At 48.3% G+C, this 68255-nt stretch overlaps 7 protein-coding genes across 16 annotated transcripts in view; 4 read left to right on the top strand and 3 right to left on the bottom strand.

Annotated features, from left to right (window-relative positions):
* The first annotated feature begins 4637 nt into the window (after positions 1-4637).
* LOC120855792 (60S ribosomal protein L35a-like) lies at positions 4638-5051 on the top strand. Its single transcript, XM_040230543.1, has one exon. It carries the CDS (start codon positions 4686-4688, stop codon positions 5016-5018), a length of 333 nt encoding a protein of 110 aa, XP_040086477.1. The 5' UTR covers positions 4638-4685; the 3' UTR covers positions 5019-5051.
* A 6130-nt stretch (positions 5052-11181) lies between these two features.
* On the bottom strand, positions 11182-18151 carry S100A16 (S100 calcium binding protein A16). 3 transcript variants are annotated; one of them, XM_040230547.1, is made up of 3 exons: positions 17857-18151; positions 12180-12357; positions 11182-11901 (listed from the first exon to the last, which is right to left on the bottom strand). In XM_040230547.1, the coding sequence occupies exons 2-3, from the start codon at positions 12330-12332 to the stop codon at positions 11743-11745; spliced, it is 312 nt and encodes a 103-aa protein (XP_040086481.1). In that variant the 5' UTR covers positions 12333-12357; positions 17857-18151; the 3' UTR covers positions 11182-11742. The 3 variants fall into 3 exon arrangements, with proteins under 3 accessions (XP_040086481.1, XP_040086479.1, XP_040086480.1); XM_040230545.1 differs by lacking the exon at positions 17857-18151 and adding an exon at positions 17484-17776; XM_040230546.1 differs by lacking the exon at positions 17857-18151 and adding an exon at positions 13070-13178.
* Positions 18152-18702: 551 nt separating this feature from the next.
* On the bottom strand, positions 18703-21203 carry S100A14 (S100 calcium binding protein A14). Its single transcript, XM_040230544.1, has 4 exons — positions 20741-21203; positions 20270-20377; positions 19686-19832; positions 18703-19463 (listed from the first exon to the last, which is right to left on the bottom strand). Exons 2-4 carry the CDS (start codon positions 20297-20299, stop codon positions 19326-19328), a joined length of 315 nt encoding a protein of 104 aa, XP_040086478.1. The 5' UTR covers positions 20300-20377; positions 20741-21203; the 3' UTR covers positions 18703-19325.
* A 2593-nt stretch (positions 21204-23796) lies between these two features.
* S100A13 (S100 calcium binding protein A13) lies at positions 23797-30665 on the bottom strand. Of its 3 annotated transcripts, none has more exons than XM_040230553.1 (3): positions 30554-30665; positions 29423-29616; positions 23797-24025 (listed from the first exon to the last, which is right to left on the bottom strand). In XM_040230553.1, exons 2-3 carry the CDS (start codon positions 29573-29575, stop codon positions 23882-23884), a joined length of 297 nt encoding a protein of 98 aa, XP_040086487.1. In that variant the 5' UTR covers positions 29576-29616; positions 30554-30665; the 3' UTR covers positions 23797-23881. The 3 variants fall into 3 exon arrangements, with proteins under 3 accessions (XP_040086487.1, XP_040086486.1, XP_040086488.1); XM_040230552.1 differs by having other exon boundaries at positions 29775-30572; XM_040230554.1 differs by lacking the exon at positions 30554-30665 and adding an exon at positions 30323-30539.
* Positions 30666-31725: 1060 nt separating this feature from the next.
* S100A1 (S100 calcium binding protein A1) lies at positions 31726-35717 on the top strand. Of its 3 annotated transcripts, none has more exons than XM_040230537.1 (3): positions 31726-31924; positions 33795-33947; positions 35408-35717. In XM_040230537.1, exons 2-3 carry the CDS (start codon positions 33807-33809, stop codon positions 35549-35551), a joined length of 285 nt encoding a protein of 94 aa, XP_040086471.1. In that variant the 5' UTR covers positions 31726-31924; positions 33795-33806; the 3' UTR covers positions 35552-35717. The 3 variants fall into 3 exon arrangements, with proteins under 3 accessions (XP_040086471.1, XP_040086472.1, XP_040086473.1); XM_040230538.1 differs by having other exon boundaries at positions 31811-31924; positions 33784-33947; XM_040230539.1 differs by having other exon boundaries at positions 31811-31924; positions 33747-33947.
* Positions 35718-36811: 1094 nt separating this feature from the next.
* LOC120855786 (chromatin target of PRMT1) lies at positions 36812-46590 on the top strand. Of its 4 annotated transcripts, none has more exons than XM_040230534.1 (7): positions 36812-37210; positions 38389-38470; positions 39919-40072; positions 40683-40766; positions 42578-42761; positions 43582-43719; positions 45372-46590. In XM_040230534.1, exons 2-7 carry the CDS (start codon positions 38406-38408, stop codon positions 45575-45577), a joined length of 831 nt encoding a protein of 276 aa, XP_040086468.1. In that variant the 5' UTR covers positions 36812-37210; positions 38389-38405; the 3' UTR covers positions 45578-46590. The 4 variants fall into 4 exon arrangements, with proteins under 4 accessions (XP_040086468.1, XP_040086467.1, XP_040086470.1 ...); XM_040230533.1 differs by having other exon boundaries at positions 42575-42761; XM_040230536.1 differs by lacking the exon at positions 40683-40766.
* Positions 46591-68175: 21585 nt separating this feature from the next.
* SNAPIN (SNAP associated protein) overlaps positions 68176-68255 on the top strand; it is a 1728-nt gene continuing 1648 nt past the window's right edge. Inside the window, exon 1 of the mRNA XM_040230542.1 lies at positions 68176-68255. This exon is cut by the window's right edge and continues 134 nt beyond it. Coding sequence (XP_040086476.1) covers positions 68247-68255 — 9 coding nt within the window. The 5' untranslated portion in view covers positions 68176-68246.

The following is a 68255-nucleotide window of genomic DNA, read 5'->3' as shown; positions in this document are numbered from 1 at the left end:
GGGAGGACAGAGGATGAGATGGTTGGATGGCATCACCAACTCAATGGACATGAGTTTGCGCAAACTCCGGGAGATAGTAAAGGACAGGGAAGCCTGCCATGCTGCACTTCATGGGGTTGCAGAGTCAGACACGACTTAGTGACTGAACAACAACAACAACAACAACAAAAAAAAAGGTGAAAATATACCAGATAAATATAAGCATAAGAAATATCAGGGGCACTTCTCTGGTGGTCCAACGGCTAAGACTCTGTGCTCCCAATGCAGGGCGCCCAGGTTCCACCCCGTCAGGGAGCTAGATCCAACATGCTGCAACTAAGACTAACTGCAGCCAAATAAATAAATAAACACTTGCTCCTGTTTTTTTAAAGAAATATCAGGGGAGTAATTTTGATGTGTGATAAAAGAGAATTCAAGTTGAAAAAATATAAGAAACAAGAAGAACATAATACAAGAAAATACCATCGTGAACATACAAACACCAGTAATATCGCCCCAAACTATATAAAGCAACAGCTGACAAAACTTCTGGAAGAAATAACAAAAATTATGGTTAGAAATCATAATACACTCTTCTCAGAAACTGATTAAGGAAACGAAAAATAAACAGATATAAAATAGCTGAATGATGTTATTGGTAAATTCATACTATTAGTCTGTGCTGCTGCTGCTGCTGCTGCTGCTGCTAAGTCGCTTCAGTCATGTCCGACTCTGTGCAACCTAGACGGCAGCCCACCAGGCTCCCCCATCCCTGGGATTCTCCAGGCAAGAACACTGGAGTGGGTTGCCATTTCCTTCTCCAATGCATGAAAGTGAAAAGTGAAAGTGAAGTCTCTCACTCGTGTCTGACTCTTAGCGACCCCATGGACTGCAGCCCAACAGGCTCCTCCAACCATGGTATTTTCCAGGAAAGAGTGCTGGAGTGGGGTGCCATTGCCTTCTCCACTATTAGTCTATACGTATATATAAAATTCTACACTCAACAGAAAGAAAATAAACACATGTGGATCCTGTAATATTGAATAAACTCTAGGATGCAAAAGAAGTCTCAATAGGTTCCAAAGAATCATTATTACACAGGTTATAATTATGTTTCCTTATTGTAATACAACAAAAATTTTAATTAATAGGTAATAAAATAGTTTTAAAAGAAATAGAAAAAAAAATAAAAAGGGCCCTAGTGTTCATCAACAGTATAGAGAAATAAATTAGAGCATATTTAAATGATGAAATATGATACAGCAATGAAAACAAATCAACTCCATCAATATGGATAAAACAAGAGAGGAAGTTGCAAAAGAATCTCTGCATTATGGTACTATTTACTTAAAGTGCAAGAACATGCAATACTAAATAACATATTGCTTAGGAATATGTATATATGTGATCAAAATTATCTTTTTTAACCAAGAGAATCATAAACACATAATTGGGGATGGTGATGTATGAGAGCAAACTTTGCCACCCCAAAATGAGTCCCTTTGGCTTGAAGATTAATTTAATTTTAAGAAACATAAGATTCAGAAAGTCTTTCTTTTTTGTTATTGTTCTTCAGTCACTAGATCGTGTTCAACTCGAGATCCCATGATCTGCAGCACGCCAGGCTCCTCTTTCCTCCACTATCTCCTTTGCTGCTGCTGCTAAGTCACTTCAGTCATGTCCGACTCTGTGAGACCCCATAGACAGCAGCCTACGAGGCTCCGCTGTCCCTGGGATTCTCCAGGCAAGAACACTGGAGTGGGTTGCCATTTTCTCCTCCAGTGCATGAAAGTGAAAAGTAAAAGTGAAGTCACTCAGTCATGTCCAACTCTTAGCGACCCCATGGACTGCAGCCCACCAGGCTCCTCCATCCATGGGATTTTCCAGGCAAAAGTGCTGGCGTGGGGTGCCATTGCCTTCTCCAACTATCTCCTTTAGTTTGTCCAAAATTCCTGTCCATTGAGTCAGTGATGCTATCTAACCATCTCATCCTGTGCCACCCTCTTCTCCTTTTGCCTTCAATGTTTCCCAGCATCAGGCTCTTTTCCAATGAACTAGCTGTTTGCACCTTTTTACCTCCCCCTTAGCTGCCAAAACTATATGTGTTTATTTTTTGGTTGAGCTGGATATTTGTGGCCTTGCGTGGGTTTTCTCTGGTTGCAGCCCGCAGTGGCGGGGGAGCGAGGAGGGAGGGGTGCTACTCCTCCTTGTGGGGCCCTGGCTCCTCGTTGAGTGGCTTTTCCTGTTGCAGAGAACAGGCCTTAGGCGCCTGTTCTTCAGTGGTTTCGGCACAGAGACTCAGTACTTGTGGCGCGTGGGCTTAGTTGCTCCACAGCATGTGGAATCTTCCGGAACCAAGGATCAAATCCATGTCCCCCTGCACTGGCAGGTGGATTCCTATCCAGTGCGCCACCTAAAGCATTTAGATAAAAGCCAAAACAAAGCTATCACCAAAGTTATCTGCACAGAATCTAGGCTAGGTGTGGTAGGGCAAGATCAGAGTCCACTCATGTCCCATTGTCTCCTCATGGCCCATCAAACATTTATTTACCAAATATTTGCTTTTCTATCTCTGAATTATCTTCCTTCCCTCTGAAGTTCCAAACCGCTGCCCCGCAAATTCCTCTTTTGTCTTTGGTTGAAGATGTTACTCAAAGTGAGGGTTTTGCCCATTCTGGTGAGATACTAATATGCGGTTTTCCTGCGTTTCTCCCACATATACATGTTATTAAACTTTTGTTTGATTTTCTCCTGTGAATTGGTCTCATGTCAATTCAATTCTTAGACCAGCCAGAAGAACCTAGGAGGGCAGAGGAAAATTTCTTCCTCCTCAACACTGGCTACAGCTGTGGAGAAGGTCAGTGCAATAAAGGATTGCACGTGGAGGCCTCCACCTAGATCTGTAAGTTTTGATTGTTTTAAGGGACCTAAAGCAAATATTTTTTAATGTTTATATTCAGAAAAGATTATGATTGGATGCTGTGCTATTTTCTGTACTTTTCTATATACATGAAATATTTCATCATTAAAAGAGTAGAAAAAGAATATGAAAGGAGAGAGCGTCCATGAAGGGAAAGTAAGCCATAGACAAGGTAGAAAAAGTTGTTTAGCCTGAGATTTTCCCATGGAACTCGCATCGGCAGCAAATGGAGGAGCCATGTCTACAGGGTACAGAGAAAAAGAATGTAGGACCTGAGAATTTTATGCCCTGCCAAGCAGCAAGTCTCAAGCTGAAAGAACTCAGGAAATACAGAAGCCAAGAGCCTTTTGAAATCCAATCAACCAAATAATTACTCACATAAAGGATGCTGAAATGAAGCCAGGCTAAAAGGTCTGTTTGTGAGTGCTGAATTCATAGAACTGAAACTAAACTTGCCTTGGAAATCGTGGTTACAAAAACAGAATGTAAATATTGTATGTGTCAATATTTTAAAATTAACTAATATAACTCTCAGCAATTGGTAGATTGGGAGAGGGGAAATGGAAGTAAGCATAAATATACTGTTTTCCTCATCCTTCTGGTAGGTGATGAGCAATTGTTTTTTTATCTCTGACTCTTTTACACGTTAATATTTCTTATGATGAAAAATAATTTACCTGAAATTTTGTAATTTGTTCATTTTCCCTCTGCTACTTGTCCCTTTTATCTACAAGCAAAACTTAAAATAACTTCTTTTATTATAAACAACATGTACTGTGTTCCCATTTTTGTAACTTTTTCTTCTGTAATCTATCTATCAGTCTTTCTAGCTGTCTGTACTGATGGAGAGAGCGCCAAATGGTATTCAACAAATGGTTAATGTTTATTTCTGGACATTGGGATAGTGATTAATTTTTTTCTTTCTTCTCTGTAACTTGCTGCTTAATTTATTGTTCTTGTTGCTGCTACTGATGGATATGGGTCATGAGCATTCTTTAGAAGGAGAAAAGATGACCTTGGCAGTTATTTCAAGAAGGAACTGAAGCAGGATTTGTGGGAAGCAGAGAAGACTGGCCCTTGCAGTGACAGGGAGATAGTGATGGCTTTGAAATGATGGGAAGGGTGGTAGTTCAGTGGTTAAGACTCTGTGCTTTTATTGCATGGGGCACGGATTTGATCCCTGGTCCAGGAACTAAGATCCTGCATGTCACATGGCCAAAAGAATTTTTTTTTAATTTTTAATTAAAAAATTAATGAGGTGATGGGAAGGGCATTATAGACAGAAAGAAGTAAATATTTTGAGATTTATTTTTAAATTAAAGAACTTGCCTGTCAATTAGGTATGGTGAGTAAGATATAAGGAAGAACCCAGGAAGACTTCTGGATTTGACTTGAGCATGTACAGATGATAGCACCATTAACATGGGAGGTGGGGTTGAGGAAACAGACCACGAGGGAAAACCAAGAGTTTGTTGTTGGACTTGGTCAGTTTCATGTACTGTGAGTCATCCACAAGGAAGTTCACTTGTTCAACAAATACTCTGTGTGTATGTGTGTGTGTGTGTGAGAGTGCGCACTCAGTTGTATCCGACTCCTTGTGACCCCATGGACTATAGCTCACCAGGCTCCTCTGTCCATGGGATTTCCCAAGCAAGAATACTGGAGCGTGGGATATGGACGCAACCTAGATGTCCATCAGCAGGCAAATGGATAAGAAACTGTGGTACATATACGATCTTGGACCCTGTGAAGGCCTGCTGGGAACGGGACTTCTAAAACGACAAATATGTCTGGAAGGCAGTGGTCCAAGGCTATTTTTGCTGGCTATAAACGGGGTCTACGGAACCAAAGGGAATACACTGCTCTCCTGAAAATTGAAGGTGTATATGCTCGAGATGAAACTGAATTCTATTTAGGCAAGAGATGTGCTTATGTATACAAAGCAAAGAACAACACAGTAACTCCTGGTGGAAAACCTAACAAAACCAGAGTAATCTGGGGAAAGATCACTCAAGCTCACGGGAACAGTGGCATGGTTCATGCCAAATTCCGAAGCAACCTTCCTGCTAAGGCCATTGGACACAGAATTCGTGTGATGCTGTACCCTTCGAGAATTTAAACTTCTTGAAAATGAATAAAAGTGTGGATTTGTCCTGTTAAAAAAAAAAAAAAAAAGAAACTGTGGTACATATACACAATGGAGTATTACTCAGCCATTAAAAAGAATACATTTGAATCAGTTCTAATGAGGTGGATGAAACTGGAGCCTATTATACAGAGTGAAGCAAGCCAGAAAGAAAAACACCAATATAGTATACTAACGCATATATATGGAATTTAGAAAGGTGATAATGATAACCCTGTATATGAGAGACAGCAAAAGAGACACAGATGTATAGAACAATTTTTTGGACTCTGTGGGAAAGGGAGAGGGTAGGATGATTTGGGAGAATGGCATTGAAACATGTATAATATCATATGAGAAGCGAATCGCCAGTCCAGGTTCAATGCATGAGACAGGATGCTTGGGGCTGGTGCACTGGGATGACCCAGAGGGATGGTACGGGGAGGGAAGTGGAAGGGGGGTTCAGGAGGGGGAACACGTGTACACCTGTGACAGATTCATGTTGATGTATGGCAAAACCAACACAATATTGTAAAAAAAGAAAAAAAAAGAATACTGGAGTGGGTTGCCATTTCCTTCTCCAGGAGATCTTCCCAACCCAGGGATTGAACCCAATCTCTTGCGTCTCCTGCATTAGCAGGCAGGTTCTTTACCACTGAGCCACCTGGGAAAACCCGACAAATATTAAGTACTTACTATGTGCTAGGCACTGGGGGACACTGCCGTGAACAAGTGAGACAATGAAATCTTCCCTCGTGGTGCTTGCAATACACAATGAAGAAAAAGTAAGAACACGTGGAATTTTAGAGGTCATGAGTGCCATGAGGAAAGATAAAGCAGGAAGTGCGACTAGGGTATACCAGCCTGTGGAGAGGTTCAGTTTTAACTAAAGTGATCAGGAAGGCTCTACTGAGAGAGTGACATTTGACCAAAGACCTTAAGCAGAGGAGGGAGATGCCACGGGGCTATCCGGGGAAGACAACTGTGCTCTAGTACTGAAAGAAGGGGCTGTGAAAACCTCTCTTTATAGGCAGACTTTCGACTGGTAACTGAAGTGGGGGGGGTTGGGGGCGTGTTTTGTAGGACTGAACCCTTAACTGGTGGGTCTGATGCTGTCTCCTGGTAGATAAAAGTGTCAGAATTGAGCTGCGTTTAGGACACCCTGCTTGGTGATGTGGGGGAAAAACTCACACTCTAAAATTGGAATTGGTGTCAGAATTGCAGATGCTCTTTAGGCAGAACCTCTTCTCTTCTCGTTTCACTCTCTATCCCTTGCAAGCTCATCCATGCCCAATGCTTAGGTTTCTGTCTATATGTTTCAGCTTCTCAACCTGCCAACTCAGCCCTGTCCTCTGAACTCTGGATATGTATATCCAACGACTCCTTTGACATTACTACACAAAACTAAACCTGCTATATCCACACACCTACTCCCCCAAATCTAGGCCTCCTCCAGTTTTCCCTGTGGCAATAAATGGCACCACCATCCATCTGGTTTCACAAGTCAGAAATATCGGTCTCCTGGACACCTGCCTCTCCCTGGTCCATTATGTCCAATCCATCAAGACCTGATGATTTTACCCCCTAAATCTCTCACAAATGCATCTGCTTCTCACATCTCCCCACCATCCGTCTCCCCACAACTCACTGTTCTTTATCTCTGTTTTATTCTTCTTTGCACACCATATGATTTCCTTGTTTGCTTGCTGCTCATGTATCTCCACCTGACTAGACTCCAAGCTCCCCAGAGATAGAATATCGCCCGGCAGGTAGTGACCATTAAACAAGTACATGCTGACTGGGGTAAACGAGCCTGCATGCTCACTCTCTCCACCGGAGTTCAGAGACAACTGTAGCGGAGAGCCGCAGCTTCCAAATCAGAGTGCCTGGGTCCCACCGCTTATCAGTTGTATGATCTCTGGTAAGTTATGCAACTTCTCTGTGCCTCGGTTTCCTCACCTGTCAAATGGGGATAACAGAAGTACTTACTTCACTGGGTTCTGGGGATTGGGGATTAGGGTTTTAATATGTGTGAAATACTCAGAACAGTGCCTGTATAGAGTACGTTTGTTTGTTTGGTTGCTAAGTCGTGTCTGATCCAACTCTTTGCGATGCTATGGACTGCAGCCCACCAGGTTCCTTTGTCCATGGGATTTCCCAGCAAGAATAGGGGAATTAGCTGCTATTTCATTCTCCAGGGGATCTTTCTGACCCAGGGATCAAACCCACATGTCCTGCATTAGGCAGATGGATTCTTAACCACTGAGTCACCCCTTGTTGTTCAGTTGTTCAGTTGTGTCTGACACTTTGTGACCCCATGGACTGCAGCATGCCAGGCTTCCTTGTCCTTCACTGGAGAAAACCAGAGAGCCACCAGAGAAACCTCGTATAGAGTAAGTACTCATAACAATTAACTATTATTTGTTCAAATATCTCCTCACTGGTCTCCCTGCCCCTACTTTACCCCCTCTCTTAATCTTTTCCATGTGGCAAAATAAGTGAACAGTTTCAAAATGCAAATCTGAGCACATCACACACCCAAGTGCGCACGCGCACACACACACACACACACACACACACACACACATACGCTCACATTGCTGAAAAAAATCATTCAGTGGCTGTCAATCCTTAACATGCCCCTGAGGGAACTCTCCAGCCTCATCTTGTTATTGGGCTTTAGCCACACTCACTTTCCCTCAGTAAAAAGGAGCTTCCTGTCACAGAAACTTTGTATGTGATGGTCTTTCTATTTGGGTAGCACTTCTTCCTCTCAACTTTACTTTCACAATCTTCCCCTTGCCTGGATAACTTTTGCTTATCTTTTAAATCTCAAGAGTCACTTCCACAAGGACACTCCCCACTCCCAGACTAAATCAGGTTTCTTTGTCTAAAAATACTATAGGGAATTCCATAGTGGTCCAGTGTTTGGAATTCCCTATGGTCCAGTGTTTGGAATTCCCTATGGTCCAGTGTTTAGGACTCAGTGCTTTCACTATCATGACCCAGATTTGATCCCTGATCCAGGAACCAAGATCCCACAAGAAGCCTGATGTAGGGGAAAAAAAACTTTTGCTGTAAATATGATCCCTTGGCAGTTGACCAGTTTGTAATCATCCACTTGTTTGTGTGATTGCATGGTTATTTGTTATCTTCTCTAAACTGAAAGTCCCATAAAATCAGGAAACGTATTTTTCCTTCTCTTTTTACTGCACTATCTACTGTGCCTGGCACATACAAGTACTATATTCTTTTTTTTTTTTTTTGTCCTCACTGCTGGGATGGAACACACGCTCCTTACACTCCTAACAGTGGAAGCTTGAATTCTTAACAACTAGACCGGGGAAGACCCCAAAGTACTATGCTCTGAGTGAGTAAATGAATAAATAAATAAATGTGTCCTCAGCAGAAGCAACCACAACCACCATCCAGAGCCTGTAAGGGGCTTAAATGCTTCATAATCACTGGGGCCAAGATACAGACCAGAGCCTCTGCCCTTCGGGCAGTCCGCACACAGTTAGTAATAGCAAGGGCCTGAGCAGCAGGTCCGCTGGTCAGATCAGCAGCGTGTCTCTAAGTCACGTCACTTCTCTGAGCCTCGATATCTTCATCTGTAAAATGTGAATTATGATTCCTGTCTCACAGGGCTGCCAGGAGGACAAGAGCCTTGGATGAGAAAAGTTTTTTTAAAACTTTTAACACTGGACTTACAGAAAGGACTGTTTTGTTTTCTGAAAGGGACTTTACTAGGAACAGAAATGGAACTGAAAACCAAAATGTATAGGAAATACAAAAGCTGACCCAGGTGGTTTTAGGGTTCTTACCCTAATGTGGCAAGGTAAGCCAGGTTCTCATCCTGTAGAATGACAAGCCTGGAGACACATGGGTTTGATGGGCACAATTTATTGGGTACCCACCCCCTTAGTCCCAATAGTTTAGACACTAGGCTGGGCCAGTGTGAGACCCCAGACAGAGAGACCCTTCTCAGCTCCACTGTGGGGCCCGCACAGGAACCTGTTTCTGGACCTCATCCCCCTGCTCTGCTCAGGCCCTGCTCAGGCCATCTGGTCACTGACTCCTGGGGGAGGGAGAAAGCCTGGCCCTTTGCTGGCCCCAGCACTCCCCAGGGAGGCCTCCAGCTGAGCTGCCTGACCTCGAAGTGGCTGCTTTTGTTCCTTTGGGGCCTCTCTGGCTCCAGGCCCTGGAGCCCAAGCAGTGACTGTTGGTAAGCTTCTCTGACCTCCACTGAACTCAGCGTCATCTCCAGAGCTCTAGGGTTACACTTAGAACCCTCTAAAAATAAGCTGCTAACTGGGGTCACACATCTGCTCATTTCCCACCTGCTGTTCTAAACTCTTGATGGGTAAAGTGTTGGTCTCCAGGCACAAACCAGGGACAGTGAAAGGAGCTCTATTCTGAGTTGCCCCCGGGACCTTTCATGGCATCCTCACACCTTAGGCTTTAAGGAACTACCACATCAAATCCTTGGCAAAAGCCTTGAACACAGAAAACTATAAAAGATTGCTGAAAGAAATTAAGGAAGTCACAAATAAAGGGAAAGACATCCCAAATTCATGGATGGGAAGACTTAATATAGTTTAATGTTCATACTGTCCAAAGTGACCTAGAGATTAAATGAAATCCCTATCAAAATCCCAATGGCATTTTTTTCAGAAATAGAAAAAAACTATCCTAAAATTCATATGGAATCTCAAAGGACCCCAAGTAATCAAAACAATCTTGAGAAAGAAGAATAAAGCTAGAGGCCTCACACGTCCTGATTTCAAAACACATTACAAAGTTACAGTAATCCAAACAGTATGAACAGGCAAAAAGACAGACATACAGACCAATGGGCCAGAATGGAGAGCCCAAAACTACACCCTCATATATTTGATTGAATGATTTTCAATAAGGATATCAACACCACACAATGGGAAAGTGATAGTGTCTTCAACAAATGGTGTTAGGAAAACTGGATATTCATATACAAAGGAATGAATCTGGACCCTTACCTTACACCATACACAAAAATTAACTCAAATGGGAACGTAAACATAGACCTGAAACTATAAAACTCATAGAAGAAAACTTAGGGAGACATCCTCAGGACATTGTAACAAGCAAATATTCCTTGACATCAAATACTTTGACCACCTGATGCAAAAAACTGACTCATTGAAAAAAAGACCCTGATGCTGAGAAAGACTGAAGGCAGGAGAAGGGGACGACAGAAGATGAGATGGTTGGATGGCATCGCCAACTCGATGGACGTGAGTTTGAGTAAGCTCTGGGAGTTGGTGATGGACAGAGAGGCCTGGCGTGCTGCAGTCCATGGGGTCGCAAGGAGTCCGTCAAACACGACCGAGTGACTAAATTGAACTGAACTGATGACACCAAAAAAAAGTAACAAAAGGCAAAAAAAAAAAAGGAAACCAAGTAACAAATAGACAAATGGCACCATATTAAACATATAGTTTGACCACAAGCTCATACTGAGGCAGGTCACTTCTAGAAGGTTGAGGATCTATAATGGATTCCAATAAAACTACGAAACTGTTTATGACTGTGCATCTTTTGAAAAACCTTAACCTTGGGGTACACTTCCTGGAGTTGAAAACCACTGATCCAGAGCCCTGCAGGCTGGACCTCCTGCCCTATTTCTCCTAGGGGCATGTGCTGTCTTTCCATGGCAGGGAAGAAACACAGAAGCTGTCATCGTCCCCCACATCAGGTGTAACACCTCACTCTGGCCTCCAACACCCCTCTTTCTTTGCACCCCACTTCCTCATCCCATAAACTTCTCTGTGTACTAGAATAATCTATTGATGAGAATGCAGTATCTCAGTCCTACTCATGATTCAACATGAGGGTTGTGGCCCCCCTCTCCTGGAATTGCATTGAGAATTAAACGGGATGCACTGTGTGCCCAGAAGTTGAATGTGAGTTGAGTTTGGGCTAAGAGGGCCCAGAGGTAATGACATGTGACCTTGGCCCTTCAAGGAGGAGGGAAGAAGTTGCTGGCCTATTGCTGACAGTGCCTGCAGGGTCCCAGAGTCCTTCTTTCTTCCTCTGCCCTTGGGGTTTCTCAGGAGATTCCCCCTAGTTGCTCCCTTGCCTTAGGGCCCGTGGCAAAGATCACCAAAGCAAGAGGAGGTTCCAAGAAGTGGAAAGTCTTTAATAAACATGACAAAGGGACTGGGTGAGGGGGAGGAAAACTCTATAGATCCAGCCTTTTTCCCATTTCAGCGGCTGAAGAGACGCAGAGGCAGCTGGAGGACAATCCCTGGAAGTCTCCTCTACCCCGCAGAGGGGCTGAGGGGAGAGCGAGAGAGAAGTCCTTGCTGGTGCTGCCAGGAACCCCAGAGACCTGAAGCAGCAAGCTGACCTCTGAGGTCAGGAGAGGCCCGGAATCAGGCAGGAACATCGGAAGTCAGAAGGGTAGATGGACTGAACAGGTAGGGAAACTCTTGGGTCCCCATACAGCATTGTCACAGAGGGGCCCCAGGGTCCGCTGGCTCCAGGGACTGAGACCCACAGGGAGGCACCCCCAGACTGAGACACTCACAAAGGGACCTGACGTTTCCCCTTACCCTGTTCAGCTATGGTCCGAAGAGGGTCTAGAGGGAGAGGGGAGGACGGGGCCTGCCTGAGTGGGCAGAGGAGGCTGAGGAGGGAGCCTAGGATGGGCATGGGAGGAGGGATGGAGGGAGGGCCTCTAGCTGCTGTTCTGCTGCTCCTGCTGGCGAATAAGGTTGGCGATAGGACTAGTGATGCCGCCTATCAAGGTCCAGTACTCGTCAAAGCTGATGCGTCCGTCGTGGTTGGCATCCAGGTCCTGAATGAGCTTGTCAGCAGCCTTCCGGTTCCCCGTGTCCTGGGGGAGAATCAAGGATCAGCAGTGCTGATGTGGCAGCTCTACAGCGGCCCCCGGCAGGACCCCAGGCCTGGGCTGCTGCTGCCTTTGGGAAATGTGAACAGAGCCCTCGCTGGCTCAGGCCTGGGCACACTGAAGACAGAGGCCTGTGTGGGGCTGAGACCCTGGTTTTGGGGGGAACTCTGAAAGGACAGAGAAAGCAGTCGGGAAGGACACCCAGAGGGGACAGGGCTTTGGCGGCTGAGGAGGGCCAGGCCCTTGGGTGGGGGGAACCTCACCGTCAGCATATGGTTGAGCTCTTTCTGAAGCATCTTCCGGAAGCTGCTCTTGCTGATCTTGTTCTTGACCAGGCTGTGCTTGGAGACGTATTTGTAGAAGTTTTCCACCAGGATGACCACCGCCTTCTCTAGCTCCGTGTAGGAGTCCGCCATCTCACTGCCTCACGCCTCACAGGGCCTGGGTGCCAGGATGAGGGGAAGAGAGAACAGCTCACAGACCACATCTCGGCCTAGGTCTCCCAGCCCCTGTCCTCCCGCTGGTCCCACCCCCTGGGCGCCTGGACCCCCATGCTGGCCAGCCAGACCCCGGACCTTGGGAGGAGTCAGGGAAAGGAGAACCCAAGAACCCAGGGTGGAGGTGGGCCTGGAATGAGAACTATGCGCCTCCTCTCATCCAGGTGACCTCCAGCTCAACCGCCTCAGCAGGTCTTCCAGGCTCCTCCCCAGCCCCAGGCACTGGGCTTGTCAGAGCCCCAGAGAGAAGAGAGGATCCGTGGGAAGACAGAGAGTGCCAGCACCCATCCCTCCTCCCTCTCCATACCCAGCCTACCCAGGGTCCCTGCCCCGGGAGCAAGTACCAGCTAGAAACTGATAGGCTGGGCAGGGGCAGGAGCCATGTCCCCCACCCCCCCGGGGTGGCCTGAGTCCTGGCCCCAGGCCTCAAAGCAGGAGACGTGGACCTAGGATCTCCCTAACCCTTCAGCTGGGCTCCAGGACAGTACGTTCAGGCTCTCAGGCCACGGCTGTCTTCTCTGGTTAAACAATATCCTGATCCACCAGGTCAGGCTTTGTGCAGAACCCCAGCCACCCCCGGCTAGCCTAACATCCCTTGTACCCACCTTGAAATATACAGCAGGATCCAAGGACTGCCCCGCCCCTGCCCCCATTACCTAAGGAGGAGCCAGGCCTGGTCCTGCCCCAGCTGGAGACAGCTGGAGATGGAGCCTCCGCAGCCAGCCAGAGGCTACGCACGCACGTCACCCCCTCGCCCCAGGACAAAAGGCACTCACATTCCAAGCGGATACAGCCAGCAGAATAACAGGATATGAGGGGAGCAGGCGGATCTACTCTGTGAGTCACCGCCCATGCCCGGAGCCCCCCAAGTGAGCCCTGGCAAATGAGCCTTCCCTCCCACCCCCAAGCCCAAGGATGAGTTGCAGCCGCCTTGCCCGTTGGTCCTGGCTCTGGATGGCGGACACCGTTATGGGGCATCCCGTGGTTGGCTTTGGAAGGGAGGTCTGCCTCCCCGGCCCACCACAGCTCCCACCCCTGCCACCTGCTCTCTAATCCCCTCTTGGCCCTCCATCCCTCTTCCTGGGCCCTTTACCCTGACCTCTCCACCTAGCTGAAGCCTGCCCAAACCACACCTCCTGGGGGAGGTTGCCCTGGCCCTTGCCATCAGTACCCTCCTCCCCTGACTCCCACAGACTCTCAGCCGCTGTCGGCTGGGCTCACTAGCTAGTGTGGCTGCAATCTCTTCCAGGATCTTGTCTCCTCAGACACCAGACATTCCTTGAAGCAAGGATGGTGTTTATTATATGCAGCCATTGCATTTCCAGAACCAAACAGTAGGACACAGAGACTTTGGGGCCACTTTTAAATATCCAAGATATACAACCATCTCTGCATCTCCCCTTGCCCACATGACCTGGTCAATGCCTTGCTCAAGGTAAAGGTTCTATAAATATTCCACCTCCTTCCAGCCCTGACACCAGGTAGCCAAGGTCCCTGACCGCCCTTCTAAGATGTCTCTTCTATGAAACTTCTAAAGGAAGGGTGAGGTTCAGCAGGACAAAGCCAGGATGCAGGAAGGAAGGAGAGTTGAGAGGGAGAGGGGTCAGGCTGAGGCGACTCTAACCAGGAATTCTCCCCTTCTCTCCCCTGCCTCATCCACCTGACCATCTGGCCTGTGGCCAGAAGGATGAAATATGGAACCAGAACTACAGGAAACCATACTCTTTTTCCAGTGAAAGTGAAAAGTGAAAGTGTTAGTCACTCAATTGTGTGCGACTCTTTGCAACCCCCATAGACTGTATATAGCCCGCCAGGCTTCTCTGTCCATGGAATTCTCCAGGAAAGAATACTGGAGCGGGTTGACATTCCCTTCTCCAGGGGATCTTCCTGACCCAGGTCTCCTGCACTGCAGGCAGATTCTTTTCTATCTGAGCTACCAGGGAAGTCCTCTTTATTTATTGTGTATAATTGTGTGGTTCAATGTTTACACCTTTGTGAGACTTTCATACAAATGCTCTAACATTCACAAATGAAGACAAAAGTGTTTCAGTCCATGAACCGTCTGCCTTCCTGCCCCTGGATAGGGAATGGCCCAGGCCTCTGACCAGTATTCCTGAGGATTCTTGAAGCTGCACTCATGTCAGCAAGAATTTTATCTACTACTCCCAACTAACCTTGGGAGTGGGAGAAAGTTCAGAAAACCCTTGACTTTACCCATCCCAGACCTTGTTCCCCAAATGAGGAATCCTGTGGGAAATAAGAATAGGAAAGGGAGGGACTCCCCTGATGGGAGGATGGATGAGAATCCGCCCACCAGTGACATGGGTTCGATCACTGTTCCAAGAAGATTCCACCTGGAGCAGAACAACTAAGCCCAGGAAACACAACTACTGAGCCCGCATGCTCCAGAGCCTGAGAGCCGCAACTGCTGAAGCTCTCATGCCTACAGCCTGTGCTCCGTAGCAAGAGAAGCCCCCACAATGGGAAACCTGAACGGCATGACTAGAGAGTAGTTTGCACTCACCCCAGCTAGAGAAAGCCCATGCACATCGACAAAGACCCAGTGCAACCATAAGTAAATAAATACACAATTAAAAAAAAAAAAAAAACAAGGAGAGCAAAGGGAAAAGAGATGGGTTTGGGGGCAATGTGCCTCTGTCCCTCTCCCCACTGGTCACCGACTCCCCTCCCACCACCTGCCTTCTTGGAGCCCAGTCCTGCCCTTCCTTTTTACCATATCTCAGCCTCTACCTGGCAAGGCATTGGTGAGCTCCGAGGAGACATCTCAGCACCTACTGTCAAGCACACAGTCACCCAGAGAGGTGGGCTTCAGATCCCAGGCTTCCCAAAATTCCCCACCCCACCTTCTAGTCAACCGGACAATTCTGGAGTTAAAAAATGCTCTTCTGAAGTTTTTCTGAAGGAAAGATATCAGAGGCTAATAGTCAGGTGTCATCACACCTCCCTCCCCTGGGGACCAGGAGACAGGCCTCCTCACTACACCGATGCCAAGGTCACCTGCCCCTCCTGCCTACCCAGTCCTCCAGCCAACCAGGCCAGAGGGTCCCCAGACAAGGGGCTGGGGGGAAAGGAGGTGGTGGGCCTTCCCTTCATCCCCTCCCTGGGAAGGGCGGGGCAGGAGGTAGCTCCTGCATTGACTTTCCTCTAAGCAGATCCTGTCCTGAGAGTGATGGAGGTGGACAGTACACTACAGCCTTCCAAAGAAGCAGGCATAGAAGGACTCATCCTCCGAAGGACTCTCTCAGCTGGAGCCCCCGACCTGCCGGCAAAGTTCTCATTGTCTGCACCTTGGCTGATTCATCGTTGAGCAACCGAGAGGCCCCCACCCCCACCCCGCCCACCTCAGCCCAGCGTGCTGACTTCTCCAAAAGCTCAAATTGCCCTGACACCATGTTCCTGGGTCTCAGTCACTCCAGCCCCACCCTCTCACCCCCAGGTGCTGGGCCCCACCCCTCCAAGGGCCTCTTCTTCACCCCCTCATCTCTTTAACTCCCCAGTCCCTTTCCACATGGACCCCACACCCTCTAAAACTCGCCTTTTCTTGCCTACTCCACACATACTTGAGTCTTAAATTGTTCCCAAGAATTGGGATATGTCCCTAGACTCCTATCCCTCCTAGTCACCTCCCTCTAGAGCCTAATCCACCCTCAAGCCTAAATTTGGCATTCTCTGCAGCCCTTCCATTGACCTCACTCCTGTACCCACCGTTCATTTGCTTACTCATTCATTCATTGACTCATTCATTCACTCATTCATTTCTTTCTTAAGTCACTCATTTGCCCCAGCTGTCTGCAAAGCACAGGAAGGCAAAATCTAACACCAGGCTGGTAATGCTTTGCTCTATATGCAAGGCTGTTCCAAACTACTTCTCCAACCTCTACAACTCCACTCTCTGTCCCCCCTCCTCTAGCTCTTTTCCCAGTCCCAGAAGCTAATATCTCAAACAAGTGTCCCTGCCTCACCCCTCCTCACCCTCACAGAACTCACAGCATCTAATACACAAATATACACAATCATAATAAGCAAGGAATTCTGCCATTTCTGATCCTCTCTGCTTGGGTGACCCATCTACCTTCCAAACACTTCTGCTTTCAGAGTGTGTAGCTGGAGGAAGAAATCTGTTCATCTGAATTTTTTTTCCAGACACGTTACGCTGGAGGAGCTTGCTGTGGACACACACACACTGCTGCACTTGGCCTCACCAACACCCAGCCGGCGGCGCCTCTCTAGTTGAAGGGGAAAGCGTGAGCCCTGCTCCCCAGCACTCCAGGGCTCCGTCTCCGGGCATCCCTGCCCTCACCGCCACCCTCCTGGGCAGGGCAGGGCAGGGGAATGCTCCATAGGGCCGGTGGCTCCACCGAGCAAAGCAAGTCAAGCCAGAACCTGCCTGGGTCCTGAGGTAGGGGAGAAGCTGCCCAGTTTCCCAGTTCCTCTCCTACAACTCAGGCTCCAGGGGGCCTCACCCAGGTTTCTCCTGGTCTCACGGGCCCCTCCCAAGGAACAGCTCCCAGAGCACATGGGGCCAGCGTCTGGGACCTGCTGGAGTCAGAGGTACAGAGAGGACACCCACGTGCTGCCTCCCCTCCTCAGGCTGCTCTCAGACCCCCTAGGCCCTTCCTGGCTCCTCCTGGACTTCATCACCTGTTCCAGGACACAGGCCTCAGAGCCCAGCGAGGCCTGTCTGTGTCCAGGGTCTGGCTACTCCCCAGCCCCCACCAACACACATCTGCCCTGAACTGTGAGAGAAAATCGGAGTAAAGCTCCTCAACACTTTACCCGGTGGCCCAACCCAGGGAGAGGACCCCAGGCAGCTGCTGGGCTGGGGAAGTCTCACTCCTCTGAAGGCCTCTCCAGCCCCTGACCCCACTAGAAAGCTCCATTCCCAAACTGGCTTTGGGGGAAGGTTAACAATTAACGAAACCTTCCTGCTCAGTCTTTGCAGGGCCCCCCTCCTCAGGCCCCCTTCACCGCCCCTTGTCCCGGCCTCCCAAGCCTGCGGGGGCCCCTCCGGCAGCCCCAGACCTCCCAGGACGGGCCTGAGGTGCTCACCTGCCTTCTCGGTCCACTTCCTCTCCTGCGGGGCTCTGGGGCCTGGGCTCTGGCACTGCCAAGCAGCTCCCCGCGCTCAGCCCAGCCAGGACTCCTCCCCGCTGCACTCCCAGAATCTGTCCCACTCCCTCCCGGCCCTGCCCGGCGGAGCTGGCTCGGTGGGGAGGTAGTCACTGAACTCCCTCTTGACTGGGCCCTGGGGTTGGGCCCTTGTTAAAGGGATACACACCTTTTTTAACACCCTTCCGCCCCCAGCCCAGAGGGAGTGGTGGAGGTGGCACTCCCCCAACCCCACCCTCCTCGTCCCACAGGCTCTGAGCAGAATTTACAACTTTGAGAAAGGAAGGGAAGGACAGTCACCTGCCCTACTCACCTGGGGTCACTGGGATCCCAGTTTCAGCGGCCCCTAACAGACAAGTTCAGTTAGCATTCCAGGCCAGCCTGGCTGGCCAGAGGAAGTATTTATGACTGTTTGGGATTTCAAGAGTAATGCCCATTTCTGTCAGCTCCAGTCAGAAGGACCCAGAGTGTGGCTCCTTATCTTCCCCATTCAGTGCACACATCCCTAGGACCTCAAGTGCAACAGAGAATTCTTCTGAAAAGGACCCCTCCATCCCTTTCTCTGAAATGCCATAGGAAACTGGCCATGGGTGTCCCAGAGGCAAAAGCTGACTCCAGGAGGGCCCCATCTCCCGTCCAGTGACTTCAGCTCCCTGGGCTCTCACTCTGCGTCAGCCTCTCTGTTGAGTAGCTACATCACATGTCCGGTCTCATTTTACAGATGAGGAAACTGATACTCTGAGATGATGCTCCCAAGTTCCAAAGAGAGTAAGCAGCAAAGCTGAGATTCAACCCCAGGTCGGTCAGCCTGTTTCTCAGCCTCACGGCTCCCTTGCTGCTAGTCATGCAGGCCCCAGCACACCTGGGTTCACATCCTTTTCCCCACGTTTGCAGACTTGCCCTGCTCTCCTGCCAGAGGGCCAGGCCGCTGGCAAAGTACAGCTTGTCCCTCAGAAAGGACCAGGTCTCCCACCTTTTAGGCCTGGTGCCCTCAACCCAAATCCATGGGAGACTGTGAGGCCCCCAGTCACTTCCGCTGCCGACCACTGCACCTCCATGCCACCAATGACTCTGCCATTCACCCCCAATCACCGCAACTCCTTCTTACCCATGGACCCTTGGGATAGGAGATAGACCAATCAAGACAATGTCTTTCATTTTTTTCATTTTTTTTTTTTTATTAATCAAATGATACAAAACAACCATCATCCTGTAAATGCCCAAGCGCCCAGCTGGTTCTCTCACTCCCCAAAGTCACCGTCCTCAGCCTCTCCCCGAGCCTGCTCTCTCTTTCTTCCTCTGCCCTTAGCCAGGGAGACAGGGTCCTGAGAAGAGGCTGAGGCAGAACTGAGGACAGGGAGGGAAGGCACTGGGCAATTTGGGTTGGGGAAGAGATTAGGAGGGGTAGTTTCATAGAACCCTTCTTAGTACCAAATGTCCATCCCTACTGCCACACCCTCCAAATCATTTCCCACAGCTCGGCTCCTCTCTGCCCTTCCCCACTACTAAATGACGTGGCCCTTGCACCATCCTCAACCCTCCAGCAGCCTTCCACATATGTCCCTGGCCCCAACGGCTCCCCGAGCCTCCCCCTTGGTGGGGACCCCGGGACCCATAAGCTCCACAGGGATGAAGTACACAGAGGCCCCAGAAGGACCATTATGAACCTGAACCCTGCAGAGGTGGGGCTGGGGAATAGTGTGGGGGTGGTGGAGAGAGGTGCTTAAGGTCCCCTTTCCCCAGCATCCCACCCGACCCATCCAGAATTCCAGGGGAAGGTTTTCAGCTCCCCTGGACAGTGTTCTCCAGCTTCACACTCTTGGCTGCTTCTCCAATCAGCTCCCAGAAACTCCCGAACTCCAGTTTAGAGTCGTTACAGTTGCCCAAGTTGGAGATTTTCTCTTCCAGCCCACAGTTGTTCTGCAAGGAGGGAAGACACCACAGCTCAGACAGGCAGTACCTTCCAATCTTCCCACCCCACCCTGCCCAGGGGCAGGAAGCAGGACCTGAGCCTGCCTGGCATTGACAGGGGAAGGGCTAGAGGTTGCCAGTGCCAGGGGCTGTGGCAGTGTGGGTGGGGTCTTGGAGCACTTGCTTGGGAAGTCAGGGTACTGCCTGGGGCAGGGTTCACTCTCTCAGTACCGGCATGAGGTGGGGCAGCTGCTGGGTGACCAGGTCCCGGAGCTCGGAGGGAGTCAGCGTCTCCTTCCCACCCTCCACCGAATACTGGTGGAAATTCTTGATCAGGGTCTCTATGGCCTTCTCCACATCACTGAGTTCCTGGGCATCCTGGGGACAAGGGACATAGCCCATGTTAGGGAGGCCTCCCCCACCCTACGACAGCCTGCTTCCCCAGGAGCCCGACAGGGTCCACAGAGCAAGACAGCTGACGGGCCCACGGGCCCTCGCCCACCCCAAAGCCCAGCATCCAGCACCCTTTGCCCGCACTGTCCTCTGCCCTGAGCCACGGGTTGGGCAAGGCTTCCTCCCCACCTCCCCCCAGCCTCCAGGCAGGGCAGGTCCTAGCATGAGGCCCAAGCATCCTCTTCAGGGGGGCCCATCTTCATCACCCTGTGTGGGCACCAGAGAGGAGGTTCAGGTCTCACAGGCAGGGTCTGGAGTGCAGAGCAAGGCCAAGGCGAGGGGACAGAAGTCAGCGGGGGACACAGACCCTCAGGGTGAAGGAGAGGACCGGGAACAGAAAGGTCAGGAATGAATGGGCCCACCTCAGCGTTGGCTGACCGACACTGTCCCATGATGCTTGATGCGCTTGGTCCTGTGTTGAGAGTTTTGTCGTCCTACAGCAGGCCCCAGAGGAGCTGATGGCTCATGATCTGCTCAGAGGAGAGGGGCGGCTGAGCTAAGGGGAAAACTCAGCATTTCTTGCTCAATTATCCCCTTTGGCTGCACCCCAGATATTCTGTGCCTCACCCAGGGGGTCAGAGCCAACACCGAATAAGCCCTTCCCTGCCCAGGCTCCAGGAGCGAAGGTCACGGCCCCTAGGCCTACTATCTAGAGGCCTCTCCTTAGCCCCCCACCCCTGCTCGGTACACACACACACACACACACACACACAGCCCAGCCTCCAGGGCCTGGTCCCCCAGACCTTCCCCAACCAGACTAAGCTAGGATAAGCTAAGCATGCCCTCTGAACCTGGTTCAGTCCATTTGGGTGAAAAGCCCTGGGTCTCCTTACCCGCTGGCAGCGGCTGAGACAGGACTGAAGGAGCCAGCTCACCTGAGCTCAGCTCTTATACCTGGGCGGAGGGAGGGGAGGCAGGGGGCTGGGCCTCCCAGCTCTAGCTGGGCCTCCCAGCTCTAGCCGCCGCCTGGACCGTGAGCCTGCAGCAGGGGCTCCACCTCCTAGGGCCCCACCTCCATTGGCCACAGTTCCGGGAGCCCGCCCCGTCCTGGCCGAGAGGAGGGAATCGTGGAGAAGCTGGGTCTGGGATCCCCCTGGCCCCAGACCAGCAGGCAGAGTCCAGGGAAGAGCGGGGAGGAGAGGCTGCTGAGGGAGAGAGCGAAGACTTGGAAACACAGTGGTGTGAAGCCTGGGAGGAAAGGCCTGGAGGAAAAGTAAGACAGGAAGCAGAGGGGCTCTGAGAGGCTCTGAGCCAACCACTAGGGAAGGAGAAGCAGAGGCTGGTCAGGGCGGGTTTTGTGGCCTAGAAGGAATGAAAGACACGTGGCTTGAAAGATGTCCCCAGGGGATCTCTCTGTCCTTTACTGTGTCACACACACATACACACACTCCTTTCCCCTCAAGGCCAATTTAGATAGTGACACTCAAGCCTGCCGAGGTCCCAGACCCCAGCCTTCCCCAGTCCTGAGGGAAGAGACTTGGGTCAGGAGGAAGGAGCCAGAGAAGCACAGAGCCTGGAGGAGGGAGCTGACTGAGGGTTGTCCGGGACTTCCTTTCAGTTCCCGGAGCAGCTTGCACGCAGGCTATCTGTCAGCTAACAACCTCTCCAAACTGGTTGGGCTAGCTGCTCCTCCCTCCCTCAGAATTCCATATCTTCCCTGACCAGACACTGCATTGCAACCCCCTTCCCCTAAACACACAATCCAGCACCCACGACAACATCCAGGGAGCCTGGACAGGAGTTTGAGGTGAGGGTACTCAGCCCAACCCCAGGGGCCCTCCTCAGAAGACGGGGAGGAAGAAAGCAGGGGAGTCGGGGTGGCCAGGTGACGCTCAGAGCCAGGGGCTCCTTTCCTAAATTCTGAGATCCAGGCATACCTCTCAGTGCCCCTCCCTGGTCTCCTTCCAGGGTTCCTCTGTGCTTTTGCCCTCAGTTGGGCTTCCCTGGTAGCTCAGCTGGTAAAGAATCTGCCTACAATACAGGAGACCCTGGTTCAGTTCCTGGGTTAGGAAGATCCCCTGGAGAAGGGATCGGCTACCCACTCCAGTGTTTACGGGCTTCCCTGGTGGCTCACGGAGAAGGCGATGGCGCCCCACTCCAGCACTCTTGCCTGGAAAACCCCATGGTCGGAGGAGCCTGGTGGCCTGCAGTCCACGGGGTCACTAAGAGTCAGACACGACTGAGCGACGTCACTTGCACTTTTCACTTTCATGCATTGGAGAAGGAAATGGCAGCCCACTCCAGTGTTCTTGCCTGGAGAATCCCAGGGACGGGGGAGCCTGGTGGGCTGCCGTCTATGGGGTCACACAGAGTCGGACACAACTGAGCGACGTCACTTTCACTTGGTGGCTCAGACAGTAAAGAATCTGACTGCAATGTGGAAGACCTGGGTTCGATCCCTGGGTTGGGAAGATCCCCTGGAGGATCAACCCACTCCAGTATTCTTGCCTGCAGAATCTCGTGGACAGAGGAGCCCTGGCGGGCTACAGTCCATGGGGTAGCAAAGAGTTGGACATGACTGAGTGACTAAGCACACAGGGGTGTCTGTGTCTCAATGAGAGGACCCTTCTGGAAGTGTCTTATTCTTTTTTTGTGGCCGCACTCCAACGTATGTGGGACCTTAGTTCCCCAACCAGGGGTTGAACCCACATCCCCTGCATTGGAAGGTGGAGTCAGCCACTGGGCCACCAGGGAAATCCCCAAAGTGTCTTATTCTGAGAATTCTTCTGAAGGCGTCTCAATCTGGGGACCCCTCTGAGGGTATTTCAATCGCCGTGTTTCTCCAGTGCCTCAGCCAGAGGTCTCTAATATCTCAGTCTGGGCGTCCCTCTTAGGGTATCTGTCTTGGAGGAGCCACTCTGGAATGTCTCAAATGGACCCTCAGAGTCCCAGCCTGGGGTTCCCTCTGAAGTTTCTCTGTCCAGGGGTACTTACAGGGCAAATCTCAATCTAGGACCCTTTTCTGATGTGTGATGAGGAGACTGTCTTAGACTAAACGTTCCTCTGGACTCAGCGGCCTCAAATGGTAGCCTCCTGACAGTAAGGCGGTGCCAGGCCCCGGAAGGCAGCACCTGCTGAGTTGCCCCACCCCTGCTCCCTCTGGTGGCGGATAGTGTAAACCGCATGCCTCTCCAGCCAAGAAGGATAACAGGGTCCAGTGTACCCACTGAAAACATCCCAGTTCATCACAGAGGCTCTGGAATTTCAACCCAGTTTCATCTATTCTTTTTTTTTTTTTTAATTTATTTGGCTGCACCGGGCCTTAGTCGTGGTACATAGGATCTTCGACCTTCACTGTGCAGGATCTTTATGTTACAGCATATGGGATCTGGTTCCCCGACCAGAGATGAAACCCAATATCTCCACATTGGAAACGCGGAGTCTTGGGCACTCCACCAGGGAAGTTCCAGTTCCACCTATTCTTGTCTTTGTGACTTAACCTCTCCAAAATCTGTTTCCTCATCTTTGATACAGGACTTAAAAATAGTACTTACCTCAACAGCCTGTGAGAATTAACTAATACAAGAAAATGCTCAGCACCATTCCCGGCACAGACCAAGCCCTCAACACATGTTCACTGCCACTACTACCATCCAAGGACACAAACCCTAGGAATAAGAAAGTGAAAGCCAAGACCAAGCCCCAGAGCAGCTGGTGGGATATAAGTCCCCTCACATGTCCCAGAGATCTCACTCTACCTTTCATATATTCACTCATCAACCATGTATTACTGAGCACCTACCCATTCAAGACCTGATGGTGCAGAATATTTGAAGATGAATTATGTTGGTGCTCATAATTTTTGGACTTGCCCTCAGGTGGGGGCAGAGCTTTCCCACCCTCCTGGTCTCAAGAGAAGAAATCAGGATGGGTATGAATAAGCAACATCTGTGTTTCAAGAAGAAAGCTTTATTTGAAGGGAGTGGGGTTCAACCCAGACATGCCATGCCCACCCCCATCCCAACAAGCTGGCTTCACTTCTTCCGGATCTCCAGGGCCTTCTCTTTCCTAATCTCCTTTGCCAGCTCTCCAATCAGCCTCCAATACTCGCTGAACTTGAGCTCTGAGTCCTGATTCACATCCAAGCTCTTCATCTTCTCATCTAAGGAGCCCACATCCTGAGGAGACACCACAGCAAACAGTGGAGTTAGAAATGACTGTTTTGACACAGGGAGACAGGGAAGAATTGCCAGTCACTGTTCCCTTCCCTCAAAGAGCACTAGGGCTACCCCCACACCTTCTGGATGAAGCTGCAGCCCCAACATGGCACTGCCCAGGTGCCCAACTCCACCAGGGGGAAGCAAAGGATGGAAGTGGGGAACCTCGTTGTAGTGTGTGCTGTGATCTAAATACACCCACCATGGGGGACTGTGAACCATAAACGTGATGTCCCTGAACGCAGAGTGGGGAAGAGATGTACAAATGGGCCTTCAACTGCAGGTACCAGGAGGCTTCAGCACATCACTGCACCAGCCCTGGGATAAGCCCAAGGACACTTGAGGAGCCCTTGTAGGCATGGACTCCCTCTGACCACCCTCAGAGTCTTCTCAGGGCACCCTCCTCCTTCACAGAAAGTTGGAGGAGTTCACAGCACTTTGCTGCCTGCTTGCATAACCCTAACCCCTTCTCATTCTTCCAGCCGGGCCACTAGCCTGGTAGATCAGGGGAATGGCAAGGACACAAGGGATCTGGTTTTCCAGGGGGTCCTTGGCCAAGTCTCTCCCAGCAGACCTGTGAAATCTAAGGCTATTCTAAGTCGGACCACCGTGATCAAAGGATTTGTTGCCAGATGGATAACCACAACAGAAAAGTTGACTGTTGAACGATGGACCCACGTCAAACCAGACAAGGATGCCTCAGGCACAGCGCATGCCCAACATCTGAATCAATGTTTGGAGGACGGCTAAGAAGGCTTTCCAGATATATAGACAGCACAAAACTAATTCACAGAAGAGCTCAACAGACTTTTTTAAAGGCCACAATCATACTTAACTGTAAAATACTATAAGCATTGCCAGTGGAAAGCAATTGCAAGTGTAACACAGGGAGGAGAGGGGAGACATACCATTAGTCAAGAGAAAGAAACAAAAGGTAAAATTGTTAAGAAGGAAGATGTCAACTCACCCCTTGTCATATTAGCAATTATATAATTGTATACCTAGGAAAAACCAAAAAGAGCAATAAAAGCTAACATTTCAACAAGTGTAAGCATTTAATAGTGCTGACTGTTCCAAGCATTATGCTGAACATATTACATGCTTTCCATCATTCAGTCTTCATAATCTGCTAGAATGAAAGGCTCTAGGAGCACAGGGGCCTTGTCCATCTTGACCACCACCATGATACCAATGCCTGGGAAAGTGTCTGGCACATAGTGGAGGCTTGTTCACTACTATAACCGAAAGCCTAGGACAATGTCAGAACAGGACATAGTAGGCACTCAATAAATACTGACTGAATAAATGCAAGACCAGTCCAACAAGAACGGTATTACTGTGAGTCCAGTTCACAGATGAGACATTAAGGCTCAGAAGGATTAAAGGACTCACCACAGATGACAAACTAGAACCTGTATTTGAACCTAGGTTGTCTAACTCAGAGCTTATGCTCTTAGCTGCAATTCTGTATTTCTTTCCCCCAAAAAAGAAACTATTAGAAATGATAAAGTATCTGGTGACAATATTAATATTAAAAAACAAATACCATTTTGAAAATATAATATGAAAGATTCCCCTTAAAATAGTAAAAAAATAAATGGAAAAGGTAGAACTATATTAAGCTTTTGTGAAGAAAACTGCATGAAGGATATGAAAGGAAACATGGGTAAGATTGAGGACAGGAGGAGAAGGGGGCAACAGAGGATGAGATGGTTGGATGGCACCGTTGACTCAATGGACATGAGTTTGAGCAAACTCCGGGAGACACTGAAGGGCAGGGAAGCCTGGCGTGCTGCAGTCTGTAGCGTCACAAAGAGTCAGACAAGACTGATCGACTAAACACCTCACCTAAGAGTCAGACACTACGCTAAGTGCTGAAAATAGAACAGTGAGCAGATTCCTCACCTTTATGAAAATAAGAATGTTTCCTACAATGGGAAGGAAGGAAGGAAATTACATGTTACTTCTTGGTAACAGAAAATTATATAACGGAGGAGCTTCCCTGGTGGTCCAACAGCTAAGACTCCACACTCGCAAGGCAGGAGGCCTGGATTCAATCCCTGGTCAGAGAACTAGATCCCACATGCTGCAACTCAGACTTGGCACAGTCAAATAAGTAAACAAATATCTTAAAAATAAATAAAACTAAATTATGTAATGGAGGCTGTTGTGAGGAAACTGTCCCGAAAGAAAACAGCTCTTGGGTAAAGGGGACAGAGGGCTATCCAGGTGGCACAGTGGTAAAGAATCCACCTGCCAATGCAGGAGACGCAAGAGAAGCAGGTTGGATCTCTGGGTCGGGAAGATCCCCTGGAGCAGGAAATGGCACCCCACTCCAGTATTCTTGCCTGGGAAATCCCATGGACAGAGGAGCCTGGCGGGCTAGAGTCCATGGGGTAGCAAAGAGACACGACTGAGCAACTGAGCACACACCAGTCCTGATGTCTTAGGCTTCCCTGGTATCTCAGCAGTAAAGAATCCACCTGCAATGCACAAGATGGGGAAATGAGCGTTCAATCCCAGGGTCAGGAAGACTCCCCTAGAGAAGGAAATGGCAACCTACTCCAGTGTTCTTGCCTAGAAAATCCCATGGACAAAGGAACTTGGCAGGCTATAGTCCATGAGGTCACAAAAGAGTCAACACAACTGAGCAACTCAACAACGACAAAGAGACAGGGCACAGGAGGTGATTTCTGTGCTCGGTGGCACAGGAGGGCCACTCTGAGGACGTGCCATCTGAGTCAAATGAGGAGTAAGCCTAGCAGACCCCTAGGGGATGTGCATTCTGAACCAGGAGAGGAAAAGCAGGGACGGCAAGTATAAATAACTCTCCCTGCTTTTGAGGAGTTTTACTACAAAGAGAAGCAGAGGTGTAAGGCATAGCTGAAGGGAATTACAGGGTCAAGGGCGGTTTTCTTTTAAGACGGGAGGTAGCACAGTGCTTTGGCAAACCGATCAGAACAATCTAGTAGAGAGGGAAGTTTAAGATTTTTTTAATGTGGGCTATTTTAAAAGGCTTTATTAAATTCGTTACAGTATTGCTTCTGCTTTACGTTTTGGTTTTTTGGCCACAAGGTATGGGATCTTAGCTCCCTGACTAGGGATTGAACCCGTGTCCCCTGCATTGAAAGGGGAAGTCTTAACCACTGGACCACCAGGGAAGTCCCCACAGAGGGTAGTTTTGATGATGCAAGAGAAGAGAGGAAGAATTGGGAGAGTGACGTCTTTCAGAAGGTGAGAAGGGATGGAACTTAGCACACCAGCAGAGGCACCGGCCTTAAAAGCAGAGATAGATCATTCCCGTGACATGAAGGAAGGCAGGAACTGTGCTGACCAGTTAGTGAATTTGGGCGAGGAAGCACATGGAAGTTTCCTGATGGCTTTTATTTTCTCAGTGAGAAAAGTTCTCAGTGACAAGGAGACTATGAGAAGGGGTCCTGGAGTTGAGGAGAAAAGAAAAGTTGTGAAATAATCATCGGAAAGGGCTGGTAAATGAATCCTGTAGGGAAATGGAGAATGACCAGGCATTGCCAACAGTCATAGATTTAAAGTGAGACAAGTCAACATGGAAGTATATTTTTCTCCAGCCAAATTCAGCCATGTGGACGCAGAATGGTGGGTTTCACCAGCAAGCTAATGGAGCTGAAATGTTGGATTTAACCTGGGTTGAGATTTTGCCAAATAAGTAGGACAGAAAGAAAGAAAACCAAGGAGAGTTGAGCAAGTGATTATAGTGGTGAGCCTTAGAACCCAGCAGAGTAAGACGGGAAATGAGGTCTCGAGGGATGGTGATGGAAGATGGAAAAGTGTTAATTAAAGTCAAGAGACTGAAGGTCCCAGTGGAGTCAGAATGGTGGGGTGGAGGAATGAGATAGAGGAATAGAACTGGAATGACAGGAGGTGGCAGATGAAGAGAGGCCTGAAACTAAGATTGTGGAGATGACGCACTGGTAATGACAAGATCTAAAAATCTTGAACAGGGCAGTGGGGCAGAGAGGCAAGAATGCTGAGATGCAGGAAGACAGAATCTTTGAAAGTGAGGAATTCAAGAGATTGAAAGGCCCAGGTGTTGAATGAATTGTCTGTGTGGATTCTTACAGTGGCACTGATGAGAAGAAAAACAGTAAGCCAGAAGCTGAAGAGCTATAAGGTGTACAAGAATGGCAGGCGTCTGTCTGAGCTTCCAAGGAGCTGAGTGTCTCACGATGAAGATGGAAGTTCCTGGCAGTGCAGTGCTTAGGACTCTGTGCTCTCACTGCCAGGGGCCTGGGTTTGACCCCTGGTCTGGGAACTAAAAAAATCCCACAAGATGCACAGGTGCAGCCAAAAAGAAGAAGAAAGGATGGGGAAAGCAGGAATGGGAGAGGGAGAGTGGGGGAGGAGAAGGAGAAGAAACTGTTGTTTGGAAGTTGCAGTGAAAAGCAAAGAGGTCACTACCTGCATTTCCAGGCCCAGAAGGAATTAGATTTGGAAGAAAAACCAGTCATTATTTGACAGGGCTACAGGGAATGCTGTATTTTCAGGGGAGAGCCTGACGTTTCCTGTGAGAAGAGGAAGGGAGAAGTTTAAAGATGTAGGAGATATTGCAAATGATAGACTATGAATTTCAGAGACTAGTTTGTAGGGGGTGTTTTTTGTGGTGGTGTTTTTTTTTTTTTTTTTAATCCATATTCACACACTTTAGTGTGCCTGTGAATTTTCAGAAAGGATGTAAGTGAAACTGTGAACAGCCTGGGGTGCTGTGCCAACCCAGTGCAGATGAAACGTAAATCCCTACCCCATCCTCTAAGTAGGAGAGAAAGAATGATGCTGCCAGTTGCATTACCGAGGGGATTCCCAGAAAGTGTGGGGAATAACCACAAACCACTTACAGGAACCTCCTCCTTTGAGATTCTGCGACTCTATGAGTTTGGCTGTGTTTTTAACAAACCCTTTCCCATAGCTGGGCCCCAGTTTCTATACATGTGAAGTGAGGACTTTGGACCATGTTTTCTCTTGGCCTCCTTTCAGCTCTGATGGCCTATGAATCTTCCAGAAAGCAGCTCTGGGGTCCAGTCCTGTGCTGGGAAAATGAAACCAGAGAGGCACAGAGAGACCCAACAAGAACTCAACAGCATCGTCTGAGAGGCGCACAAAGCCCTTTGCAGCAACACACAGGCACTCATAGTATTACCTAGTCACACACACACACACACACACACAACAGGCAAGGACACTCAGACCATTTACACACGAAGTTGCCACACCCTTCTCCTCAGTACCCCTGTGGTCACCTTGTGCTCAGCAATATCTCCTCACAGACCCAGTGCCCCACAGTCCCTGGCTCCCAAAACCGCATGCCCAGAGACCCCCACCCACCTTGAGCAGGTGAGGCAACTGCTGAGTGACCAGTTCCTTAAACTCATTGACGCTGAGGCTGCCTTTCCGGCCTTCCCGCCCTGCGAAGGTGAAGAAGGTGTTGACCACTGTCTCAATGGCCGCCTCCAGCTCAGTGAGTGGCTCGGCTGCCATCGGGACCCTGCAGCTGGAGCTGGTGTCCGCACGGGGCTGGCCTGCAGGAGGGGGAAGGAGAGGAAGGGAGAGTCAGGACAGCGCCCCCTTGCCCTGGCGCTGCCACCTCAAGTCTCTGCCTGAGGAAGCCTCACAGGGAAGAAGAGAAGGGACAGGGATGAGGGGATGGAGCTTGGGGCGAGGGACCAGGCATCGGTACCTCAGTGTAAGGAGGCAGGAGTGTTCACGTCCAGAAACCCCTTCCTCTCTAGGTCTCACAGTCTGGGGATCCTTTTGCTGTGTCCATGTCTCAGGGACCCCTGTGCGTTGGGCCCCCAGTCTGGAGACGCCTCCGTCTGGGAGGAGGTTTTCGGTCTGGGGTCTTTCTCTGGACTCCCCTCAGTCTCGGGTGGCCCTTCTGTGGGGTTTAGTCCCAAGACCCTTTCTTGGAGTCTCACCAGCCTCAAAGGGTCACGGGGTTGTTTGTCTCCAAAGCTTGTTTGTGCAAGGACCTGGGTCTCCACCCGCCTGCACTGCACCCACCCCCACACACTCACACTGGCCGCTCTTCCCAGCAGAGAAGCCAGGGTCTGGCAGATGCCCAGCTGTGGTCAGGGCTGGCTCAGTCTGGACAGAACCCGCCTCTCTGTCGCCCCACTCGCATCTCTCCTCGGGGGCAGCCGGGCAGACTGTGGAGCTCAAGACCCCACAGCCCTCCCCGCCCTCGTCTCCCAGAAACGGCAGTCTGGGCTGAGTACTGGCACTCACAGTGGAGGCAGTGGGGGAGGGGGATGAGAGGGGGTGACGGCTGGGGCCATGCCCACTCATCCTCTCTTTTCCAGCCCAGCCCCTCCCCTCTGCGAGGACTGTTGCTGGATTTCCCAAAGCCATTTCCTGAATCCAAGTCTAAGCCAGGTCCAGGGGAGGGACTTGGGAGCCCAGGGCGGGGAAAAAAAAATGCTCCCCAGGCTCCCTCCGGGGTTAAAGGGAAAGACTCACCGGGGCAAGGAGATGGGGTGCAGCAAGCAGGAGCCCCAGGGCTGTGGTTTATAAACGTCCAGGAAGGAGGAGAGAGCCCCTCCCAAGCCCGGAGGTGTCAAGTTTCCGTCGTAGATTGTGGAGAGGAGACCTGCCCAATCACGCCTACCGCATCCCACCCCGGCTCCAGCAATCAGGCCAGGAACCCTGATCCCTACAACCCAGCCCCCCTGCCTCCACTTGGTGAGGGAGGGGACTCTCCTGGAGCTGCCTGGCCAGATCCCACTCAGCAGGCATCCTGGGATCCCATCACTCCCAATACAGGGAGCCTGCTGGCCCACCATACCCCCTTCTCTAATCAAGTGTATGTATATTTCCATTGCGGAGAAGGCAAGGGCACCCCACTCCAGTACTCTTGCCTGGAAAATCCCAGGGACAGCGGAGCCTGGTGGGCTGCAGTCCATGGGGTCGCTGGGAGTTGGACACGACTGAGAGACTTTCCTTTCACTTTTCACTTTCATGCATTGGAGAAGGAAATGGCAACCCACTCCAGCGTTCTTGCCTGGAGAATCCCAGGGACAGGGGAGCCTGGTGGGCTGCCATCTATGGGGTCGCATAGAGTCGGACACGACTGAAGTGACTTAGCAGCAGCAGCAGCAGCAGCAGCAGCAGCCTATTGCCACTGGGAGAAACCACTGCAGATTGAAAAAACCAACTGGGGGAGCTCAGCACTGAGAGGTCCCATCTAAGAAACACCACTCAGGGCCTCTCAAAATGAGAGCTCACTAAGGACCCTGCAGCCCAAGACCTCCACAGAGGATCCAGACTGAGACCCGACAAACAGAGGGGGACCAGGCTGAGTGCCCCGAACAGAGGAGACCCTGGATTGAAATCCCTCAGTGGGATTGTCAAGCTGAAACCCCTCAGGGAGACTCCCAAGACTAAATTATTCACTGAGGAGTCCCCTCCAAGATGAGCCCCCTCAGTCAGGTGCATGCACCTCCTCTCTGCCCGGCTGCACACCCATTATTACTGGGTGGGGAGGGTGGAGCGTGGGAGGAAGAGCCCAGAAGGCCTCTCAGTGTTCCTTCTTCCCAGGACCTTTCCCACCTCCCTTCCTCCTGGGCCCTGCCATTTGGGGCCCCCGCGTGGGGGTGGCATCCAAGGCTGGAGAAGAGGACACAGGGCAGCCTGTTTCAGCCCAGGAGACAGAGGGCGCCTCTGTCCACTCCTGGCCCCTCGCCCCAGCGGGTGTCTGTCTGTGAAGGGGTGGAGCCGGTGCGGAGGGGGCGTCGTGGGGGAAGGACAACTGAAGACAGGTCTTCCCGCACAGCTCCAGGAGCCACATTTGCAGCCTCGTCTGCCTGTCCAGAACCTGCTCCCAGGCTGACAGTGAGTATCCTGCCCCATGCCAGCCTGGGGAAGAGGGGGCTTCAGCAGGGCTCCAGGAGACAGAGGACGATGGCACTGCAGTGCCCTGAGGGTCTGAGAGGAGTTTGGGATTTGGGGGAGACATTGTTTGGAAGGTGCTGAGGGGAGGCAAGTGAAGGTCAGAGGGAAATCTGGGAGCTGGGGGCAGGGCGGGGGGTGAGGAAGCCAGTGGGAACTCCAGCCACTGAGCTTCCAGGAGACCCGGGCCTCCTACCACAGAGCCCTCTAGAGCCCCCACAAAGCTCCCTCCATCTCCCAGGTGCTGGGGAGGAGACCCAGCTCTTGCCTTGCTTCCAGTGGCGTAAGAATAAGGAAGCAGATGGAACCGCTCCTTCTGCACGCCCACCCACCGGCCGCCTTGGTCTATGTGCCACCCCACCCAGCCTTGCCCAGGTTCCCTCCCAGAGCATGGACCATGTGATACCAGGAAGAGAGGGCACTGGGGAACTCTCCCCACTCCCACCTTCCCTTCCTATGACCTCCCTTTCTCCTCCTCCTCGTCCCATACCTCGGCTCCTCTTTCCTCTCATTCTTTCCCTTTGTTTTTCTGTCTACCCCCTCCCTGCCAAGGTCCTTTCAGAATGGCCCCTACGCAAAATCCCAGGCTGCTCGAGGTCTCCAGGCAACCTCTAGGTGCCCTTCCTGGATGGGGCTGGTAACTGAGCCACGAGCACCCCTCCCTCTTCCTTCTTATCCCCTCTATCAGCCCCGGCTTGGGTTCCATCTCCCCCAGGTCTCTGTGACAACCGCTTCTCATGTACGGAGTTCAGGTGACACATACAAGGGCTTCATTGAAGAGCTAGGATGTCATCTGATCAGGGCCCATTGTCTGACCCCTCAGGCCTGGGGAAGGATGGGGATACCTGATCTGAGATACCTGAGCTGCCCCCGGAGGCTGTGGAGGAGCCAACTGTCCCAAGGCCAAGGGAAAGAGGGCCCCTGGCTTGGTAGTCCCCTCTCTTCAACAGACCCCTCCATTTTTCCCCTCCTCTCTCCCAGCCCCTTGGATTCAGAAGACCTCACACATTCAGCCTTTATCTCCCCAAACACATACCAGCCCCATCCTCCCTGCTGCCACTGTCCCAACATCACCCAAGTTGGCCTGGGGACAGGAGTGGCCAAGAGCAGAGACAAGATCCCACAGGTATCTCCTCCTCTTCCTTGGGAGCCCTGGCTCCAGGGAAAAGACTCAGACACTCCTCTTTCCCTTCCCACTACCATCCAGTAGAAGGGCTGGTTCTGCAGAGAAGTAAGAGAAACCAAACTAGAGGCAACGGAGGGAAGCCAAAGTGACATGTTCAGGCTCCCTCCCTATGAATCTTGGACCACCCACTCAGACTGCCACCCTCTCCACCAAGCTGACCAAGGGCTCCAGGCTGTTTACGGTGGGCCACAGAGTCAAGGTTATAGAGGGGAGCCCAGCCCACCATCCCCAAGAGCAGAGCTTGGCTGTGCTAGGCAGGCAATCCAAGGGTAAAAATAGAGCCAGAGGAAGCCAGACTGGGTCCTGTGACCACCCCCGCCTGCCTGCCCCACCCACCTCAGTGTCTGTCCAGGCAGCCAGGAGCCAAGCAGAGTCCACTCCAGGCCTCTAAAGTGAGCCCAGCTCCAGCTGCTCCACCTCCATGCCCAAAGCCCTGACTCCCTCTGGCTAGGGTATGGATTGAAGGGCTCAGAGAATGAGTCTAGAAGTTCTGTTTGTGTGAAATCTCAGGAAAGATGAATTGTGGTGGGGATCCGACCTCATGGCTCTTTGAGCTGTGGGACCCTACCCCAACCCCAGGTACCCTAAGCATGGTCCAAGCTCATTTCCATGATGGGACGTGGGTAGGTGAGCTTCGAGATGGGCTCTGAGCTGGAGACGGCGATGGAGACTCTCATCAATGTGTTCCATGCCCACTCGGGCAAAGAGGGAGACAAGTACAAGCTGAGCAAGAAGGAGCTGAAAGAGCTGCTGCAGACGGAGCTCTCCGGCTTCCTGGATGTGAGCACAGGGTCGGGGTACAGGGTGGCGTGGGGGAGGGATGGGGGAACAGAGTAGGCTCCTCTCTGCCATCTCCCCACCCCAGCTCAACCCAACCATCCGTCTCCTCCCCCTCCCCCCGCTCCCCACTCCTCTGGGTTCAAGACAAAATGCCCTGATTTCCTGATCACCTGTTAAGGGCTAGGCGATGTGCAGACGCATCAGTAACGACACACACAGTCTAGAAGGAAAAGACTGACACTTGCAAGCAAAGCTTGAACACCAGGAAGCACCCAGAGGCTTTAACAGAGGCATCAGAAAGGATCATGGGAGAATATTAACCTAACTGAAGTGGGAAAGCCTCTCCAAAGAGGTGGCACTCAAGCCCCTGGGAGGTTATTAGAGTAAGTAAAGACATTTTAGGAGGAGGTACAGTATCTGAAGGTTTCCCAGGTGGCTCAGCCTCAGAATCCGCTCCAATGTGGGAGCCGCAGGAGACATCCCTGGGTTGGGAAGATCTCCTGGAGGAGGGCATGGCAACCCACTCTAGTATTCTTGCCTGGAGAATGCCATGGACAGAGCAGGCTGACAGGCTACAGTCCACAGGGTCACAAAAAGTTGGACAACGACTGAAGCAACCTCACACGCACAATATCTGAACAGGAGGATGGGAGAAAGAAAATGGAATATGTTCAGTAGTTTTGATTGAACTGAAGGATGCAGAAAAGAAGCCAGCAGAAAGTGTACCAGCTTTTAGATTTTATGAGACCTGGGTTCACATTCTGATGCTACTACTTTCTAGCTGTGTGAGTTTGGGCATGTTCTTTAACCACTAACTCAATTTGTTTCTTCTCTGCTGCTGCTGCTAAGTCGCTTCAGTCGTATCCGACTCTGTGCGACCCCATAGACGGCAGCCCATCAGGCTCCCCCATCCCTGGGATTCTCCAGGCAAGAACACTGGAATGGGTTGCCATTTCCTTCTCCAGTGCAGGAAAGTGAAAAGTGAAAGTGAACTCGCTCAGTCGTATCCGACTCTTAGCAACCCCATGGACCGTAGCCCACCAGGCTCCTCCGTCCATGGGATTTTCCAGGCAAGAGTACTGGAGTGGGGTGCCATTGCCTTCTCCTTGTTTCTTCTCTAGAATGGGAATAATGAAACCCACTTCATACTAATTGTGCTAGAATTAAATGAGAATGCTTGTAAAGCTCCTAGTGCAGAACTTGTCACATTGTAGGCATTCAACATATGGTAATTGTTTTTATTATTCTGCCTTGTTAGGGAGCTAATTCTGTAGGCAACGGGAAGCCACAAATGTTTCGTTGGTTTTGAGGAGGGAAACAAGAGCCCCATAATTATAAGTAGTTTCCCTCTTGCTCATCTCTGCCTTTTTCTCCCCACTCAATCACCCCTCCCCCCATGCCCCTGATTCAGTGCTGTCCATCTCCATACACACCTATCTCTCCATCTCCTCCCTCCACAGGCCCAGAAGGATGCAGATGCTGTGGACAAGGTGATGAAGGAGCTAGATGAGGATGGAGATGGAGAGGTGGACTTCCAGGAGTATGTGGTGCTGGTGGCTGCCCTCACAGTGGCGTGCAACAACTTCTTCTGGGAGAACAGTTGAGGAGACGGCCCCAGCGGGCAGCGCCCTTCCCCTCTACTCTGCCATGCCTGCTCCCTCACCCTGCTTCCCCCTCACCTTACTTTTCCCTCCCCACCAACAAGGGCGCAAGAATAGTGGGCCAGGCCTGCAATTCCTCTTTCATTAAAGGCTTCTGTCTCACCTGCCACCAGTTGCTGTCTGTCTCCTTTGCTAAGGGCATAGAGTAGGTAGACAGTATAGAGTAGGTGGGGAAATGAAGGCTGCTCACTCACAACTTGCCTTATTTGAGGAGAGATCTTTTTGGAGATGGGTCAAGGGACCCTTGCATCTTCCTATTTAAGGAATGCTGAAGGCCCAGGAAGGCTGGGATTCAAGGTTCCAGCTAGAAGTGGAGGATGTATGAAGTTAATACGTGTACCAGCGTCTCAGCTATAAAGGCAGAATTTCCCTTCAACCTTCAAAGAATATTTACTGAAGACCTACCATGTGCTAGACATCGTATGGGAGCTTGGGACACAGCAGTGAGCCTAACAACACACAACCCTCAACGTCACGTAGGTAAAACCCAGTAAGGATACCAAAACATTAAACTCACAAATATATGCTAAGAAGGAAAATGAAAGGATCTGATGCGCCTACTGGGGGCAGGGGTGAAGATGTGTTCATTCACTCGTTCTTCAAACATTCGAGCCCTTTATCGTGTGTCAAAGCATAATAAAAATCCCGTATAGGTCTGCATCAAAAACCACATGAATGGAAAATGGCGAGAGTGGACACGGAAACGGGAGGGGAGACGCAAAGGCCCCACAAAATAAGGATCTAACAATATTCAGGCCAAGCTGGGGAGGGAAGTGAAGAGGAAATTCGACGGACGGTGGTGAGTGGCTCAGAACCCAGTAGAGGTGTGCCCTGATCACTGGCTCCCCTGCTTCCGTTGGGGCTTTTGCTATAACCTACAATTCTCTGACCCGGGCCCGGGGTGAATAAGGGGAGTGCAACGTCCCGAGTGTAAACTACCCGAGCCCAGTGGTCCCGCAAGAGAGGCACATCCGCCTGAAGAATTTTAGTTGTTCTTAGTTTCAGGGGCAGAAGGACGCGCGAGAAAATACGGACAATTCTTTCACGGAGACCAAATCAGCCCCAAAGACGAAATCACTTAACCATCCGCAGCCCCTTAAAACCCAAGAGCAAAACCATCTGGCCACGCCCTTCCCCGGGCGGGGCGCTGCGTGTAATACAGACGAGGCCTTCGCTAAAGTCCCGCCTTCTCCCTAGGGCTCCGCCCTAATCCCCGCCCAGGCGTGGCACAAGTTTTCCAGCCCGGCTAGGGGTGCGGCGGATCTGACGTCTGACGTAACTGCGTCGACGCCATTTTAGCCGGTCCCATTCCGCCCTGGGAGTGGCGGCCATTTTGTTTTCCACACAGAGCGGGAGTTGACGGCAGCGGCTGTAGTGAGAGGAAGGAAAGAGCAGGCCGGGTGAACAGGCGGACCGGCCGACCGGACAACCAGCCAGCAGCAACGAACTAACTTAACAATCTACCGCTTAACACATCTAACCAACCGCCCACCAAGTTAACCCGAGCCCCTCCACCGTCAACTCAGGTTCGGCCGGCCCCCGGCCCGCTTGCCGCAGCCGTGGTGGCAGCCCCGGGAGGAGCACTGGCGTCCGTTTCCTTCGGTACGTGTCTGTGGTGAGGAGGGCGAGGGTTTGGGGCGGCCGAGGGCCCCGGCAGACGCGGAACCGGAGCGGGTGGGATGTGGAAGCGAAGAGGGAGTCGGAGGCCCCGAAGGGGGCGGAGCCCGTGAGAGGGAGGCGGGGGAGACCCCGCACTGGAAAATCGTCGCGGGATTGATGGGAAAGGGTGGAATTTGATAGGGGTGAAAAAGGAACGTTGGCGAGTTGAGCTACGTTGGCGGGCCTGACAGAGGTTTGAGGTGAAAGGCGGATTACTCGACTTCAAGGAACGTTGGAAAGTAATGGCGGCTTTAGGGTTAAATTTTGTGGCGCGCTCTCTGGGAGCGCACTCCCAGGGGAATGCTCGTGGAGGAAATCTTTCCTATTCCCTCCCTCCCCCAGGTCGCCAGGCCCTTGCTGATGCCCCTAACTTGATTGCGAAATTGGTGTACCTGTGTCATCTCTCTAGTTGAGTAGTTCTCAGTTTTAGCTGCACGTGCGAAGCAGCGAGGTAGACGTATTTTTCCTTGCTATATAAATGGCTCATCCCCAGACTTCGCCATCAGAGATTGTGCTTGAAATGGTGTGGGCCCAGGCTTCTGAGTGCTTTTTGTTTTGTTTTTTAAAGCTCCTTGCCGCCAAGGTTGAGAAGGACCGCTGTTGATGAAAAACCAGACTCTTAACAACACTTGCTTTGGGTCTGCCATTTTGGAGGCTTGGGCAGATATTTTCTGTCCTGCGGCCTTGAAACTTAGTGTGTGTTCAGTCGTGTCCTACTCTTGGCGACCGCATAGACTGTAGCCCTCCAGGCTCCTGTGTCCATGGAATTTTTCAGCCATGAATACTGGAGAGGGTTGCCATTTTTCTACACCAGGAGATTTTCCATACCCTGGGATAGAACCCGTGTCTCCTGCCTTGGTAGGCGAATTCTGTACTACTGCACCATCTGGGAAGCCCCAGGAGTTTATTAGTTTGAAGTAACTAGCTTCTGTAGAAGTACCTGAAATGAGTTTTGGTGTGATTGTTGATAGTCATCGATACAAGCCTTTTCATTCATTTTGGGGTCTTTGGGTCTTGTTGAAATGAGATAGTCACCATTCTAGTTTGCTCATTCTTTGGGTCTTGTTAAAATGAGATAGTCACCATTCTGGTTTGCTCATTCTGCACATTGTCCTTTGTAGATTCTCGGGATTTGAAGATGGCTGCACAGTCCGCGCCGAAAGTTGTGCTAAAAAGCACCACCAAGATGTCTCTAAATGAGCGGTGAGGCAGCCAACAGCAACTTCAGCTCGTTCATAAGAAAACATTACTTAAATTGGCGCTGGGGTCCAATGCACAAAAGTCTGTTTTAAACTAAATACCAACAGAAGGCTACAGACCTCTGTTCTTAGTTGCATCGTATGTGGTACACAAAACAAATTGGGCGGTTGTTTCAAAACCCCTTATCAGTAGATTTTTATATTATGCTATCTGAAATATTTATCTGGTGGGATGTATTTTAAAAAGACTCCTCACACCCTCCCTTTTCTTCACATATTTTTTACGTTGATACAGGGGTGGTGCAGCTCGGTAGCATGACCCTGGCTGCAGTAGGCTTGCTGCCCAGTCCAAGGCCAGCAGTGTTGTGTCTGGCCTGTAAGAGGCAGGTAGCAAGCTAAGAATATGTCCAAAGGCCCTTGAATGTCATTCTTGGGCCTTGTAAGAGGCACTTGCTTTGCTCCATTTCACTTTCTTTCCACTCTGCTTTAGTTTGTTTTTGTTTTCAATTCTTTTACAGTTGAGTGTTCTCTTTCATCCCATTAAACTTAACTTGACAGGAGTAATAGAAGAGTGTCTTCACAAGCTCTTAGATGATTGAACTAACCTTTTCAGAAGTTATCCTTTGAAGTCAGAAAAAATAATCATTTGATACTAAAAAAAGTTACAATATTTAAAGGCACTTCCTGTCTGAGAGCTTTGTTCATTGAGTGCCTTTGACTAATGACTTTATTAAGCTGGTATTAGACCACTAAATGATTTACTTATGTTTGTTTGTCTTTTCTGAAGCATATTTACTTCTCTTTATCTCTTAGGGTGTGTTACTCTGATTCTCCATATTTGCATATTACTAAGTGGAAATGGCAACCCACTCCAGTGTTCTTGCCTGGAGAATCCCAGGGACAGGGGAGCCTGGTGGGCTGCTGTCTATAGGGTCGCACAGAGTTGGACACAACTGAAGCGACTTAGTAGCAGCAGCAGCAAGTGACCAAATACATGAGAAAATGTGATATGCTCTTATAGTTTATGTGGGTATATCATTTCCATGGGCTTTGAAGGTGCTCTTGTCCTTCTGTGTATTTGCCCGTAAAATAGCACCCTCAGGTCTCCTGAGGTTTTGGCTTGCGTTGTCCGTCTTTGAAACAACATCTTCTGTCTCTTGTCATCATATCTGCTTATTGCGTGTTTTTCATGCTTTCCACCTCTAAAAGCCGTTACCTGAGCCCTTGTTATCACTTTTGATTGAATGTGCTACACTTAGCTGCATTTCTGAGTTTCTGATTCTTGCAAGTTTGTGGAAGCAGAGGAGTCTTGAACCCACATCAGCACTGATCTAAGTGTACCACTTTAAGTTCGTGGGATCTGGAGCTCCTGGTCTAGCAAGCCATGAAAATGCCAATAAATGTTTTGTAATAAAGCTTTTATTTAAACATCCATTTTGTTCGACCTTGAAGCTTTACTAATATGCTGAAGAACAAACAGCCGATGCCAGTGAATATTCGGGCTTCGATGCAGCAACAGCAGCAGCTAGCCAGTGCCAGAAACAGAAGACTGGCCCAGCAGATGGAGAATAGACCCTCTGTCCAGGCAGCATTAAAACTTAAGCAGGTGAGAGCATGGGTCGTAATGCTCCAGAAGCAGCTGATCTGTCAGGCAGTCCACTGAGGCTGTCAGGACATGATGGGTAATTATGAGGTGGCTCAGGGCAAAAGCTGAACTTCTCTGGAGGAGAGAGAAGCTCAGAGGATTCCCATTTGGGCAGGTAACAATAAGTAACTTTTTGTTGTCTTTCTCTTTTAGGGAGTTTGCCATCAATGTGGCCTGTTTCTATGTTATCAATGAGTATTAATCTCTTGTTTTCTGATCCTTCGCCCTTAAGAATAGATTCACTGGCTTTTCCACAAAGAATTTTTAGTTTCTGTTTTAAATGATCTTCAGAAGTCCTATATTCCCCATTAAATTATTTACAAATTAGGGAAATGACTTTATTCTTGCTTCCCTAGTACAGGGAATCTGAAAGCCCTCTTAGTCAAAGGTTTTCAGTGCTAAACAGTGGAAAGAATAGGGTGACCCTCATCTCCACAGCACCTAAAGTCTTGTCAGTAAAATAGAACAACAGCACTGAATAATTTAAGAGTTAGTGGGTTCGCTTTCAAATTTCCGTTAAGAAATAATCCTATTCAGATCTGAAATAAAACCTGCTCTTTATTATTCATAGACTTTTTATGCAAGTCCGGACAGTGGCGGTGGAAGGATATGTCCAAGCTGTGGCTGGGCGTCTGGAGGGCGGTGCCATGCAACTGTAAGGACTTTAACTGGAAGCACTGCATGGCTGTGCATAAAATCAGCAGTTAAATATAACACCCTTCCACCCCCACCCTGAACCATTGGGCTCATTCACCAAAAATAAACAAGGCCTTCTGCTTCAGCTACTTTAAGCCTTGGAGTGGCTGCATTCATCCCTGACTCAGGAAAGCAGTAAAAAGCACCACTGTTTTCTAAGAGTAAATATTAAAAATTGCTGAAGACAAGTCTGACATATTATTCCAAAGGACCATTTTAACAAGCTTTAAATAAAATCTGTGCAGAAAGTAGCCTCTAGAGCAGTGGTGTCCCATAGAACTTTCTATGATGATGGAAATGCTCTATCTATATCTGCTCTCCAGTACAGTAGCCATTAGCCACGTGACTGTTGAGCACTGAAAATATGACTAGAGTGATTGGGGGGCTTAAATTTTTTATTTTACTTTTTTAGTTTTTTTGCTTGTAATTTAATAGCCACGTGTGACTAGTGGATACCTTAGCCTATAGCAAGCACAGCTCTAGAGTGGAGACTGGATGGTACAGCTCACATACTTGAGCTTCTTGTTAAGTTAGACAATAGGGTTTGGTGGCAAGGCAGGACAGGGAAAGGAGAAGAACTTTTAAGTACTGTAGTCTCCCCTTAAAGCACAGATCTTTAGAGGATATACTTGGAATGACCAAACACAACGGACTTGTAGAATGAAGTCCTGACCTTGTGTCATTCAGAGCCTATCCCTCTGATAAGCAGTTTGTAAATCTCATGCTAATAATAATAATTCACAGCATATGGTTGCAGAGAAAATCATTTGTAGTAACTTGTGTGTGAAGCCTGAGGATACTTAATGTATTTTCATTCATATTGACTTAGTCTTTTTAGGAGAGCAGGTTTGCTAGGGCTTTGGTGTTCAAGGCAACACAGTCATCCATTCCTTTGAAGGAATTTAATTGTCTGAGATCTCATTTTCATGGTTTCTCTTTGAGGGACAGATTATTGAAAAATCTATATGGTATATCCTTGTTCTCACATGTGACCCTCAGTTTTATGGTTATAGCTCAACTCAATTCTAATGCAGGTTTGGCTGGTTTTCTATGGAGATATATTTGAGTTATATGTTTATTATAAAGGTCATTATATTGACTTAATGGAGCTGTTTGCAAAGGTAGACATGGAATTATCACTATTTAAGTTATGTAAGGAAAGGAGATTTGACTTTTTTGTGTTTATTTACATCTTAAGGTAAAAAGTGGACCGTCTGGAGATAGATACTCAGAGGAAAAATGGACACTGGCCTCTTTGACTGAGAAATCAAACTTGTTCTTATGTCACAAGAATTCAAATGAACTTATAATTTAAATTTTGCCCAGAGTGTGATGAACTTCCTATGGTGTTTGAGTAAGCCTTTGAAGAGAGTGGTAGTCCTTGGGCAGGTATGAAACAAGTCATATCATTGTCAACTGGTGGTTCAAAATCAGCAGAATCCACGATTTGAAATATAGTGTTCTTATTAAAACTTACATTCCAAATAGTGGTATATGACTTCTGTAGCCAAACTAGTGAGATAATTTGTGGTGATGCCAATTTCATGGAACCATACTCAAGCTTCTTAGAAGCTCCAGATCAAAACTCTGCTTCTCTTACACTGTGTTCTGAGGCAAAGGCTTGCTTCTGGTTTGGGATCCTTGATAGCAAGTGCAGGTTTATTTCCCACCACACAGACATCTCGCTTCTTTTTCTCTGCACTTTTAGTTGCTAAATTCCATTGGATTGCTTTTTTGATCTCAATTCCCTAACACCTTTTCTTCCAGAAGAGCTTAAAGCAGCGCCTGGGTAAGAGTAACATCCAGGCACGGTTAGGCCGACCCATAGGGGCCTTGGCCAGGGGAGCAATCGGAGGAAGAGGCCTGCCCATTATCCAGAGAGGCTTGCCCAGAGGAGGACTTCGTGGGGGACGTGCCACAAGAACCCTGCTTAGGGGCGGGATGTCGCTCCGAGGTCAGTGCTGTATACCTGACAATTGTTCGGGACCCACCCCCTTCCCTTTTCTCTTGGGCTGCTATGGACACATTTGTTTAACATCTTTAAGCCTGAATTTGTATTAATATAATTAATAACTTTTGAAATCACGTATTTTTAATAGTGCTGCATGTCTTTTATCGATACCATTCCTTTTCTGATAATGTGCAATGGTGAGAGGCTATGACCTGCGTAACAACAGGTAATTCATGTCATCTCCATTCCATCTTAAAACACCCTGCTGCTGCCTGAATCAGAGCACATTCAAGTTCTAGAAATAAGTCAAATTAAGAAATTTATGGGTCTTTTGACCTATATCTTAACTAATCATCTGTTCCTGGTTCTATTCTAGTGAAACACTGTTACACCTGGAAAAAAAGCACAAGTTGACCCATAGCTCTTAATTATATGTAACATTTTGGGCACTGTTATACTGTTCCCTGTATAGTTCTTGTCCCCTGCAAAAATGTACTAAGAGCAGGAATCATATCATTTATTTTTAAATCTATCATGATGCTAGGTACCTATCTATGATTATTCAATATATACTTATTAATGTGTATACTTACTAATGATTTAACTGCCAGCTTCTTCCAAAAATGGATTTGTGATCAGACTTGTTGAATTGATTGAATAAAGAGCAGCTTAATCTGTTCATACTCAGTGTGCAGCTTGCCCCACCCAACCTAAAAATTAACTGAATTAACTCTCATTTAACCCTCACCGCCTGCCTTTGGTTAGAATCTACTTTGTCTCTCTTGGATTTACCTGCATATACATTGTATGCCTCCTCTCCAAGGTCAAAACCTGCTCCGAGGTGGACGAGCCGTAGCTCCCCGAATGGGCTTAAGAAGAGGTGGTGTTCGAGGTCGTGGAGGTCCTGGGAGAGGGGGCCTAGGGCGTGGAGCTATGGGTCGTGGCGGAATCGGTGGTAGAGGTTAGTCAGCTACCAACTTCAGAGACTAGCTTCCCCTTATTTCTCTCCCTTCAAAACTCAGAGCCACCTTTCTGCACAGCTTCAAGTCATAGGCAGGCTTATTTGTTTGTCTTGTTTGTTTTATGAAACTGGCTTATTTTCTAAATACACATGCTGGTAGTGTGAAAGTCTGTCATGGGTTTTCCAAGAACAGTGAGGTATGTGTTACAGAGCCAGATTATATGCAGTCTTCTTTCAGGCTTTTGCAAATTTAAAGTTATTATTAAAATGACAAGATGGTCAGTTGAGGGTTTTATCTTTTTTTGTCCCTACCCCACCACCACACAATCCACCTCATAGCTCAAAACCCTACTTTGAGTCTAATAATAGAGAAGAGGGGGGTAAACAAAGGTAAAGCAGAGTTAAAGAAGATGATAGGCTTGGAGCTAGGTATTGACTCAGTTTGTGTCTATGCAAAAGCAGAGATTTTTCCATCAAAGTAGAAAAAGCAAGATGGTATTGTGTCAGTTAATTAACTGACTCGTTGATAATCTTACCTTCAGACTTAGTGATACTTGTCTTGTGACTTCATGGCCCAGATTGGAAAAGAATTTTTAACGGTGTTGCTGTTGTTAATACCAAATCTCATGGGAGTTTTCTGGCTTAGAGCTTAGTGGAAAACTCCCATCAACACCTATCTAGGAAAAAAATACATACATTCTTGTAGCCCCTGTATATATTTGCTTTGGTCCTTTTTTAAAGTGTGTGGTGGGTCTTCCATAATTTATGACCTTGAAGTAGCCAGGGGATAATAACTGTTGAGAAAGGACATTTGATAACTTGAGGGCTTATTTTCTTCTCTCGCATTATATGTTGCTTGGCTTATTGAGTGAAGTGCGAGCTAGTTTGGGTTTCAGGATGAAATAGCATGTTCAAATTATCTTGACTTGGTTTCTGAGAGAGACATCACAAGGATTTTGTGGGGAGGAGTCTAAAGTAGCTTTTCAGAAAGCTGGGTATGTTTTGTTAAGTGAATTGAAACCACCTCTCAGATAACCATAATTGTTACAATGTGAATAGAATCAGGAGATAGAAATGGCTGGAACTTCTCCAAGTGTTTTTTCCCAACTCCCTTAATTGTTCCTATGTCAGAATAACTCCTCAGTCTCCTGACATAGGATCAGCCAGCTCCTTAGGTTTGATAAATTTGAGGAGAGATGAGCTAACTTTTCTGAAGGATCGCCAATAAAGCTTAATTTGAAAACTGTCTAGCTTCACATCCCTGTTTCTCTGTGCCCTTGTTACTTCTCCCTATCTTACTAAATGGAGTTATCTATAATGTATTTGCATTTTAATTATAAGCTTATAGTGAGTCTCAAATTTTTTTAGTTTCTCCATTTTGAGAGAGATTAAGAAATTTTTAATTGTCAGTTATTTTCCCTTTGATAGAATTTTTAAAATTAGCATTTAGAGATGAGCATGTAATAAGGGATTCATTATGTGTGCTTTCCATGTGTTACTTTCTACCCAGTGTGTTTCCTGTTTTTCCAGATTTCTCCTCTTTGCCCTGCCCTTCAGCCTTTCTCAGCTAGGCCCCGCTGCTCTGAGGGGCATTTACCATAGTACCCATTAAACATACTTGTAACTGTTTTCTTCTTTTTCCTTTGGGCCAGGTCGGGGTATGATAGGTCGGGGAAGAGGGGGCTTTGGAGGCAGAGGCCGAGGCCGTGGACGAGGGAGAGGTGCCCTTGCTCGCCCTGTACTGACCAAGGAGCAGCTGGACAACCAGTTGGATGCGTACATGTCGAAAACAAAAGGACACCTGGATGCTGAGTTGGATGCTTACATGGCTCAGACAGATCCCGAAACCAATGATTGAACCCTGCCCACCCTCCTGGAAGACTCTTGTTCAAGTCACACATCTGTAAATAACCTTAAGATAACAGATGAGAAGAAAGCTGACTGATACTGAAAGGACCTATCATAATAGGCTCTGGACTGACTTGCCACCAGTTTGTGCATTTAGTTGTGTTCCTTTTACTTTTTGATACTATGTTGTATGAAACCCTTTTTTTCCCCTCGGACTGGGGTTTGGTTTGGTTTTGTTATTTGGCGGGGGAGGGGTTTCCTTCACCCAGACTTTTCTTTGAACATGAATGTGTTGGCCTTGTGGCTAGTACACCCTCTTCCCGCATCTGCCTCCCCTCATCTGTCATATGCTTTGACAGTCTAACATTTCCTCTGTTCATTTTGGTGCCCCCGTGAAAAAGTCCCAGAAAGAGCCCACCAGTGTTCCACCTTAAAGTTTCTGAGATAGAATTCTGTTTAACGTTTTTAATAGCCTCTTTAAAGTGTTCAGAAAATCTGGAGCTCATAAATGCATTCTGCCACATTGATGTTTTAGTAAATTGGGAACACTGACATAGCTACAGGGCTACCAAACACGTTACACGTGCTAGCAGCTCTGATTTAATTAAAGTTATTACCGTGTACACTTGTACCACTTAACCATCGTGCTGGTTTGAATATGTGCACTTTCTACCTGGGAATGAGATTTATAAACTTTCCCTCTTGGTTTTGCATCATGCTCTAAGGGATGTTTTGGGGTTGGCTTAACATCCTACAAAAGAGGAGAAAGCCTTTTGGTTTGCCAGATGCCTCAGAAGGGAAAGAGCTGAAAATTGATGACAGATACCTGGTGGGAGGGGTCAGAAGATAACCTTGCTAAAGTGCTGTTATCCTTCTGTTGACCCCAGACCAATCTTGGGCTTCTCCATTTGTTGACCCTCTTGAAGGTTAAAGTTTAGCCATAGTCTGTCAACTGTTCAGTTTCAGTAGAATCTTTTGTTTCTGGTTCATTACAACAAGAAATTAATTGTTCTCTCAAATCCATCCAGGACTTTCTCTTTATTGGGCTATTTGAAATGCTGTGGCCACTGTAACAATATTTTAAGATATACCTGTAGAGTTGTGAGTCCTTCATAGTTGTATTAAAATTCAGGGTGGGGAGGGTGAGAGTTTGGGGCAGAAAGTGAACAATTTTCCCTCTTCTGAATAATCCCCGAGGCAAGATTAACCTACATAGTAAAGTACTAACTAATTTGGTGCATAGCAAGCTCAAAGGCATTAAAGTCTCAGAAGGCGATACCTGGTACTCCCAGGACTGGTTTCCCTTTTCCCCAGTGCTGTTTAAGGGAAAAGAAGAACCTAACCACCTCCAGTCAAACCAGTTAGCATTGAGCTACTTAGAACTCTGACTCCAGTAGACCCCCAAGACTGTTTTGTTGCAGAGGTACTGATTGGCAGTGGGCAGGCTACCCCTTAAGCTCTTCACATCCAGGGCTTGCTGGACATGTTTGGGAGAAAGAGCAGGAGCTGCAGGGTGAGTGGGTCCCTTTACCCTCTTCAAGCACACAGTTTGATGGGACCCAGTCTCAGATCCCTCACCACTGTCCTTCCCAAATACTTTGAACTTAGCAGAAGATGACTAACATGTATGTGTTCTTCAGGATATTTTTAAGTTGGTATCTTTGGGACCATCCTCTAAGCCACTGAGATCTTCTGTAAGAAAAGGGGTGAAAGAGGCACTGAGGCATTCTGGGGGTAAGGGGTTGCTTTGTGGGTCCCAGTGAAGCTGGGCAATGAGGCGACCCCTGGAGCTTAAGCCCTCTTCCCTCTCCTTCCTCTATATCCCTCTAACCACTCCCCCTTTTTTCTCCTACCCCTTGAAAGAATTTCCATTGTGAGTAAAGGAACTGCCCTCCCAATCATGGGCCCTTCAATCCCACCTGTTATTCACTGCAGTTCCAAATCTCCTTGAGACCTATTCCCACTTCTGCCAAACTCGGGCTTAGTGAGTGCCTAGTCTGTGGGGTCACACAGAGTTGGACACGACTGAAGCAACTTAGCAGCAGCAGCAGCAGGTGGAGTAGAGTGTGATAAAGAGTCAGCCTAGCTCCTGGGTCAGCCTTTTACTCATTCATCCACCATCTGCCAAGGACTTACAGACACGAACACATCATTTGTTAGGCGTTGGGAGTACAGAGAAGAGACTGATGATGGATCATTAAAGTCAAGAGAGTTTCACAGAGAAGGGGGAAGAATACTTGAAGGAGAGAACAATACAAAAAGGTACAGAGGTCTCAGATGTATGCCGGGGAAGGCATTCAGCAGTCCTTCATAGTAGGAAGGGAGACAACTGACCAGATTGAGTAGCCTGGAGCCTAATTGTCTTGCTAATACCTTTGGCTTTGTGATTTGGGTGATGGGAAGTCACTGAATTTAGGCAGGAGAGTGCCATGGGGTGATTTACACAGAATGGTGGAATATGGAAATAGGCTAAAGAGGAAGACCTTGGAGTCTAGGAAATTGATGAGTTAGTCAAAAAAAAAAGCTGCCCTGAACCTGGACCTGCCACATCCTCAGCAGTTATCTAGCCATCTGATGTCTGGGGTTCCTGTCACAAGGAGTCAGGGGTGACCTGAGCAACCTCAGAGGAGAAGGAATGAGACATACTCCTTTCCCTGGCCTGCTCTTGCCATCTCCCTAGTTCCCTCATGTGACCCCATGCCTGATCTATAGCTGACGGAAGCGCTGCTGCCCAAGCCAACCTTTACAACAGGTACCCACTCCCCTTGGCCTCATACCCGGGGAAGAACTAAGCGTCAGGCAAGAGGGGCTAGCAGAGGACAGGGCTCCAGCCCCCATGAGCCCAAGTGGCAGCCATTTTCTCCCGTCCCTAGGCCCCTTGGAGCCTCATCGGGTGTACTGAAACAGCAGCGGCCTGTGGGGCTCCCAGGCATGGAGGCATTTCTGCCTATTTCATAGGCAAGACTCCATGACCTCCCTTGCGTTCCAGAGGGCATATCCGAACAGTTGTTAATGAAGGGAGGAACAGCCAAGAAATCACCTGAGTCATAATAATAAGTTGAGGGGAGAGGGGCTTCCCAGGTGGCTCAGTGATAAAGGATCCACCTGCCAATGCAGGAGACGTGAGTTCAATCCCTGGGTCAGGAAGATCTGGAGGAGGACAGGGCAACCCACTCCAGTATCCTTGCCAGGATAATCCAATGGATAGAGCCTAGCAGGCTACAGTCCATGGGGTCACAACAGAGACAGCCTGACCGAGCACACACAAGATTAAAGGGACCAGAAAAGCTCAAGATTAGTAGACCAGTCACCTGAGAGTACAAGCCCTACACACACTCTGATCTTGTCAGAGACCTTACCTTTGAACCAGTTATTAAACCCCTCATCAAGTTCTCTGGAGGGGAGACACACAGAAGCCACTGGTCCCCTTGGCCTGGCAAAGTAGTAAAGCTATCCTTTTCTGCTTCACCCAAGACACTGATTTGATTCACTGGCACCAGTGTACAGAGAGGCCGAGCTTTTGGCAACAATACTCACCCATCAGCAGTGAACAGCACCCAGACCAGCACTGTATGCGGGGCAGGCCTGGTGGGAGGCTCCTAGAAGGAGGCAAGGGGCCCAGAGAGGCTGGGACCTAGGAGGAGACCTTGTCTGGCCTGGCCTGGCCTCTGTGTCCCCTCTCCTGTCCATCCCACTGCAACCCCAGGCCTCCCACTACCTCTCCCACTGATTCCCCAGGCAATGTGAAGAAGGCCAAGGGCATCCAATCTTCCAGTTCCCTGGAGACCTTTAAGAGCTCACCTCCTGCTTCTTCTCCTTCCCCACCAAACACTCACATATAGACACAGGTGTCACAGTAGGGGTATATCATCTTTCTAATCCTGGACCTTCTCTGGGCAACACCTCCAGCCTCTTAATTACGAAATCTCCAAATCTCCAAACTCATGTTCTGCTTCTAAATTTTAGCTGGTAGCACCAAGGGGAGAGGAGTTCCAGGGGCCGCTGGGTGCCCTACACTCTTGTCTGAAAGGGCTTTCTGACCTCACCATATCCATTCTAGTGACTCACTCAGGCAGGATGATCCCCACCCACCCACCAAGAGTAGAGTCTGAGGCCCAGGATGGCTCTGGGACCTGTGACGGTGGCAGCAATCTACCACCAACCACCAGACAGGGCCTCTTACTGTGTGAGCAGACCAGTAGACCTGGGGTATCTATGGCACCATGAAACCTCTTTAAAGGATTCTCTTGATTCCCCCTTTAGTCTTGGTTTGATTTCTTTACCTGTTACTGTAAGGTGATTATCAGTTTAAGATTTAAACACATCTATGTGTTACCAAGTCCAAACTCACTCTGCTTGTCACACAACAGGCCAACAAATCCAAGAGACAAGGTGTGGAGGCAAGGAATATTATTACTTCAATCAGAAAGTCGGCTGACCAAGAAAGCGGTAGATTAATGTCTCAAAATGACCGTCTTGTCAGGGTCTGGATGCCAGGCTTTTACAGAACCAAAGATGGAGGTTGTGAGGAGCTAAAGTCAAAAGGTAGAACAGAGAGGCAGAGGCACTGAGGAAGTAAAGTAAGACAGGTCTTCAACCTTGCAAAACATCTAGAAGGGCCAGGCTTTAGAAGGGTGTGTTAATCTCTTCTTTCTTTAGCCATTCACAGGTAAGCAGGGTCAGATTCTCTCTCTATGAGCTGAACAAAGGCACTTTTAACAGGCAGAGGAGCAGGATCCTCTGAGGCATGACACTGTGTATGACTATAACAACAGAAACAAAAAGCAAGTCAAAGAAATAGTTCCAACAGAGAGTCAGAACTGATTCTTTGAAACATGTGGTATGATAGGGGGATGCTGCAGAGAGAAGCCAATTCTGACTCCAAGTTGGGAAGTGCTTTTTGACATGCTTTTCATTGCTTTTGCTGTTACAATCATACGTAATAGCTTGCCTCAAAGGACCCTGCCCCTCTGCCTGAGTGTACTAAAGGGCCTTTGTTCAGCTCCTAGAGAGAGAATTTGACCTTCAGTTCAGTCACTCAGTTATGTCCAATTCCTTGCGACTCCATGGACTGCAGCACGACAGGCCTCCCTGTCCATCACCAACTCCCAGAGCTTGCTCAAACTCGTCCATCGAGTCAGTAAGGCCATCTAACCATCTCATCCTCTGTCATCCCCTTCTCCTCCTGCCTTCAATCTTGTCCCATCATCAAGGTCTTTTCCAATGAGTCAGTTCTTCACAACAGGTGTCCAAAGTATTGGGGTTTCAGCTTCAGCATCAGTCCTTCCAATGGATATTCAGTACTGATTTCCTTTAGGATTGACTGGTTGGATCTCCTTGCTGTCCAATGGACTCTCAAGTATAGTCCCAATCTCACATCCATACATGACTACTGGAAAAACCATAGCTTTGACTAGATGGACCTTTGTCAGCAAAGTGATGTCTCTGCTTTTTAATATGCTGTCTAGGTTGGTCATAGCTTTTCTTCCAAGGAGCAAGCATCTTTTAATTTCATGGCTGTGTTGTAGCCACGCGTTCTGGGAAACAAACTCACTCAGAAGGACGATGCAGATAGTGGAGTGCAGTTTATTACACCTTCCGGGCCCAAGGCAGAGTCTCCTCTTAGCCAAGGACCCCGACCAGTTTTTGTGAAAACCTTATACAGCCTAAGTGTATGTGCTCAAACCCACCTCCCCAGATTCCTTGAAACTAGTCTGTACAAGGTAAAAGAGAGATATGATCAAAGTTAACTCATGATTCATGTGTCACAAGACCAGATAAACAGTGGACATTTATCAATAGGCCTGTGGTCATATCCCAGTAAACATAATGGAATTTACCACTCTGTTCTGTTACAGAGATAATTAGCATATTCTTTTAGGCAATGGAGAGTCCAAGTCCAAGTCCTGAGGCTCTTTCATCCGGGGGTCTGGTTTTCCACTGGTATGCCATTTCTACAGACACCAGGCACCAGGTTCAGAGTCCACTGGGAGGGTGACCACGCGTGTAGCCCAATGTTCGCAGCCTGGCCTAAGATGGAGTCCAGCTCTGTCTGTTTCCTCCTTCATTCCCCGCTCTTGATGCTCTTAACTCATATTATGAGCATCACTCATAGGGATATATTGCACCCTGGCTCTCCGACCGCCAATTTGGGAGAATGACATCAACCTTCGGGTTACAAAGTTTATAATACACTGTAAAATTCAGGGTCCACAAAGGAGAACTATCAAGGCAACCATAACAGTGGTAAATACAGTTTTCTACCAATCGCCCTTCACCCAGATAGGACCGAAGTCCAGAAAGGAATGTTTTCATTTGACATTGCTTTACCTGGTTTTTCATGTCATTTAAAGCAGTTGATACATTGCCAGATAAGTCAGGAATGTATACACAACATTCAACCTTAATTATAGCACAGGTCCCTCCTTGAGCCGCTATATGTCCAAAGCCATTCTATTTTGAATTCCCACTTTTCTCATTTGGATTTGCTCTTCATTTAAGGCTTGGATGGCTTTTGTTCTATCTAGGAGGGCCTGTTTTGTGAAATTAGTCAAGGCCTCTACTTTAATCATAATATCTGTTGTCCCTATAGAGGGTAGGAATAAGGCAGCAATATACTCATACCACTGAAAAACGGATCTTGTCCACCTAGCATGTAAATAAGGTAGATTTACCGGGGTTTGTTGTAGGTTAGTTAGGCTTTTGTTACACTGGCATTTACATCAAATGTAACCCTATGACCCGAGTCTATTGACTGTAGGTCTGGCTTACACCCAGACAGCAGGGAGAGATTATGATTGTGTCCCAGAAAGGAGCAGAGTGGTTTAAAATCTCCTTGGTGGAGCAGTGACAGCCACCAGGGAAGTCCATCCATCACAGACAGAGGCAGAGCCCCACATACCTAACGGTTGGAGGTACTGTGAAGTCCGTGGAGGAATGTGCATGTTGATGAGACCAAGCAGCAGGAGTTGATTATGCGGCTTCATCCTCAAGGGGCTCATCTGGGATCTTCTTTTCCTTCTTCTTAAGGATGGTCTTAGTCTCTCGAGGGTCAGCGGGGTCCCTCTGTGCAGTCCACTCAGCGTTTTCTAGGTCTGCGTGGTATGCTCTCTTCAACCTCATATGATGGATCCAAGGGGCAATACCTGCAACTTTAACTGCAGTAGGGGTATTTAGAATAACAGTATAAGGGCCTTTCCACCAAGGGGCTAGTAAATCAAGTTTCCAGTCTTTGACCCATACTTGGTCACCAAGCGTAAACTCACGAATCTGTTCCCCAAGGGGGAACAGAACCCTTTCTTGTACAAACTTAGTTACCCGATTTATTACCTTACCCGATTCCATCTGCTGTGAAATCCTATCCCCCCTTACCTGAGGCAAATTTGTTGACACCTGTTTTATTATGAGAGGGGGCCTCCCATACACAATTTCCTATGGAGAATAGCCTTGGGACTTGTGGGGTCATCCTGAGTCTGAGCAGAGCCATCGGAAGCAAGTCCACCCAGGAGCAGTCAGTCTCTATGATCCACTTGGAGAGTGTCTCTTTAAGTGTCCGCTTGGTTCATTCCACCATCTCAGAACTCTGGGCCTATATGCAGTGTGCAATTTCCATCTGATGTTTATAGTTTTGTTTACTTGTTGTACTAAATCAGCTACAAAAGCCAGGCCATTGTCTGATCCAATGCTGGTAGGAAATCCAAATCTGGGAACTATTTCCCTAAGCAGGCACCGGGCTGCTTCTGATGCTCTTTCAGTCCAAGTAGGAAAAGCTTCTGCCCATCCCGAGAACGTACATACCATGACCAGCAGGTAACGGTGGTGTCTGTGAGGTTTCATTTCAGTGACGTTCACTCCCAGGTGTTCAAAGAGCAGCGTGCCTTTCGGCTGAATACCCGGAGGTTTTTGTCTGAATACCTGAGAAGCAGCATTAACCTGTGAGCAGGCGGCATGGCCTAGGTAGGTCGCTTGGTGTGTTTGGCTTACTAGAGTGTGTGCCAGCTCCTCTGGTACCAATAATTTGCCACTTGGCAATTCCCACCATCCCTTTTCAGTCTTGATGGCCCCTTCCGCTTTGGCTAACCTGACAGCCGTTGTCCTTGTTTTATCAGGCTAGTGCCATCAGTATATAGGACCCAACTAGGATCTGGAACCTTGTGTCCTTCTTTAAAACAAACCCCAGATACCTTACCTCCTCCTTGCAGATCTGTGCCTTCTTCTTTGACACCTGGTAACCTGCTTCCATCAGCAGCTGGAGCAGTGCTTTTGTCCCTTTCCAGCATTTTCCCTTGGTCTCAGCAGCCAGCAGCAGGTCATCTACGTATTGTAGGAGCCAACATCCACACTCTTCCGGATGGAATGAGTTCAGGTCAGAAGCCAAGGTTTCCCCAAAGGTGGCTGGGGAGTTCTTAAACCCTCGTGGGGGAGTCCAGGTGAGCTGTTGTTTGGTGCCCTTGATTGGATCTTCCCATTCAAAGGCAAAGATGGGCTGTGACACTGGAGCGAGGTGTACGCAGAAGAAGGCATCCTTGAGATCTAGGCGAGTATAAACTTTAGTCCTCGGCAGGAGGAGGCCAAGTAAGGTATAGGGGTTTGGAACAGTGGAGTGTAAAGTCACAGTAGCCTAGGTGACTAGCCTGAGATCTTCTACAGGCCTATAGTCCTGTCCTTCTTCCTTTTTGACTGGCAGGATCGGCGTATTCCAAGCCGACTGGCACTCTACTAGAATGCCCGCTTGTTTCAATCTATTGATGTGGGGCAGTATGCCGGCCCAGGCCTCTATCAGTAGCAGGTACTGGCACTTTCTAACCGGGATGGTGCCTGGTTTGAGTTCTATTATCACTGGGGCTTGATGTTTAGCCAGCCTTGGGGGAGAGGGGGATTGTCTTCTGCCCAGACCTCAGGGAATAATTGAGTTAGCTAGCTCTCATGCTCTTCCAGCCCACCCAGTTCTTCCTTGGGAGGCTCATGCAACCTCCACTCACCTTGAGGGGGTATTGAGAGAGAGCAAATAAGTCATAGTGCCCATCCGGAAGGTGGGCCTCTCCTCAGGGGAGAAAGTCACTTGTGCTTCTAGTTTGGAGAGCAAGTCTCTTCCCAACAGGGGTACTGGGCACTCAGGAATGTAGAGGAATTTATGAATCACTTGGTGACCCCCCATCTGACATTTTCTGGGCTGGCAAAACAATTTAATCATCTCTTCTCCCGATATTCCAGTTACAGCAGTAGTCTTTTTGGACAGTGGTGCCACAGGTTTCGTTACCACCGACAGTTCTGCTCCTATATCCACCATGAAGTCAATGTTTTGGTCCCCCACTTTTAAGGTTACCATGGGCTCTCAGGGACCTGATATCTCTGACCCCACCCCACCCCACCCCCACCCACCGCCGCAGCCCTTTTTAATTTCCAAGTCAGCAAGCCCCACCACTGCCAGAGCTTCCTCTTCCTTCCTTGCCTTAGGGCATCCATTCTTCCAGTGGCCAAAACCTCGCTCCGGGCACACTGGTTTGGCCAAGGGCCTCCGTTGGGACCGGCTGAAGGACTGTCCTGTCCCTGAGGTAGAGGAGGTTTTCCGGAGGGCCTGAGATAGACTTTCCCAGAGCAGAAGCTAGCATTGCAAATCTGTCTGTTCTCTTTCGTTCCCTCCAGCTCTCTGGCAGAGCGCAGTCTCTGCTTAATTCCAAAGTCTCCCTCCTCTTCCTGTCAGTACTCACCGGGAGAGGTGGGGATAGCTTGGGCAGTTCGGCTGGACCCGGATCCTGGAAGTGTTGGCCAGAGGCTTCTGCCACTGGGATCGGAGCCCGCCGAGGTGGCGGCTCTACGAACTCTGGGAGAGCTGGCGGAGGAGCAGCGGCTGCTGCAGGAACTTCACTTGGTCCTGGATCAGGCATTAAGGCAGCCTCCGGTCCTGGTGGAGCACTGGGCCAGTGGACGCGCCGTCATCCTGTATGGGGTAGGGGCAGGTCATCCTTGTCCAAATCCTGCCAGATCCCAGAGGGAGAAGGGGGATCCGCATGTCTTCACCGGCCGGTCAGCAAGGCCGAACCAGAACACCACGTGGTCCAAGACTGTTTCTCCCTTAAAGTACGTTCTGCCTTGGTGGGCTTGATCCGGTGCGGATGAAAACACAGATGGGTTAAATATCCCACGTCCCAGGCCGTCTCTGGAAAAGCCAGTTCATACTCACTTATGTATCCCACTCCTTCCAGCCTGACAATTCCGACAGGGTCAAGAATTTCACAGCAGACAGGACACCTCCTGGGGGAGGGCAGAATGTGAGCATACAAGGACCAGTTTCCTATCCTAAAAATCCCCTGGCGATCGCTGGTAATAATTTCCCCTGAGACGGCGTGGACACAGCTCCTAAATGATCTTCACAAGTTCCCTTCCTAAGCCCTAGCATGCTCGTGTCGACCTGTGTACCATGCAATCGCCGCCTGCCTATTCCAGGCTCCTGTGGGTCTGTGCCCCTTCTAGTCTCTCTCAGGGGGGTGATCAGGCCCCCTCTTCCACCCTGCCGGGTGGGTTCCTCCTCACCTGAGCGCTCAGTTCCACTGCTGCCATCCACTACCTGCTAACGTGAAAGGTCCAGGCGTTGAGAAGCAGAATCCTTCCAGAAAGGCGAGGCGCCTTCCCCGCTCTAGAAGATTCAAGTGGCAAGGCCTCGGAGTAGTCCCAAATGGGACTTGTCTCCTCAAAGTAAGGAGTTTCCCGGCCAATGCACCAAATGTTGTAGCCATGCTTTCCGGGAAAAAAACTCACTCAAAAGGACAATGCAGATAGTGGAGTGCAGTTTATTACACCTTCCGGGCCCAAGGCAGAGTCTCCTCTTAGCCAAGGACCCCGACCAGTTTTTGTGAAAACCTTATACAGCCTAAGTGTACTTGCTCAAACCCACCTCCTCAAATTCATTGAAACTAGTCTGGACAAGGTAAAAGAGAGATATGATCAAAGTTAACTCATGATTCATGTGTCACAAGACTAGATAAACAGTGGGTATTTATCAATAGGCCTGTGGTCTTAAACATAATGGAATTTACCCCTTTGTTCTGTTACAGAAATAACTAGCATATTCTTTTAGGCAATGGAGAGTCCAAGTACAAGTCCTGAGGCTCTTTTATCTAGGTGTCTGGTTTTCCACTGGTATACCATTTCTACAGACACTGGGCACAAAGTTCAGAGTCCACTGGGAGGGTGACCATGTGTGTAGCCTGATGTTCGCAGCCTGGCCTAAGATGGAGTCCAGCTCTGTCTGTTTCCTCCTTCAGTATTCCCATCTCTTGAAGAATTTTTCAGTTTGTTGTGGTCCACCCAGTCAAAGACTTTGGCGCAGTCAGTAAAGCAGAAGTAGATGTTTTTCTGGAACTCTTGTTTTTTCAATGATCCAATTGATGTTGGCAATTTGATCTCTGGTTCCTCTGCCTTTTCTAAAACCAGCTTGAACATCTGGAAGTTCACCGTTTGCGTACCGTTGAAGCCTGGCTTGGAGAATTTTGAGCATTACTTTCCTAGTGTGTGAGATGAGTGCAATTGTGTGGTAGCTTGAACATTCTTTGGCATTGCCTTTCTTTGGGATTGGAATGAAAACATCTTTTCCAGTCCTGTGGCCACTGCTGAGTTTTCCAAATTTGCTGACATATTGAGTGCAGCACTTTAACAGCATCATCTTTTAGGATTTGAAATAGCTCAATTGGAATTCCATCACCTCCAGTAGCTTTGTTCATAGTGATGCTTCCTAAGGCCCACTTGACTTCACATTCCAGGGTGTCTGGCTCTAGTTGAGTGATCACCTAGATTGATCGTGGTTATCTGGGTCATGATCTTTTTTATATAGTTCTTTTGTGTATTCTTGCCACCTCTTCTTAATCTGACCTTGCCCACCTATGAATAGATTAACACACCCCTTCCAAAAACTGGTCATGCCCTTGGAGATGTTTTGCAAGACTGAAGACCCTTTCACATTACTTCGCCACTGCCTCTCCCTCTCTCTTCTGCCTTTGACTTTCCTTCCTCTTTGCTTCTTTCTAAGTCTACAAAAGATCCTGGCATCCAGACCTCAACAAGATGGTTATTTTGAGGCACTAGCCTCCCATCTTCTCAGGCAGTCCCCCAGATAAAGTCCCTTCCTTGTCTTAAACCCTAGTCTCTCAGATTTATCAGCAAGCAGAGCGAGCTTGGATGTGGGTAGTGGGGGTAGGATTAGGCCACTCAGTCCTGTCCTACTTGTTTCGATCCCATGGACTGCAGCATGCCAGGCTTCCATGTCCATCACCAACTCCTGGAGCTTGCTCCAACTCATGAGCAAGTGATGAGTCAGTGATGCCATCCAACCATCTCATCCTCTGTCCTCCCCTTCTCCTCCCTCCTTCAATCTTTCCCAGCATCAGGGTCTCTTCTAATGAGTTGGCTCTTCTCATCAGGTGGCCAAAGTATTGGAGCCTCAGCTTCAGCATCAGTCCTTCCAATGAATATTCAGAACTGATTTCCTTGAGGATTGACTGGTTGGATCTCCTTGCAGTCCAAAGGACTCTCAAGAGTATTCTCCAACACCACAGTTCAAAAGCACCAATTCTTCAGTGCTCAGCCTTCTTTATGGTCCAACTCTCACATCCATACATGAGCAATGGAAAAAACCATAGCTTTGACTAGATGGACCTTTGTCAGCAAAGTGATGTCTCTGCTTTTTAATATGCGGACTAGGTTGGTCATAGCTATTCTCAAGAATCTCATGAACAGTATGAAAAGCTTTGTCATAGTCCTTTCCCAATTTTGAACTAGTCCATTGTTTCATGTCCAGTTCTTGTCCATTTGGTCCTGCAAGAGTCGGACATGACTTAGCAACTAAACAAGAGTGCTATGATGGGATTTACACAAGAAATAGTCCCAGTTCCTGCCACAAGGTCCTAAAATCCTTAGAATTTCCTGTGACTATGCTAAAGCTTTGACTCTGCGGATCACAACAAATAGTAGAAAATTCTTAAAGAGATGGGAATATCAGACCACCTTACCTGCCTCCTGAGAAACCTGTATGCAGGTCAGGAAGCAACAGTTAGAACTGGACACGGAACAATGGACTGGTTCCAAATTGGGAAAGGAGTACATCAAGGCTATATATTGTCACCTTGTTTATATATGCAGGGTATATCATACAAAATGCCGGGCTGGATGAAGCACAAGCTGGAATCAAAATTGCCAGGAGAAATATCAATAACCTCAGATATGCAGATGATACCACCCTTATGGCAGAAAGGAAAGAAGAACTAAAGAACCTTTTGATGAAAGTGAAAGAGGAGAGTGAAAAAGTTGGCTTAAAACTCAACATTCAGAAAACTAAGATCTTGGCATCTGGTCCCATCACTTCATGGCCAATAGATGGGGAAACAACGGAAACAGTGAGACACTGTATTTTCTTGAGCTCCAAAATCACTGCAGACAGTGACTGCAGCCATGAAATTAAAAGACACTTACTCCTTGGAAGAAAAGCTATGACCAACCTAGTCCGCATATTAAAAAGCAGAGACATCACTTTGCTGACAAAGGTCCATCTAGTCAAAGCTATGGTTTTTCCAATAGTCATGTATGGGTGTGAGAGTTGGACCATAAAGAAGGCTGAGCACTGAAGAAGTGGTGCTTTTGAACTGTGGTGTTGGAGAAAACTCTTGAGGGTCCCTTGGACCGTAAGGAGATCAAACCAGTCCTGAATATTCATTGGAAGGACTGATGCTGAAGCTGAAATTCCAATACTTTGGCCACCTGATGAGAAGAGCCAACTCATTAGAAGAGCTCCTGATGCTGGGAAAGATTGCAGGCAGGAGGAGAAGGGGAGGACAGAGGATGAGATGCTTGGATGGCAGCAGTGACTCGATGGACATGAGTTTGAGCAAGCTCCAGGAGATGGTGAAGGACAGGGAAGCTGAACACAACTGAGGGACTGAGACACAACAAAAAAGACTAATAAAGATGTCTTTTTTTAAATGTTAATAAGGTGGCTTTTTGAAAGCTCCAGGTAATCTAAGGGGGTGGACTGGGGCTGGTTGCCAGGGCAATCAGTCAAATCATTAAAGCCTTGGAACTTTCATTCCTTTCCCCAGACCTCTGGGGACGGGAGACGGGCTGGAGATTGAGTTTTGTTAATGAAGTGGTTTGGACTGGACAGGGAAGCCAGACGTGCTTTAGTCCATGAGGTAGAAAAGAGTCAGATACAACTGAGCGACTGAACAACAGCAAAAGGATAGTGGTTGGTTACCAGGAGAACCAACCTGGTAATTAGAGGGATGGGACTTTCAGTCCCACTCCCCAACCTCCATGGAGGGGAGAAGGGCTGGAGGTTGCCTATGAATCACCAAAGGCCAATGATTCATGTGTATGTACTGAAAATTTCCTAAAAATCAGAAGCTCTCTTGGTTCTAAGAGTTTACAGCTGATGAGCACATGGAGATTTGGGGAGAATGTCATGCCTGGAGAGGGTGTGGAAGCTTCACACTTCTTCCGACAAAATACGTTTGAGTTCTTCAGCAGGAACTAAGGCCCCCACCCAAGTGGAGAATGGGGACCTCAAGCTGAGCACAAGATTCTAGGAACACCGCACTACCACCACCAAGCAATTAGAAGAAAGTCCGCACGCAGCAGAATGAAGACTCCGAACCCCTCCCCAAATGATTCTCCCTTTAAAAACATGGTCACCCTGGAGAAGGAAATGGCAACCCACTCCAGTATTCTTGCCTGGAGAATCCCATGGACGGAGGAGCCTGGTGGGCTACAGTCCATGGGGTCGCAAAGAGTCGGACACGACTGAGCGACTTAACTAACTAATGAGAATCTGTTTTATAGCACAGGGAACTCGATTCAATACTCTGTGGTAACCTAAATGAGAAAGAAATCCCCAAAAAAGAGGGATATATGTATTCGTATAGCTGATTCACTTTGCTGTACAGCAGAAACTAATACAACATTGTAATTAACTATACTCCAATAAAAAAAATTAAAATAAATAAAAATAAAAACATGGTCAAAGCAGAAACCTCTGAGTTAGTTTTTGGATGTGAGTTTGCCATCTCCCCATGTTGCCAGCCACCAAAATAAAGCAAGCTTTCCATTCCTACCATCAGTTGTCTCCAGTGTTGGCTTTTGAGTGGCAAGCAGCCAAATCTGAGTTTCGCCAGGAGGGGGGTCATGGGAATGTCTGACTTATAGCCAGTCTGGTAAAGGTACAGGTAAACCTGAGCTAGCCTAGAGGCTGGTGTCTAAAGTGGAAAGATTTGGGTGGGGGGTTGCTGGTGGCATTTATAGGACAGCTGTTAACCTGCTGTGGACCCAGAATGCCCTGCCTTTTCAGTAAGCAAGTGATGTTGAGGCTAGCCATCGAGCTCTCAGCCACTGCAGCTGCCCCAGGGATGCACCGTGAGGGGATTTGGGATGGAGAAAAACAGGATATCAGCCCTATCCTTTGATAACTAAGGAGCATGGGAATAGTTTCCACCTTCTTCTGTGTTTTGACTGCCCTCCTGCCCTGTGGTATCTTAGTTCCCCAACCAGGAATGGAACCCATGCTCCCTGCAGTGGAAGTGCGGAGTCTTAACCACTGGACTGCTGGGAAGTCCCTCAAAGGAATTATTTCAATAAGCCCAGACTCTTGCTTCTTCCCATACACAGAAAACTGGTAGGGCTTCCCTTGTGGCTCCGCAGTAAAGAATCCACCTGCCAGTGCAGGAGACACAGGTTCGATCCCTGGTCCAAGAAGATCCCACGTGCTGCAGGGCCACTTAGCCCACGCAGATGACAGCTGCTGAGCCTGTGCTCTAGAGCCCATGCTTGCGCTCAGTCACTTCAGTCACGTGATTCTTTGCATCCCCATGGATTGTATCCTGCCAGGCTCCTCTCTCCATGGGATGCTCCAGGCAAGAATGCTGGAATGGGTTGCCATGCCCTCCTCCTGGGGATCTTCCTGACCCAGGGATTGAACCCAAGTCTACTGCACTGCAGGCGGACTCTTTACCTACTGAACCACCTGGGAAAGTAACTGACCACACACCTGGATTGATTTTTAAAACAATCAATTTTTAAAACAATTGATTTTTAAAACAACTGGATTGATTTTTAAAACTAGCATACAACAATGCCTATGATAGAAAAACATTTGATTTACACGCAGGTGTCCTGGGTTCTATAGCCCAGGTTCCACAGCTACTGAAGCCTGAGCTTGCCAGGAAGAGGACACTGTAATGAACAATAAAACAAGACCCTGTAGGACCTACTCTTGACAGACCCCGCCCCCTACTTCCTCTGCCTGCCTCTTCCTTGTAAAAGTTGTAGTCTCCCAGGCCTCCCCTGGGTCACAAAATCCTGGCTCAAGAATTGAGTGAAGGAATTCCCTGGCAGGCAATTCCTTAGGACCCTGTGCTTTTAATGCCAAGGGCACAAGTTCAATCCCTGGTGAGGGAACTAAAATCTTGCAATCCATGTAGCATGGCCAAAGTAAATAAATAAATAGTACAACAACTCTAAACATTTAAAAAAAGAAGAAGAAGAATTGAGTGAAAAGATGTGAACTTTTAGGGACAAAATACAGGAGTTGGGCCAGGAGAACTGGTAAGAATTTAAACAGTAAATCAGCCATATGGTAATCACAGAATCTTAAGTTTCCCCCTAAAATGCCTAGAATAAAAGTATCTGATGGAAATTTCCTGAGCTGTTTTACAGATGCCAAGATTCCCACCAAATGGAAAAAATTAATTACTTGATGACTATGAGACTGTAGTCTCCAGACCAACTAAAGCATGATGACTGATATGTTAACCCCTGAGACACTACCCTATTACCTCATGATCAACCAATCAGAGAACTGTGCACAACCTGCAAATCCCCTCATCCACCTTCTCCTTAAAAACTCTTCCCTGAGACCCTTTGGGGAGTTCAGGTCTTTTGAGAATGAGCCATCCCGTTCTTCTTGAATGGCCTTGCAATAAACCTTTCTCTGCTCCCAAACTTGTGAAGTTTCAGCCTCACTGTTCATCAGGCACACAAACTTGGATTTGATAACAGCTGTACTGCCTGAACCACAGCAGCACTCAGCATTGGCTGGTGCAGAGATTTCTTATGGACATACCCCCAGAACCATCTGCAGCTATCCAGCAAGAGGGGACAAGGCAACCTAAGCACTGTCCATGGATGCAAGTTCAAACCAATCCTAAAGGAAAGTCAGTTCTTTAGGATTCAAGTCAATCCTAAAGGAAATCAACCCTGAATATTCATTGGAAGGATGGATGCTGAAGTTGACGCTCCAATACTTTGGCCACCTGATGCAAAGAGCTGACTCAATGGAAAAGACCCTGATGCTGGGAAAGATTGAAGGCAGGAGGAGAAGGGGACAATAAAGGATGAGATGGTTGGATGGCACCACTGACTCAATGGACATCAATCTGAGCAAGCTCCGGGAGATGGTGAAGGACAGGAAGCCTGGTGTGCTGTAGTCCATGGGGTCACGAGGAGTCAGACACGACTAAGTAACTGAACAACAACAAGGGGCTGGGAGCTCAGGAACAGAAGAAACGGGGAGTTTTTATGACTCACGTTTCCTTCAGCCCCTGGGGGAAAGCCGAGGACTAGGAGATCACCGCTCTGTGGTGCGGGCACAGGCGGGGAGGAGTGCAGTTTGAGGTGAGAGCTGAGTGCCACTATCCCTGGAATTTGATAAGTGTTTAGAGGATGAATAATTGAACCAGCACCAGCTTTCAACCTGTTATCAAACATCAGGGTTTCTGGAAGATCCTTGCCCAGTCTCCTTCACAGAGCTGTCCAAGGAATCAAGAAAACATGGATTCTAAAGTCCCTTTCAGCATTTATTTTCTCTGAGCAGGGTTATTATGTGATCTGACTGATATTTTAGAGTGCAGGCCGACCTGGAAGGTAGAGAGACTAGAAGCAAGAAGATCAGTCAGTCAGGAGGTTGATACAATGTCCTCATGAGATATAACAGCTAACTAAAAAAAAAAAACAAAAACGCTAACTCAAGGTGATAAGGAGTGAAAAAGAAATCGTGAAAACAAAACACAGAGTGATTTTCCTCAGAGAGCCAGCCTTTGAAGTAGAATTACTAGATAAGATAGTTATATTACAAAATTTATTTGTTGTTTATCTGAAATTCTAATTTACCTAGAGTCCCAGAGTTTTTTGTTCTGTTTTCTCAATCTGGCGACATTACTTTGAAGACGTATCTGAAAGGACTGTGGCCTAACTTGGGGGCTTCCTATCTAGACATGGGCCATCCATCTCTTTTCCAGCCAAGGCCAGCCCCTGTTCTCTGTCTCCAGCACAGGACCCAAGGACTTGACCTTTCTTCCTTTCCTCTTCAGCACTCATGCTGCCTTTTCCCCTGGGCTTCCTTTACTGAAAGCCGGCTGTTGTTGCCCTAGCTACCCACTTCTTTGCTGCTTACTCCCAAAATAAGACCCCAGCCTCTCCTGAGAGTTTCACCTCTAATCACTGGAGGGAACAATACAGAGAAACAAACACAGAAAACAGCAAAAAGTGTACTAGGTTTTAAAAGTTGCTGTGGTTTGAGTCTCAGGTTTGCAGCTGCTGACCACCACTCTCCCACAATGATTTAAACACCTTTATTCCTGAGGACGAAATTGTCAATGAAAAAAATTAATCAACAGTCAATCTAAGAAAGAACTGGAAAATTTTATTCAAACCCATCTAGAAATTGTAACAGAGAAGGCAATGGCACCCCACTCCAGCACTCTTGCCTGGAAAATCCCATGGATGGAGGAGCCTGGTGGGCTGCAGTCCATGGGGTCGCTAAGAGTCGGACATGACTGAGCGACTTCACTTTCAGTTTTCACTTTCATGCACTGGAGAAGGAAATGGCAACCCACTCCAGTGTTCTTGCCTGGAAAATCCCAGGGACGAGGGAGCCTGGTGGGCCGCCATCTGTGGGGTCGCACAGAGTTGGACGTGACTGAAGTGACTTAGCAGCAGCAGCAGCAGGAATTGTAAGGTGGAGACAGTCTTTCAGAAAGCTCTGAGGACTGTTCCAAAGAGCTAAGGGGGAAGGCTAGAACTTACGTGATTTTTGACCAAGGGGTACAGTTTTAGCGCTTGTCTAACTATGGGAAGATGCAAGAAACTGAGTTCATAAAAGTTTCTCCTGAAAATTTGGAACTAAGGGCCAGTTCTCCCAGTTTTCCCAGAATCCTTATCCTGAATTCCTTTCTGGATGTACTGTAGGTCACTGACCACAGTGGCTAATGATTTGATTCTTATAGAACTGGGTAGTGGGCAACATCCTTTATTTTCCAGTCCTCTACAAAGGTGCGTATAATTATGGTTTTTTCAGTAGTCATGTATGGATGTGAGAGTTGGGCCATAAAGAAGGCTGTTCATTCCCAGGTCAGGCAAGGAATTCATTGATGGGCCAGTCAAGGTGCTGTTACTGGACTAGGCCCCTGTTAACAGTATCCAAAAGCCTCTGGACCATCTGTCTTACTAGTCTGTTATGGCCTGGATAATGTTTCCCTCTTGTTTCTTTCATATCTAGAGTTATGCTGTACTATTTTCGATTTTTTTTTTACAATTTTTTATCATATAGTACATATTTGGTCAATTGTTTCAAGTTGCCAAGTTGTCACTATTTTTATTGGCAGCTTAGTCACACAATTGGTAATGGAATAAACAATAATCTTGTAAAACAGGCAGAATACAAGTAAGATAGCTAGTAATATTAATTAGGTCATAAGTAAGCATTTAAGCTAAGAACTTTCATTAGGTATCTCTGCAGGTCATCTGGCTTAGTCTGTCCAGCTGCAATCACTAGCTTTAAGGGAATGATATATTGGTATTGCACATAAAGTTTACCAAAGATATCTGCAGGTACAAGGTGAGTGGTGAGTCATCCTGATGCCTTATAGGACTGAGAAAGAAATGTAATCTTCTAAGGAGTTACAAGGCTGGTATCAGAAGACAAAAAATTTATGGTTGAGCAGCTATTTCTGACATGGTAAAGATCTGGTTAACTCATAATGCAGACACACACTGAACACAAGAGGGAAGAGAAGAGGCCCACGGGACTTCCCTGGTGTCCAGCAGTTAAGACTTGTGCTTCCACTGCAGAGGTTTGATCCCTGGTCAGAGAACTAAAGTGAAAGTGTTAGTTGCTCAGTCATGTCCGACTCTTTAGAACCCCATGGACTGCAGCATGCCAGGCTCCTCTGTCCATGTCCATGGGATTCTCCAGGCAAGAATACTGGAGGGAGTAGCCATTCCCTCCTCCAGGGACCTTCCTGACCCAGGGATTGAACCCACGGCTCCTACACCTCCTGTACTGGCAGGCAGACTCTTTACCACCAGCACCACCTGGGAAACGCGCGACTGTGAGAGCTGGACCATAAAGAAGGCGGAGTGCTCAAGAAAAGATGGTTTTGAATTGTAGTACTGGAAAAGACACTTGAGAGTCCTTTGGACTGCCAAGAGATCAAACCAGTCCATCCTAAAGGAAATCAACCTTGAATATTCATTGGAAGGACTGATGCTAAAGTCAAAGTTCCAATACTTTGGCCGCCTGATGCAAAGAGCTAACTCATTGGATAAGATCCTGATGCTGAAAAAGACAGAAGACAAAAGGAGAAGGGGGCGGCAGAAGATGAGATGGTTAAATAGCATCACCAACTCAATGGACATGAATCTGAGCAAATTCCAGGAAATAGTGAAGGACAGAGGAGCCTGTGCTTTAGACCATGGGGTCACAAAGAGTCAGACAGGACAGAGTAACAACAATAACAGGAACTAAAATCTGGCACGCCGTGAGATGTGGACAAAAAAGGACTTTCGGGATCTTAGTTCCTAGGCCAGGGATTAAACCCAGGTCCTGGGTAGTGTGTTAGGATTGTACACAATCCTAACCACTGTACCACCGAGGAATTCCCAAGCAGTTTTCTTGCCTTAAAATAGGAACATCATTTCATCAAATCTCAAGAATGAATATTTTGATGCCCATTTTTTTGTGAGCCACTGGAACACATCAGGATTTTAGAGACAGAAGGCTGTGCCTCTTGTTGAGAGTTCAACAAGAGATGTAAACTCTCTGGAAAGCCATGAAAAACAAAGGAAGGAAACTATTTGAAGGTAGAAAAAAATAAAAATATGGAAACATGCAGGTTAAATTTTTTTCCCTGTGGCAAAATATATATTACATAAAAATTAGCACTTTAATAATTAAGTGTAAGGTTCAGTGCCATTGAGTAAACTCACATTATGGTGAAACTATCACCACTACTCATCTCTAGAACTGAAAGCTATGACCAACCTAGACAGCATATTAAAAAGCAGAGACATTACTTTGCCAGCAAAGGTCTGTCTAGTCAAAGCTATGGTTTTTCCAGTAGTCATGGATGGATGTGAGAGATGGACCATAAAGAAGGCTGAGCTCCAAAGAATTGATGTGCTTTTGAACTGTGGTATTGGAGAAGACTCTTGAGAGTCCTTTGGACTGCAAGGAGATCAAACCAGTCAATCTTAAAAGAAATCAATCCTGAACATTCATTGGAAGGACTAATGCTGAAACTCCAATACTTTGGCCATTTGATGCAAAGAGTTGACTCATTAGAAAAGACCCTGATGCTGGGAACGATTGAAGGCAGGAGGAGAAGGGGACAACAGAGGATGAGATGGTTGGATGGCATCACTGACTCAATGGACATGAGTATGAGCAAGCTCCGGGAGATGGTGATGGACAGGGAAGCCTGGCATGCTGCAATCCATGGGGTCACAAAGAGTCGGACACGACTGAGCGACTGAGCAACAAACAACAAATACTGAAACTGTATCTGTTGAGCAACAAATCCCCATTCCCCTCAGTCCCTGACAACACTGTTCTGATAGACAAAACCACATTTTAGCTCCATGAATCTGACTGTTGTAGGTACTTCATATAAGCAGGACTATTAAATATTTGATCTTCTGTGTCTGGCTTATCTCACTTAGCATAATGTCTTCACATTTAACCCATATCATAGCACACACCAGAGTTTCATTCCTTCTTAAGGGTGAATAATATTCAGATTCAGTTTTGTATATGTTTTAGTGCCATTAAAAATACACTTAAATTTAGAAATATACTATGACTATCATTTGGATTTCCCACAAAATTAACATGGGAAAGCTATGAACAATAGGGTATGTAAGCAGTTATTTTTCAACTTTAGAGAAAACAAAAAGTACCACCCCCAAGACGGTTCCTTTGGACTTCCCTGGTGGCTCAGACGGTAAAGCGTCTGCCTACAATGCGGGAGACCCGGGTTCAATCCCTGAGTCGGGAAGATCTCCTGGAGAAGTAAATGGCAACTCACTTCAGTATTCTTGCCTGGAAAATCCCATGGACGGAAGAGCCTGGTGGGCTACAGTCCATTGGTTCGCAAAGAGACACGACTGCGCGACTTCACTTTCACTTTCAGCTCTTGAAGTCTGGAAACTTTCTCCACCAGTCACGTCACTCCCTACGCTCTAGGCTCTGTCCCTTCGCTTCTCTCCGTCCCGCCCCGCCTCTCTGGCTCCAAAGACTGCATTTCCCAGAACCCCCTGGCAGGGTCGGAGCCGGCACTCCCCCAGGCGCCCCCTGGCGGCGCTTTGGCGCGGCTTAAGTTCCCGGCGGCCTTCGCGGCAGGTTCCGGGCGTAAGGGCAGTTCGTGATGGCGGGG

This window comes from Oryx dammah, unplaced genomic scaffold (assembly GCF_014754425.2).
Source record: "Oryx dammah isolate SB20612 unplaced genomic scaffold, SCBI_Odam_1.1 HiC_scaffold_28, whole genome shotgun sequence".
Taxonomy (NCBI): Eukaryota; Metazoa; Chordata; class Mammalia; order Artiodactyla; family Bovidae; genus Oryx; species Oryx dammah.
The sequence above is the reverse complement of the archived record's forward strand: the minus strand, read 5'-3'. Positions and strand labels throughout refer to the sequence as shown.

Excerpts from the sequence above, each read along its gene's own strand:
- LOC120855792 (XM_040230543.1), top strand. The coding sequence starts at position 4,686 with ATGTCTGGAAGGCAGTGGTCCAAGGCTATTTTTGCTGGCTATAAACGG.
- S100A16 (XM_040230547.1), bottom strand. The coding sequence starts at position 12,332 with ATGGCGGACTCCTACACGGAGCTAGAGAAGGCGGTGGTCATCCTGGTG. Across the intron at positions 11,902-12,179 it reads AGCTCAACCATATGCTGACG|GACACGGGGAACCGGAAGGC; the intron begins GTGAGGTTCCCC and ends ATTCTCCCCCAG.
- S100A14 (XM_040230544.1), bottom strand. The coding sequence starts at position 20,299 with ATGGGACAGTGTCGGTCAGCCAACGCTGAG. Across the intron at positions 19,833-20,269 it reads GTCGGTCAGCCAACGCTGAG|GATGCCCAGGAACTCAGTGA; the intron begins GTGGGCCCATTC and ends CCTTGTCCCCAG. Across the intron at positions 19,464-19,685 it reads AGCTGCCCCACCTCATGCCG|AACAACTGTGGGCTGGAAGA; the intron begins GTACTGAGAGAG and ends CCCTCCTTGCAG.
- S100A13 (XM_040230553.1), bottom strand. The coding sequence starts at position 29,575 with ATGGCAGCCGAGCCACTCACTGAGCTGGAGGCGGCCATTGAGACAGTG. Across the intron at positions 24,026-29,422 it reads AGTTGCCTCACCTGCTCAAG|GATGTGGGCTCCTTAGATGA; the intron begins GTGGGTGGGGGT and ends GTGTCTCCTCAG.
- S100A1 (XM_040230537.1), top strand. The coding sequence starts at position 33,807 with ATGGGCTCTGAGCTGGAGACGGCGATGGAGACTCTCATCAATGTGTTC. Across the intron at positions 33,948-35,407 it reads AGCTCTCCGGCTTCCTGGAT|GCCCAGAAGGATGCAGATGC; the intron begins GTGAGCACAGGG and ends CTCCCTCCACAG.
- LOC120855786 (XM_040230533.1), top strand. The coding sequence starts at position 38,406 with ATGGCTGCACAGTCCGCGCCGAAAGTTGTGCTAAAAAGCACCACCAAG. Across the intron at positions 40,767-42,574 it reads GAGGGCGGTGCCATGCAACT|AAGAGCTTAAAGCAGCGCCT; the intron begins GTAAGGACTTTA and ends CTTTTCTTCCAG. Across the intron at positions 42,762-43,581 it reads GGGCGGGATGTCGCTCCGAG|GTCAAAACCTGCTCCGAGGT; the intron begins GTCAGTGCTGTA and ends CTCCTCTCCAAG.